This window comes from Heterodontus francisci, chromosome 34, assembly GCF_036365525.1.
Source record: "Heterodontus francisci isolate sHetFra1 chromosome 34, sHetFra1.hap1, whole genome shotgun sequence".
Lineage (NCBI taxonomy): Eukaryota > Metazoa > Chordata > Chondrichthyes > Heterodontiformes > Heterodontidae > Heterodontus > Heterodontus francisci.
Window position 1 is genome coordinate 10,039,432 of NC_090404.1, and position 52,097 is coordinate 10,091,528.

Here is a 52,097-nt window from a genome sequence, read left to right on the forward strand (position 1 = left end):
AAATGAGCATAAACCAAAGGTAGAAGTTACACTTGGACTATTAAGTGCACGTCAATTTCAAACTCGTGCTAGATAAGTGCAAATATTGCATCTGAGGATTTATTTAAATGTCAGCTTTTTGATCCGTGAATCATTGTTGGAATTAAGACCCGTTTTGTGGTAAAACCGCGAGCTTCTTTCAGAAGTTATGAAAAGCGAAACAGCTATTCACTTTCAAACAATCTGTCTCCTTCACAGATACAGGTTCAACTGAAGCATTCAAAAGGGAATTAGACAGTTATATGAAGAGGAAAATGTGCAAGGTTATGGGGAGAAGGCAGGGGAATGGGACTGAGAGCCAGTGCGGACACGATGGGCCGAATGACCTCCTTCTGCGCTGTAGCAATTCTGTGATTCTGAGTGCGTTGGAATAGTTAAGTCTAGAGGTAACAGAGGCATGAATGAATGTTTCGGCAGCAGATGAGCTGAGACGGGGCAAAGTTGCATGACGGAGGTGGCCTTAGTGTTGACATGAGTATGATGTCGGAAGCTCATCTCGGGTTCAAGGTTCTGAACAGAGAGGCTTAATCTCACTCTGTTTTCAGGCAGAGGGATGGAGTCGGTAGCTAGGGAACCAGGTTTGCAGTGTGGACCAAAAACAATGGCTACGATCGTCCCAACATTTAACTTGAGAAAATTTCTGCTCGTCCAGTACTGGTTGTTGGAGAAGCAGTCTGATAATTTAGCGACAATGGAGGAGTCAACATAAGTGGTGGTGAGGTAGAGCTGGCTATCGTCAGCATACATGTGAAAGCTAATACACAGCTTTCGGATAATGTCACTGAGGGGCAGCATGTCGACGAGAAATAGGAGGGGGCACAGGATAGATCCTCGGGGAGCACCAGAAGTAACGGTGCGTGAGCAGGAAGAGAAGACATTGAAAGCGATACTCTAGCTAAGGTTAGATAGATAAGAATGGAGCCAGGTGATAGCAGTCCCAACCAACTAGAAGAAAGCGGAGAGGCGTTGGAGGAGGGTGGTGTGGTCAACCGTGTCAAAGGCTGCAGACAGATTGAGAAGGATGAGGAGGAAAGTTTAGCTTTGTCACAGTCACATAGGATGTCCTTTGTAACTTTGATCAGAGCTGTTTCGGCACTCGCACAGGCACACATGGAGGCACAAACGCACAGATGGAAACACGTACCGGTACACACACAGATACTTACAACACGTTTGTATTTCAACCTGTTGTAAATTAAATGCAAAACCTGCATTGTGTCCATTCGCATTATTGTGATTTTTAAAAAACTGCTAACTTTATAACAGAAATAAATCAGCGCGACGCAGTTTCCATTCTGTGAATTTAAGGTACATGCTGAGGTCATAAATGGACAAATAAATTATAGGTCTGTGTGTGTTTGTGAGTTCAATGTTAAATATAATGATAAAACATAATAAATAGGAGCATGTGTAGACCGTATGGCCCATCTAGCCTGTTCCACCATTCAATATGGTAATAGCTGATGTGACATGAATTGAGGCTGTATTATAGCCAAACCTGCATCTCAGTTTGGAACTAGAAATGCCAGTCTTATTAATTCAGTTGTTAAAGTGTGAAATCGATGTTGTCCCTGTCCGAATTCAGATCACTTGTCCCACCGGCTTTTGGCAGCGTCACAGATGGGGCAGAGATTCTGATTGACAGGAACCACTTGGGGATCTGCTCAGCGAATCAATGAGCTCTTTCCCAGCTACTGACCGCAGACCTACAAGTTGCCCTCAACTGCTCCCTCTGCTCTCATTGTCAACGATTCTGTCCAGCAACCTTATCTTGACAATGCTCAAACAGCTTTGGCTACATTGAAAATATTTTAAATATTATCAGTGATTGACATCGAAAAAATTGAATAAAACGCAGGTACAATTGCTTCTATCCACGAGGGAAAGAAAGGCCAGATCCTATCAGGCAACTGCAGCAGTCAAGAACTGGATCAGTCAGCTGTCGGGAAAAGAAAAAATTCCACAGTAGCTGTAATGGGACATTGTAGACCCAGCTTAAATGTGTGTGCAAGTGATAGAGAAAGAAACACAGAGAGAAAAAGACAGACAATCGAAAGATGACAGGTAGATAGAGAGAGGGGATTGAATAAATAAATACATAATGAAATCAATAAACGCATCAATACATAGTACACATATAGTAGAAATACTTGCATTTGTATAGCAATAATCTGCGGACAGCTGAAGCGTTTTACAATCATTTAACTAGTTTGAAGCGTAGACTCAGTTCTAATGTTGATAACGTATTAGATTGTGCGCTTAACTCGCGATATAACTAAATAAATATATAAACAAATAGAGAAGGATAGGTGAAACATTAAATGAAGAAATAAGCCAATTAATCAATAAATCGATATATAAAGCCGTATTTCTCGTCGTAAAGGTAGGTGAATGGATTGATGGAATTATATTGGCCTGGGTGCATGAACGGATGGATATATGAACAGGCTGATGGGTGGAAGAAGTGAGTTTGGGATGATTAGATGAATGGATGAACAGACGGATGGATGGACTGATGGATGATGGAGGATGTTATGAATAATGGATTGGTGAATGGATCTGTAGTATATTTGTGGAATCGTGCGGTGATCAATTGAGAACAAAGAGCGGAGACTGGTGGAAAGCTACTTTGGCGTGATTTAATTCCATTTCCAACTGAATATTGCAAACAGCAGCCTCGCCTTGGTAATGAAATGCTCAGCATATATTGCTTTCTAAACACGCAAAAAAATGAGTTATCAATACATGTTAACGGTATTAAACGATCTGCTGTTACTTTTAATAAAAGAAAGTAAAGGACTGAAAAATAAGTGGTGAACATGATCATTTATCCTTGAAGAAGTCACTTGTAATCATTAGGAAAAATGGGTTTGTACAAACATACATCTACTTAGATTTGTGAGTGCTCTTTTCAGTTGTTCCTCTTAACTGGAATTCTATTAGCATGTCGGACATGAGGACCATTTGACAGCTGGCTATATTCCACGACTCCATGACACGATTCTCTGTCTCAATTATTAATGCACTAAGCTCCGTTGTAACTCCACTAAATCATGTCTCTGGTTAGATTAGAGTAGGCCGTGCCTCTGTTATACTGCTCTAGACCCCATCTGTGTTTCTATTTCATCGGCTCTATCTCAGTTGCTATACCCTAGACGATGTCTCTGTTTATATTGCATTACACGTTATTTCAATTTTAACTGCACTAGAGAATGTCTCTGTTTATATTACTGCACGCCTAGGAACCTGGTTCAGTTTATAATACACTAGATCCTGTCTCACTTCGAACTGCACTTGACCATGGCTCCGTATATATTACACCAGACCCAAGACACGTTTATGTTGAAATAGGCCTGTCTTAGTTATGATTTCGTAGACTACATCTTTCTATGTTTATACTGCACGACATCTTGACGCAGTTATTGCTGTGCATGACCACGTCTCTGTTTAGATTACAACGTATCTAGCCTCAGTTTTTACTGCGATAGAGCATGTCTCTGTTTATATTACACTAGGCTCTGACTCTGTTACATCATAGTAGATTTGGGAGTGCAGGGCACAATTTTAAAGTTTGCTGATAACGCCAAGCTTGTAAGTATTGTGAATTGTGAGGGGGATAGTGATTGACTCCGAGAGGACATAGACAGGCTGGCGGTATGGGCCGACGAGAAGCAGAAATTGAATGCAGAGAAGTGTGAAGTCAAACATTTTGGTAGGAAGAACAGGGAGAGGTAATATCAAGTCAAGGATACAACTCTAAAAGGGGTGCATGAGCAGAGGGACCGGGGGTATACCTGCACAAGTCGTTGAAGGAAGCAGGGAAGGCTGAGAAAGTCGTTAATAAGGCATGCTGGGCTTGAAAAATCAAGACCTAGAACGCAAAAGCAAGGGCATTATAGTAAACGTTTATGCAACACTGGTTCTGTCTCAACTGGAGTATTTTGCTCAGTTCTGGGCGTCACACTTTAAGAAGGATGTGAAGGCAGGGATGAGGGTGCAGAAAGGACTTGCGAGAATGGTTGTAGGGATGAAGGACATCAGTTACCTGGATAGATTGGAGAAGCTGGGGCTGTTCACTTTGGGGAAGAGAAGGTTGAATCATAGAATCATAGAAATTTTAAGGCACAGAAAGAGGCCACTTAACCCATCTTGTCTGTGCTAGCCGAAAAACGATTCACCTATTCTAATCCCACCTTCCAGCATTTGGTCTGTAGCCCTGCAGATGATGGCACTTGAAGTGCATATCCAGACTCCTTTTGAATAAGTTGAGGGTTTCTGCCTCAACTATCCTTTCTATCAGTGAATTACAGACTCCCACCACCCTCTGGGTGAATGTTTTTCTCATCTCCCCTCTAATTTGTGACCAAGCATTCAAATCTATGCCCCCTCGTCACTGACCTCTCTGCTAAGCTGAATAGACCTTTCACCTCCACTCTATCCAGGCCCCTCAAAATTTTGTCCCTTTCATCAGATCTCTACTCAGCCTTCTCTGTCCCAAGGGGAACATCCCCAGTCTCTATAATCTTTCCTCATCGCTGCATTTTTCCAGTCCTGACAACATCCTCGTAAATCACCTGTATACCCTCTCTCGTGCAATTACGAACTTTCTGTAATATGGTGACCAGAACTGCACACAGTACTCAAGTTGTGGCCTAACCAATGAGTTATGCAGTTCCAGCATAACCTCCCTACTCTTATATTCTATAGCTCGGTAATAAAGGAAAGGATTCCATATGCCTTCTTAACCACCTTATCGACCTGTCCTGCTACCTTCAGGGATCTATGGACATTCGCTCCAAGGTCCTTCACTTCCTCTACACCTCTCAGTATTTTCCCATTTTCCCCAAATGCATCACCTCACACTTCTCCAGGTTGAATTCCATTTGCCACTTTTCTGCCCATCTGACCAGACCATCAATATCTTCCTGCAGCCTACAGCTATCCTCCTCACTATCTACCACATGGCCAATCTTTGTTTTGTCTGCAAATTTCTTGATCATGTCCCCTACATTTACGTCCAATCGTTCATCTATACGACAAAAAGCAGAGAACCCAGTACTGAGCCCTGCGGAGCACCACTGGAAATAACCCTCCAGTCGCTGAAACAGCCGTCAACAATTACCCTTTGATTCCTGCCACTGAGTCAATTTTGTATCCTCCTTTTTCCACATGCTGTAGCTTCACCAGGTTGGCACCTCATTTTGAGGTATGCCTGGTGCTGGCATGGCCTGGTCTCCTGCACTGATCATTGACCAGGGTTGATCCCCTGGCTTGGTAGTAATCCTGGAGTGTGGGAAATGCCGGGCCATGAGGTTACAAATTGTGGTTTAATACAATTCTGCTGCCGCTGATGGCCCACAGCATCTCATGGATGCCGAGGGTTGAGCTGCTAGATCTGTTCTAAATCTATCCCATTTAGCACGGTAGTGATGCCACACAACATGATTGAGGGTATCCTCAGTGTGAAGATGGGACTTCATTTCCACAAGAACTGTGCAGTGGTCAATCCTACCAGTACCATGATGGACATATGCATCTGAGACAGGTAGATTAGTGACTGCGAGGTCAAGTAGGCTTTTTCCCTCTTGTTGGTTCCCTCACCATCTGACACATCCCAGTCTGGCAAATATGTCCTTCATGATTCGGCCAGTTTGTTTGGAAGTGGTGCTACTGAACCACTCTTGGTGATAGAAATTGGAGTCCCCCACCCAGACTGCATTCAGTGCCCTTGCCACCCTCAGTGCTGCTCTATGCAGAGTTCAATCTGGTGGAGTAATGATTCATCAGCTGAGGGAGGGCGGTAGGTGATAATCAGCAGGTGGTTTCCTTGCCAATTTCTGACCTGATGCCAAGAGACTTAAATGGATCCAGAGCCAACGTTGAGGGCAAGTCCCTCCCGATGGTATAACACTGTGCAGCCACCACTCGTGGCCGATGGGACAGGACATATCCAGGGATGGTGATAGAGGAATCTGGGACATTGACTGCAAGCAATGATTATGGGTGAGTATGACTATATCAAGATACTGCTTTATTAGTCTGTGGGAAAGTTCCCCCAATTTTGGCACAGGTCCCCAGATGTTCGTAAAGAAGACTTTGCAGGGTCGACAGGGCAGGATATGTCGGTGTTGGTTCCGGTGTCTACGTCGATGCTGTGTGGTCCAACTATGTGTTTATTTTTTACTTTTTTGTAGTAGTTTAATACAACTGAGTAGCTAGGCCCGGTCAGAGGGCAGTTAAGCATCAAGCATATTGCTGTGGGTCTGGCGTCACATGTAGGCCAGACCAGGTAAGTACGGCAGATTTCCTTCCCTGAAGGACATTAGTGAGCCTCTCTCAGTTATTATTGCACTAGACCATGCCCCTGGATGACATCATGGCTGATCCATATCTTAAATCTATCGACCCACATGTGGTCCGTAGCCTTGAATACTCTGTCTAAACAAAGATCTGACAATCACTGTCGCAAATCAATCAGTAACAATGCCTTACCTTTTGAAGCTTTCTCTTTTTGAAGGGATTTGCTAGAGTTGATACCGAGACGCTGTTTCCGCTGGCATGACTGTCAGCAGCCAGACGACATAGATTTGGGAATATTGGCAAAAGAAGACAGGGGAGAGTACTTATCAGTCCAATTTTAAGAAAACAATTATCTTTAAAACAATCTGAAACAGAAATAAATAAATAATTAATAATGAAAATTGAATTTAGCTTAATCCACACTTTAGGACGGATGTTAAGTTAAGACCGGTGGAGGCACGGTCAGTGAATGCTTTTAAGGCAGAGGTGGACAGATTCTTGACAAACAATTAAGTCAAAGAATGTCGGGGGTCGGCAGGAAAGTGGAGTTAGGTCCATAAACAGATTAGCCATGATCTTATAGAATGGTGGAGCAGGCGCAAGGGCCCGAATAGCCGACTCCTGCTCCTTGTTCATATTTAAGTCCTTAGAGATGGTGAAGTAGAGATTTACTGGAATTCGACCACGGGTGAGGGTGAGCTTTGTGCAGACTGGAGAAGCTGAGCATGTTCTCCTCAGAGCAGGAAAAGTAACAGGGTAATTTAAGACATGTTTTCCAAATTATGAAGGAGTTTGATATAGTTGATAGTGAGGTATTAATCACACTGACAGGGATGTCAGTAACCAGATGATACAGATTTAAGGTAATTAGCAAAATAAATGCAGAGGGGAGATAAGGAGATTATTTTAATATAACAAATTGTTATGATCTGGAATGCACAGGTTGGTGAAGCAGATTCAATAGTAACTTTCAAAAGGAACATGGATATACACATGGCAATGAAAAATTTTCAAGGCTTTAGAAAATCTCAGGAGGGGTGGCATGAATTAGATAGCTCTTTCAAAGAGACGGCATAGGCACGAATGGCTGAATGGTCTCCCTCAGTACCTTTTGATTTCATGATCCTATTCATCTATATTAAACTAAACGCATTCTTTGTAGCTTCAGCTACCCTTGAAGTTGCTATTTGTAATATTAATATGTGGACGTTGAATGGCAACCGTATATTCCAATGCAATTGTAACATAGTGGATTAAAAATGTCACCTGAACCCATTAGTCATTTTAATAGCAGCTTGGCTAAAGTGACTGGGCTTTGGTTTCAGAATCAGTAGATTGTGGATTTTACCTCCCTTTCAGAACCTGAGCATATTAACAGGTTTCCAATCGATGCAATGCTGAAAAGATATTATGTTTCCAGGGACATTGTTAGCAAGTGATCACTCCACCATCTCTTGTCTGGTGAGGTGGGCATTAAAACTCCCAAAGCCTCACACTATTTCCTGGTAAATATTCCTCTCTTCAACCAAGATCTACAAAAACACATTAAGAGAGAGGATGCCAATTTGCTCCTTAACCGCCATTTCTGCCCTCAAATCGGCCACATTCATCTGAAATTGTTTGGACTTTAAATTCTTTGGGGGGCACAAAGTAGGCGATGAAGTGGGTCAGCAATGTAAGTTGCTTGGTGATGCATTAATATGAGAAATAATAACTGACTTCGTCATTTTCACACTGGGTAACTGGCAATCTTTGACTCTGATGTTATGGCAAACTACGGCCACAAGGTGGCAGTGCAAGCCGGACTGTTTATAGTCAGAGAGATTAATTACGACGCAGGAATTTATGCCGGTTCTCTGTGGAACACTCCAGTCAGTCTTATTCCCCTGCTCTATTCTCGTAGCCATGCAATTTTATTTCCCGCAAGTGCCTCTCCAATTTCCTGTTGAAATCATTGACCGTCTCCACATCTATCACCCTCGTGGGCAGTGAGTTCTATGGCTTAATACGCGATGTGTAAAAAAAGTCGTCTTCACATCCTCTCGGTATCTCTTGCCCAGATCCTTCAATCGGTACCCCCTAGTCCTTGTACCATCAGCTAATGGTAACAGTTTTTTTTTCTTGTCTACCTTATCCAAACCTGTCAAAATCTTGTACACCTCTATTAAATCTAGATTCAATCTCTTACGCCAAGAGAACCACTCCAGCTTCTTCAAACTAGCCTTGTAACCAAAATCCCCCATCCCTGGAACCATTGTGATAAATCTCTCCTGCACCCTCTCACGGCCGTTTCCATCCTTCTTAAAGTATGGTGACCAGAACCATACGCAATAATGTAGTTGTGGCCTAACCGCAGCTTTATAAGGGTTCAACATAACGTCCCCTTTGTATTCACTACCTCTATTAATGAAGCCCCAAATCCTATATGTTTTACTAATGAATCTCCAAATAAGTCCTGCCACTTTAAAGATGTATGAGCATGTCCCCAGGTTCCATCTGTTCATGCACACCCTTTAGAACCAATATAGAGGAATTAACTTTACATTGCCTCTCCACATCCCTTCTGCCAAATTCAAAACCTCATACTTCTATGCTTTAAATTCCATTTGTCTGCCCATTCTGGTAGCCTATCTAAGTCCAGTTGTATTCGATTTGTATCATCCTCTCGTTTAACACACCTCCATGTTTGGTACCATCAGCAAATTTTGAAATTTTAATCTTTATTCCAATATCCTTTATAAATGCATCAAAACAGCAGTCGTCCTTGCACTGACCCTTGGGGAACACCGCTCTCTGCCATCCTCCAGTCTGAAAAACATCATTTACCACGCCTCGTTATTTTCTGTCCTTAATCCAATTTTTCATCCAAACTGGCACTCACTTTCCTATTCCATGAGACTCAATTTGGTTAACCAGCCTTTTTTTGTAGCACCCGAGGGCCTGTCTGATTATTATGCACTACACATTTATCTATTTACCTCGCACAGAATCATGCCTCTGCTTGAATTGCGCTAGACCCAGGAATAACAAATTAAATAGTAATAACATAAAGACCTAGGGAAGTATGTACACCTGTCTATGTGGGTGGCAGGAAAATTTGATAACGCTGTTCAGACGGCATACATGATTCTTTTTTAAACTACATACATAGATTACAAATGCTAGGAATTTATTCCAAAAACTTTTTAGGCGCCAGCTGATGCATTGCATCCAATTCCAAGCACTACACTTTAGGGAAGACATTCACTCCTTAGAAGGGTACAGAGGGGATTCACTAGAATTCTACCAGGGACGAAACACTTCTGTTACATACAGAAGCTTGGAAAACTGGGATTTCTATATTTAGAGCAGTAATAGTTGAAGGGTGGTTTGATCGACGTGTTCAATATCATCAAGGGTATAGATGGAGAAAATGAGAAAAAGTTATTTCCTGTTTCCGAAGTGTTTGTATCCAAAGAGTACAGATGTAAGGCAAATGGCAAAAGAACAGTAGGAGACATGAGAAAAGTATGCAGCGAATTGTTGTGATCTGGAATGCACTGCCTCACATGTTGGTGGAAGCAGATTCAAAATAAGTGTTCAAAAGGGAATTGAATAACTAATTTAATAGGAAGAAATGCAAGACTATGAGTAAAGGGGGTAGGTAGTGGATCCGGGTTAATTGGATAGTTCTTACAAATTAGTGCCAGCACAAGCAATAATGGGCTGAATTGCCTCCTTCTGCACTGCATCATTATTTGATTCTCTAATTCTATAATACACAATGCCTGTGTTTATATTAGACTAGACCCTGTCTCAGTTATTATTGTATTGGACCATGACCCTGTTTATATTATGTGAGACGCTGTCTCCGTTTATAGTACATTCGAACTTTCTCAATTATTGCTGCACTTGCCTCTGACTCAGTTTATATTAACCTGGGCCTTGTATCAGTTATCATTGCACTAGAGAATGCCCCTGTTTATACTACACCAGACCATGACTTTGCTTATTTTACATTACTTCGTGCCTTAGGTGTTGCTGCACTAGACAATGTCTCCCTTTGTATTACAATGGCCCACATTTTTGTTTATATTATACTAGATCCTATCTCAGTTATTACTGCACAAGATTTTTCAGTTAATATTGCACTAAGACTTTTTTGATTACACTAGACCCAGGCACTGGTCACTAGAACCTGGCGCTGCTGAGACTGCACCTTCTTTGTACAGTTTTGGTCACCTTATTTAAGGAGGGACATACTTACATTGGAAGCAATTCAGAGAAGGTTCACTAGGTTGATTCCTGGGACGTGGGGTTGCCTTTTGAAGAAAGATTGAGCATGTTGGAGTTTAGAAGATTAAGAGGTGATCTTATGAAACATATATGATTCGGAGGGTGCTTGACAGGATAGATTCTGAGAGGATGTTTCCCCTCGTGGGGGAATCCAAAACAAGTGGGCAAAGTTTCAAATATTAAGGTGTCTCCAATATGAGACGGAAAAGAGGAAGAATTTCTTCTCTCAGAGGGTGGTTAGTGTTTGGAATTCTCTTTTCCGACGAGCAGTGGGTATGAACTAGGATTAAGGAACAGGACGAAAGGTGAGCAATAGTGCACTGCACCTTACACTACTTAGTTGCAAATTCTGTTGTGTTAAAGTCTACTAATTCACCCTTGCATTGTACTGTGCCGATTGTTCAGGCTTGTTTTTCCTGCAGGATTTCTATTTGCTTTTGGCGTGGCCACTGATCATATCAGACAGCATCTGGAACCGTGACCTCGGCCGAATGGGCTGCTGCAGGGTCCTAATCCCCCTCTGGTTATCATCCCACATACGATTAAGTGTGATCTTATTTGGGTATCTGTGTGCGTGTCTGTGTATATGGATTGTGCGTGTGCCTGTGAATGTGTGTGTGTGTGTGTGTGTGTGTGTGTGTGTGTGTGTGTGTGTGTGTGTGTGTGTGTGTGTATGCGTGTTTGCGGGTGTCCTGGTGTGTGTGTGTTCAAGTGCACATGTGTGTCTGTGTGTGCGTGTGTGTGTGGTAGAAGGGGTTTGGGGGTGGGGGGTGGTGGGGTGACGTTGGTTTGCTGGTGGTGTGCCTAAAACACATCGTTCTTAATCCCTGCAATGCATCGCATCAAGATAAGCGATTATCCCCACCAAGTATTTTTCAATCTAATCGCGTTGCAAACCGTTTTATACTGTTAACACTTATTGATAATCCGTTTTCTTGTGTGCTCTTTTTTTGAAAGCGATGTCACACTGACCATTCCATTGCTAAGGCAACTACGTCAGTCACTGAACTCACTGAACCTCTCTCCACTATCTCAAAGTCACTTAACTCGTTTAACTCCCACCTCTCTCTGTCTCAAGGAGCAGCTGTCTTTATTAACCTCTCTCAGCTCTCTGTCAGAAAATACCTAATTGACTTAACCTCACTCGTCTCTCTGACTGAGACAGCACCTATCTCACTTAATTTCTCTCCTCTCTGTCTGCCTCACATAGCACGTAGCTCACTGCACCTCTCTCTCTCTCTCTCTCGCTCTATCTATCCATCTGTCTGTCTGTCTATATGTCTATTGATCTATCTGTCTATCTATCTTTCTATCTATCTATCTGGTTGTCTATCTACCTATCTAAGAGATATTTTACAGTGCAGCAGTGAATAAGATAGGACCTTGTGTAATATAAAAAGTGATAGGATAGTGTGTACGCTTGACTCTCTCTCTCTCTCTCTCCATCTCTCTCTCTCATCTCTCTCTCTCTCTCTCTCTCTCCTCTCTCTCTCTCTCTCTCTCTCTCTCCTCTCTCTCTCTCTCTCTCTCTCTCTCTCTCTCTCTCTCTCTCTCTCTCTCTCTCTCTCTCTCTCTCTCTCTCTCTCTCTCTCTCTCTCTCTCTCTCTCCTCTCTCTCTCTCTCTCTCTCTCTCTCTCTCTCTCTCTCTCTCACACACACACATACACACACACACGGCCCTACTTTGGGGAAAATTCATGTTTTAACTTTTTTCCTAATTTCTCCCAGCTATAACCCTCAGTTCATCTTCCTCTTCAGTAATTACGTTAAAACTCAAATAAGCTCATGTGCTTTATTCTTTAAAATGTGAATGGAGGTAAATGTAATGTTGAGGCCAGAAGTATTCTGTGTGCTGGTTCTTGGTGCTGTTAAGAGTGAATCCACCCTCACAGGCAGGAAGACTGTTCATGTTGATAACATGAAACTGATGCCTGCTATTTCATTCTCAGGCAACACAACTTCCTGTTTCATGCTGTCGGTTCCAAACCGCACATCTCACTTCTGAGCAGAAATTAAATCCAGGGGCCACAATCTGGTGGAAACATCTGCCAAGGCGGCCTATATCTGTCCACAGAGTCGTTGCAGAGTCACACAGATCACATTGTGGTGACATTTACAAAAGAACCTGTTGTTTCTATTTCGAGTCTCCATTCCCGGACATAACTGACGGTGTCTGTGGATCAGTCACTGAGCTCCCTCTGTACCCTGAAGCCAGGGCGTGGGGGTATTAGTTTGCTCCCCTTCATTTTATATCATTCCACCTGCGTGCTCCCTTTTCCACTTTTTCTCAGTTATTATCTCTTATCGCCTCATGGCTTTTCACCTTTATTGAGATCTCCCTCTCGCATTAGTTTTTTGCAGTCTGTCGTTTGTTCTCCCTGAACCTTTCACCATCTCTGTGTTTGATAGAGGTGTTCAAAACCATGAACGTTTTTGATAGACCAATTAGGACAAACCGTTTCCAATGGCAGAAGGAGCAGAAAGCAGAGGGCACAGATCTAAGGCATAAGAACATGAGGGAGATGAGGAGTAATCCTTTTATAAAGCGAGTTGTTATGAGCTGAATACACTGCCTGAAAGGGCGGTGGAAGCAGGTTCAATATTATCTTCCAAAAATCAATGGATAAATATCTACAGGGCTTAAAATTTGCAGGGCAACGAGAATTGTGACTAATTTGATAACTTGTTGAAAGAACCAGCACAGCACAATGGGCTGAATGGACTTTCTCTGTGCTGCATGATTCTAAGACACTCTGATGCTCTGTCTCCCTCGGTATTTATATACTTCCTTGTCTCAGCACCATTTCTGTATCGACGTTTGTCCCTCCTTGATCCTGAATAAAATATGATAATTAGATTTCCTCATCAGCTAATCATGTCCTTTGAAAGTACTTGTTTGTGTGGAGAGGGTTGATGCAGACATTGTAGTTAAAGAGGAGGAGTGTGAAATATTAGATACAATAAGCATAATGAGAGAGGAAGTACTAGAGGGTCTGGCATCCTTGAAAGTGGATTAATCGACAGGGCCAAATGGATTGTATCCCAGGTTGTTACAGGAAGCCAGGGAGGAAATAGCGGATGTGCTGAGAATCATCTTCAAATCCACACTAGATACAGCAGAGGTCTGGGAACGTTGTACCATTGATTAAAATGGGTACAGGAATAGGCCAAATAATCAGACCGACCCTGGTGGTGGGTAAATTGTTAGAATCGATTCTGAGGGATAGGATAAACTGCCACTTAGAATGGCACGGATTAATCAGCGATAGTCAGCATGGATTTCTTAGGGAAGATCGTGTCTTACTCAGTTAATTGAGTTTTTTGAGGAAGTGACAAGGAGGATTGATGAGAGTAGTGCAGTGGTTGTGGTCTACATGGATCTTGGTCAGGCATTTGACAAGGTTCCACATGGCAGACTGGTCAGTAAAGTGAAAGCCCATGGGATACAGGGGAGTGTTGATTATTATACAAAGACATCTTGCATCTAGTTTTACCTTAGATCCTGCATCTGTTATTACTGAACGAGTCCATATGTCTGATTATATCACATTAGGTCCTGTCTCTGTTATGCCTGCACGAGCCCATGTTTCTGTTGGTTATGGCAGCTTGGATCCAGAGTTGGCTCAGGGACAGGAAACAAAGTGTAGCAGTCGACGTATTTTTTTTTTTTGTGAATGGAAGGCTGTTTCCAGTGGCGTTCCATAGGCGTCAGTAGTGGGTCCGTTGCTGTTTGTGGTATATATCAATGATTTTGACTTAAATATAGGAGGCATGATTGGGAAATTTGCTAATGACACAAAATTTAGCCGTGTAGTTAATAGTGAAGAGGGTAGCCGACGCCGTAGACTCCAGAATGATATCAATGGTTTGGTTGAGTGGGCGGAGAAGTGGCAAATGGAATTCAATCCCGAGAAGTGTGAGGTAATGCATTTGGGGAGGGCAAATCAAACGAGGGAATGCACAAAAATGGGAGGATATTGAGAGGGGTAGAAGAAGTGATAGACCTTGGAGTGCATGTCCACAGATCCCTAAAAATGGCAAGACAGGTAGATAGAGTGGTGAAGAAGGCATGTGGAATGCTTTCCTTCATTGACTGAGATACAGAATACAAAATCAGGGATGCAATGCTGGAACTGTTTAAAACGCTGGTTAGGCCACAGTTGGAGCACTGCGTACAGTTCTGGTCACTACATTACAGAAAGGACATAATTGTCCTGGAGAGAGTACAGAGGAGATTTACAAGAATGTTGCTAGGGCTTGAACGTTGAGGAAAGATTGGATAGGCTAGGGTCGTTTTCCCTAAAAGAGAGGGGGCTGAAGGGTGACTTAATTGAGGTGTAAAAAATTATAAGGGGCCTAGATAGAGTAGACAGGAAGGACCTGTTTCCCCTCGCGGAGAGGTCAGTTACCAGGAGGCACAGATTTAAGGTGATTGGTAGAAGGATTAGAGGAAATATGAGGAAAAACGTTTTCGCCCAAAGGGTGGTGGGTGTCTGGAATTCACTGCCAGGAACGGTGGTGAATTGCCAGGGTCTTTCAGAAGTTCATTAATATTTACAGATCAGCACTTTAAAGAAAATATCACGAAATATAATTTTGATCAGAGAATCACCACATTCCTTAATCTTTGAGACACTGAATTTTCTTCTGGTAAATTTTAGAATGTTGATATTTTCAGACATAATGGGCCTCAAACAGAAGATTTAGAACAAGCTGTCAGATCCAGCTCAAGTGTGACTGTATAACTGGAGAACTGCAGGCAAGGATGAGAAGGAACAGATTACTTTCCATTCCTTTGACAAATTCACTATTGCCGCCTCAGATATCAGAAATCTCTAGAGTCTGCCATGTCCTCATTGCCCCCCGCACCCTCGGTTATAACAGCTCTTAGTCAGGTGCAGTCAGTCACACGTGCCTCTGTCGTGATTTTTCCACTCTGATTTATCACACAACTCCCTGCATCACTCACCATAACATAGAAACCTGTACTAGACCCAAACCATCATTGCTTCCCTGCACCTTGTCTTCCTATTGCAATCGGGTGTTTATTAGTTCCCATGCATCCCTCAACGTAAGACTACCTGCAGTAAAACCAACCTCTGTCATTGATACACTGGAGTCGGCCTCTGTGATTATGATTATACCAGGCCCCAGTCTGCTCCGGACCCCGCAGTCATAACTTCCTTCACAAATCCAAGGGGGAAGAGTTTGTTTTTTTGAGGAGTGGGTGGGCACGTCAAAGTTGCAATGATATCCCAGGAACCCCTGCCTCTCTGGATGGAGAAACTGCCCAGAAGTGCTCCGTCTGTCATTACCCTCATTCCTGAGTCTAAGAAAACAGTAGGCAAGAGCATAGAAAAACTTGTATGTACACTGGCACTGGGAGCACTGGTCTCGGTTATGTGGTCGAGTCTCTGGAGTGGGGCTTGAACCACAACCTCCTGATTCGGGGTGAGAGTGTTACCAATTAGTCAATGCTGACATGATCTGTTCCCAGTTCCCATTACACGAGACCATGCCTGTGTTATTACACTAACCCGAGCCCAGTCACACTGCAGTGGTCCTTAACTCTGATATTAGGAATTAGACAAACGCATGTTCTGTTATATCGATAGGCCCTGCCTCACACGTACTATTGTTTAAGACCCAAACATTGGTTTTGATGCACTAATCACTGACTGTATTACCATTACATTGGAACCGGTGATGTGCTCAGTACTTCAGCCTTCCTCTGTTATTATTCGATCAAACACTGTCTTTGTTACACTCAAAGGAAGCCATGCTTTTGCTGTTACCACTCTAGGCCCTGTCTCCACTCTGACTGTATTAGTCTGTGCCCCTGTAATTGCTAAACTGAGACCCTGCCACCTTTATTATTAGAAAATAACCTGCCTGTTATTCCAGTTCGAGTGCCCGGCTCTATTATTATTAATACTGGATGCATTTTCCCTGTCAGTGTTCAATATGATCCTACTTCTGGTATTGTTAAAGTTGACCCTGCTTCTGTTACTGGTTCACTGCGACCACTTTCACTTACATTTTTAACCAATTATTATTTCAATTATTATTATACAAAGACATGTTTCATGTAGTTTGACCTTAGATCCTGCTTCTATTTTTGCTGAACTAGTCCATATATCTGATTATATCACACTAGTTCCTGTCTCTGTTATTCCTACACTAGCCCATGTTTCTGTTGGTTGTCGCAGATCCTGTCTCTGTTATTACAGCACTAGACCATAGCTCTGTTTATATTCACCAGTAGTATCTCTGTTATACTGCACTAGCCCATGTCTGTTCATATTACACCAGGTCCTGTATTTGTCTCATTTTACATTGGACTATATAAGCTATACAGTACACAAAAAGACAATTCCGCCCAAAAATATTGAGAGAGCTTGGGTTGGAAATAATGAAGGTAACAGTCAGAAAAGAAACTATGGAAACAGAAGCAATGCAAAGTTCTCTGGAGAGAAGCACGTGTTTCATTCCTTTGCAAACAAAAGGAATGATAAGTCAGAATTTTACAGGGTTATTAACTGCACGTCAGGTATAGATACAGCTTCTTTTTTTACCATCACTTGCACAAATCATCATACGCTCAAGGTATATATTAGGAGTTTCTGTGTGATGCTGAGATGATTGCTTGACAATAAAACACAGACTGTTGGCGCATTATCCCCCGTCTGATTTAATCCATTTTCCAACTGAATAGTGGGGACAGGCAGGGTTGCCTTGGTCAAGGAATAGTCAGTGTGTCATCGCTTTCTAAACAAGATCAAATAATCTGTTATCAATAAATGTTGATGGTAGTAAAAGATTTGCAATTACAGTATTAATAAATGAACATTATATGCCGAAACAAAATTTTGGAAGATAATCATTCATCTTTTTGTGATAGATGTGCAAATATAAGACACACACACACACACACACACACACACACACACACACACACACACACACACACACACACACACACACACACACACACACACACACACACACACACACACAAAGTTTGTGTGCTTTCGTTTCTGTTGTTCCTCTTTACCAGATGAGAGAGTTGGTGATGGGCTTTAGGACCCTGCGGCAATCCATATGGCAGTGCTGTGTCGTTCCTGTTCTCGGCTCTGCTTAACAAAATCAATGGGTCAGATGAGAGCTAAATAGAAAGTCTTGCAGGAAAAAAAGCTCCTTATCATTAAAAAAGTGAGCAATGAGCACAGTACAACATAAGTGTTAATTAATAAATTTTAACACAACTGAGTTTTTCACTCAGTAGCGTAAAGTGTATTGCACTATTGCTCACCTGTGTTCCTATCCCTCAATCTCAGTTCATCTCTTGGAGATTGTTACAAGATTCACCTCATCATTTAAACACAAATATTACCCACAAAATAACAGAGAAATTAGAAATTGTGCACGGTTGTTGATATTTATTAACATGATTGAACATATTCTTACAACCAAAAAATAATTGCATCCTTCAGCCTAGTCAAAAAAACTTTACTGATAATACTATCTATCTATCCAACAGTGTAATTGTACAGTGGTGTATAAGCAAACACAGGGTCTAGTGTACTATAAACAGAGACAGCACCTGGTTTAATATAAATACAGACAGAGTCTATTTTAATATAAATAGAGATAGGGTCTATTACAGTATTAACTGAGACACGATCCAGAGTAATATAAAAAGAGGCAGGGTCTAGTTTAATATAAAAAGAGACATGGCAAGTGTTATATAAATAGAATCAGGATCTGGTTAAATACAAACAGAGACATAGGATAGTTTAATATAAATAGGGACATGATCAAGTGTCATATAAACAGATACATGGTCTAGTGGAAGATAAACAGACAAAGGGTCTAGTGTAATATAAATAGAGGCATGATCTGGTGTAATATAATCAAAGGGTGGTTTAGTGCATTAATACATAAAAAACTATGTCCCCTGCTCCTCCTCCCAGTGGAAACATTTTCTCTCTGATTACTCGAACAAAACCATTTATAACTTTGAACAGTTCTACTAAATCTCCCCTTAACATTTTCGGCTCTATGGAGAACGATCCCAGCTTCCAGCTGCCCTGATAGTGCACCTCCTGCAGTGTAATACTCATGTTCCATGTGTCCTTCTGCTTCGAGTGCTTCCAGATATTCCTTTAGGAACCACTCACACTTTTATATGAACCCGGGTAAGTTCCCTGCACTGTTACAAAAATATCGGAATAACATCCTCGGCTCTTAAAAGAACTAACCCCTGACAAGTAAACTAATTCATGTAAGACTGGACTCAATTCTTGAACTATAGATACATTCAGCTAAATTTTAGCACTTCAAAATACAAACTGTGATGGGTTATAGGTATTTTCTTAGTGGTATCATTCTTGACTCGGAGTGAGAAAGTCATAGGTTCAATTCTCACTCTAGAGACTTGAGCCCATGATCCAGGCCAACAACTCAGTGCTGAAGGAGTGTTGTGTGATCAGTAACGCCAGCTCCGTCGGATATACAATTTCCCCAACGCTATTTTACAGAGTAGGTGAGTTTTCCCCCAGAATGCCAGGTTAGCACTTATCCCTCATCCAGCTTCACTGGTAAATAGGTGATCTGGTCATTTATCACATCTCTGTTCGTGGGATCTTGCTGTGCAAATATTGCCCGCTGTGTTTCCAACTTTACAATAGTAATTACACTTCAACACAAATACTTCTATGTATGTAAAGTGTTTTGGGACATTCTGAGAATGTGAACGACGTTACATAAATGTGTTGTTTTTCTAAATGTGAACATGTTAAAATACAAGTTGCGATATGTTGAAAGCTCTGAGATTAATATGATTGTTGGTCACTCCTCTGGTCACTGTTTAGTTCAAATCGGTTAACACTTCCATTAAATTCAGTGGAATACTAGCCTGTTCAGAGATGTTTCATTGATTTCAGCAGCAGAACTTTCAGAATTGTATTCTTCATTTTATTTTTTTCCTGCTTGAAATAAATAACATCTGTACCAACTGATGTTCGAGATTGTTCTGTTCCTTTTGTAACAGTTAATATTCTGAAAATAAACCCTTGTTTTGAGTTGAAACTAATCTATAAGTGACTTTGTTGATCTGGTTTTGATGCCATGAAAATTTCATTGAAACCGATGAGGTATTTATGTAAATAAACACTTAAATAGAAGTTTCGGATTAGAACACTGAGCAACAGAAACACAAGAAATATTTTCCAGCCAACAGAGCATGAAATAGAGAGAGAGCAAAATGCAAATGTCAACGGATTCCAGCGACAATTGATTTTTTGTGAAATTTCCATCAGTTACACGAGAATAAAGATATCTATGTTCATAATTGGTAAAGATTCCCTCTCGTCGCCAGATATAGTGACATTGCGCATGTTTTTTTTCCCAGGAGATTTTCTGTATCTTCTATCTCTCTCCAATCGTGACCTGTGTCTTGCCTCTCAGGAACGGGTCATTATCTTTACCTCACAACATGAATTCAACATCTTACCAACGTTTTGTCTCAACCCTATTCATCGTCCTCTAACCAAATAAATGGGAGTCTGAAGATGGAGCTTTCCTCTAAAATGTGTCATGTGCATTTAACAACCTGGGAGTACAGAGGGAGCTTTACTCGATATCTAACCCGGGTTTTTTTTCGGTATCAAACCCGTTTTTTTTCTTATTTATGAAGGTGGCCTTTTTACCCCAGGACCCTTTTATATATTTTGGCCGAGGGGGCCTTTATTCCTCAGGCCCCCTTTATATACACTTTATTTAAAAATAACTTTATTTAAGCAGATAAATAAGCAAAAACTCAAATTAAAAGGAAATTCACTGCATGTATCTAACCTGCTTTTTAAAAGCAATCTATCTCCCGTACTGCACCTGCTCTTGGAGTGTTTGATGGGACAGTGTAGAGGGAGCTTTACTCTGTATCTAACCTGTGCTGTACCTGCTCTTGGAGTGTTTGATGGGACAGTGTAGAGGGAGCTTTACTCTGTATCTAACCTGTGCTGCACCTGCTCTTGGAGTGTTTGATGGGACAGTGTAGAGGGAGCTTTACTCTGTATCTAACCTGTGCTGTACCTGCTCTTGGAGTGTTTGATGGGACAGTGTAGAGGGAGCTTTACTCTGTATCTAACCTGTACTGCACCTGCTCTTGGAGTGTTTGATGGGACAGTGTAGAGGGAGCTTTACTCTGTATCTAACCTGTACTGCACCTGCTCTTGGAGTGTTTGATGGGACAGTGTAGAGGGAGCTTTACTCTGTATCTAACCTGTGCTGTACCTGCTCTGGGAGTGTTTGATGGGACAGTGTAGAGGGAGCTTTACTCTGTATCTAACCTGTGCTGTACCTGCCCTGGGAGTGTTTGATAGAATAGTGTAAATGAAAGTTTACTCTGTATTTAACCCGTGATAGACCTGCCTTGGTAGTGTTTGATGGGATATTGTAGAAGGAGATTTACTCTGTATCTTTCCCTGCTATACCTGCTTGGGAGTGTTTGATGGGAAAGTGTAGAGTGAGATGTACTCTGTATGTAACCCATGCTGTACCTGCGCTGGTAGTGTTCGTTGGGAAAGTTTAGAGGGAGCTTTACTTTGTATCTAACCTGCAGTGTTGCCTTTGGTTTGTTTGATGACAATATAGAGGGACATTGGAGAATGATTTTCCATTTAGTGGAAGCTTGAACCATTTGACATCGGGTCAGACTCGATGTGCTAAATGATTTATTCCTGTTCATCTGTTCCTATGTACAGATGCATTTTCAAAAAATTGAACAAATTATCACACACTCGAGGATTATCAGGAGCTTCTGTATGATACTGAACTGATTACTTAACACTATAATGCAGAGACTGGTGGCTAGCTGCTCATTACCCACGGTATGATTTAATCCACTTTCGAATACTAGGGATATGCAGGGTCGCCTTGGTAACGGAATGTGCAGGGCAACATCACTTTGTAAACAAGAACTCGCAACAGAATGGGTTATCGATAAATATTAAAGCATTAAACGATCTGCAATTATAACTAAATAAAATTAAAAGCTGAAACAGCAAACACTTTGTCTGTGATCCAGTCGTTGTTCCTCTTAACCAGACTTTTGTCATCTTAGATGGGTATTAGGACCCTGTGGCAGCCCATACGGCGATGCTGTGAGGTCACCGTTCCAGACTCTGTCGAACAGAATGTTAGTCAGGCGAAATTTAAATAGAAAATCCCGCAGGAAAAACAATCCTTAACATTAAAAAAACGCTATGAAAAGTTGTCACAATGCAACACAAGTGTGAAATAGTAATCATGAACATACAGAGTTTGTCACTAAGTGGTGTAAAGTGCAGAGCACTATTCTTCAACTTTAGACCTGCCCTTCATTCCCAGTCCATCTCAGAGAGATTGTTATAAGATACATCCCATCCTTTCAACACAGCTATTACCCACATAATACCAGACCAATTAGAAATTGCAGACAGCTGCTGATAGATATTCACAAGGTTAAACGTATTCTTCCAACCAAAAAATACTGCATCAATCAACCCATACAAATATATAACTTTATTCATTCCAATGCATCACTCTATATATCTATTTGTCTATCTATCTATCTATCATCTATCTATCTATCTATCTACCATCCATCCATCCATCTATCTATCTATCTATCTATCTATCTATCTATCTATCTATCTATCTGTCTGTCTATCTATCTGTCTGTCTATCTATCTGTCTGTCTATCTATCTATCTATCTATCTATCTGTCTGTCTGTCTATCTGTCTGTCTGGCTGTCTATCTATCTATCTATGATATGGACTAGTGCGACAATAACTGAGATACGCTCTAAGTCAATATTAGCAAAGAATGATCCAGAATGATACAGAACAGAAGGAGGCCATTCAGCCCATCTCGCCTGTACCAGCTCTTTGAAAGAGCTATGCATTGAATCGCACTCCCCTACTCTTCCTTATTGTTCAGAAAACATTTGCACTTTAGGCATCGCACATCATGGTGTCCTTGTGACTAGAGTGTGTTTCTGCAGGGATCAGCACTGGGTTCCTTGATTTTCCTGGTACATATAAACAATTTAGATTTAAATGTAGGGGGCATGACTAGGAAGTTTGCAGATAATGCAAACATTAGCCTATGTTGAACAGTGAGGAAGAAAGCTGTTACCTGCAGGAAGATATCAATGGACTGGTCAGGTGGTCAATGGTAAATGGAATTCAATCCACTGACACGCTTGGGAAGGGCAAACAAGGCAAGCAATAGACAATAAATGATAGGATAGTGAGAAGTGTAAAGGAGCAGAGGCACGTTAAAGTGCATGCCCAGTGATCCCTCAATGTAGAAGGACAGGTAGATAACGTGTTCAAAAAGAGGCATAGGGTATAGAAGCAGGGAGGTTCTTCGAGAACTTTGTAAATACTCTTTAGAGTGCAGCTAGAGTATTACTTACAGTTCTGGCCACCGCATTACAGGAAGGATGTGATCACACTAGAGAGGGTACAAAGGAGATTTACAGAGGATATTGCCAGGAATGGAGAATTTTATCTACGAAGAAAGATCAGATTGGCTAGGTTGTTTTCTTTGGAGCAGAGAAGGCTGGGTGGAGATTTAATTGAGGTGTATAAAATTATAAGGGGCCTGGTTAGAGTGGACACAAAAAACCTGCTTCTGCTATCAGTGAGTTCAGTGACAGGGGGCATATATTTAGTGTAATTGACAGAAGGATTAGAGGGGAGTTGAGGAGAAATCTTTTCACCCAGAGGATGGTGGTGGTCTAGAACTCACGGCCTGAAAGGTGGTAGAGGCAGAAAACCTCATCACATTTAAAACAAAAAAGCATGGGTACACACTTGAAATGTCGTAACCTAGAGGGCTACAGACTAAGAAATGGAACATGGGATCTGCTCATTTTCTGCTGACACAGATACGATCGGCAGCATAGCCTCATTCTGTGCCGTAAATATCTATGATACTGTGCTTATGAAAGTTGTTAAGACCTTAGGAAGGCTACAGAGAAGGCTTGTGAGGATGTTACCAACGATGAGGGAATTCAGTTATGAGGACAGGCTGGAAAAGTTAGGACCGTTACCCTTGGGACAAAGAAGATTAAGAGATGATATAATATAGATTTTCACGATGATGAGTGGTTTGAAAGAGTAGATAGAGAAAACAATATTCCCTCTGTCGATTGGGTCAATAACCTGAGGGCATAGGTTCAACATCATTGGCAAAAGATGTAGACAGGAGATGAGGAGAATTTTTTCGCTTACAATTGGCGGGATCTGGAATACTCACCTGAAAAGATGCTGGAAGCTGAATCCATAAATAAGCTGAAAATAGATTGGACAAGAACGTGAGGATGAAGAAGGGTTAAATGTTTTGAGCATAAAGCATAGCTGTGGGACGAAGCATGACTGCTCTTTCAAAGAAGCAGCATAGGCACGATAGGCCAAATGGCCTCCTTTTGTGCTGTAACTTTGGATGATTCAAGGATAACGGCCGAATTCGCTGAAATCTATGTGTTGAACGCAACCCTGGGTCAATTAACACAGCGATAGAAACTGAGTCTGTTTATATTTTATATATTACTAAATGCTGTCTCTGTTATTCCTGAATTAGCTCAAACAACTGTAGCTGTTTTGCTGGACCCTGTCAAATTTATTATTGCAAAATGTACTATTTCTGTATATATTGCAAGACATACTGTTTCCCTTATCATTGCACTAGATCATTTCACTGTTTATATTACACTAGATCCTGTCTCAGATATTACTGCACTAAGTCATGCCTCTGTTTATATTACACTTGATCCTGTCTCAGTTAATATTGCAACAGACCACGTATTTGTTTACATTATACTAGACCCTGTCTCAGTTATTACTGCACTAGGCCATGTCTCTGTTTATCTTACACTAGGCCCTATCTCATTACTGCACCAGGCCCTGTCTCTGTTTATATTAGACTTGACCCTGTTTCAGTTATTACTGCACTAGGCCATGCCTCTGTTTATATTACACTGAGCTTGATCTCAGTACTGCACCAGACCCTGTCTCTGCTTGTATTACACTAGACCCTGTCTCAGTTAGCTCTACAATTGACCATGTCACTCTTTATATTACTGTACACCCGGTATCAGTTATTATTGCAGACGAATCGGTCTCTGTTTATAATGTACTATACTCTGTCTCAGTTATTACTGCACTAAACATAGAGCCATCAACAGTACAAAAGGGGGCCATTCGGCCCATTGCGCCCATGCCAGATCTCCAAAGAACAATCCAGTCAGCCCCATTCCCTGCTGTATCCACCTAGCCCTGCAAGTGTATTTCCTTCAAGTGGCCATCCAATTTCTTTGTGAAATCATTGATTGTTGTCACTTCCACCACCTCCATAGGCAGCGAGTTCCAGGTCATTACCACTCGCTGTGTAAAAAGGTTCGTCCTCACATCGCCTCTGTAGCTTTTTCCCAAAACCTTCAATCTCTGTCCCCTAGTCCTTTGTGGAAAACGTTTCTTTTTGTCTACCTTTTTCCAAACCTGTCATAATTTTGTACACCTATATCAAATTTCCCCACAATCTCCTTTGTTCTTGGGAGAACAACCTCAGCTTCTCCAACCTAACCTTGTAGCTAAAATCCCTGGAACCATTTTGGTATATTTTCTTTTCATCGTCTCAAGAACCCTTAAATCCTTCCTAAAGTGCGGTAGCCAGATCTCTAGTTGGCGCCTAACCAGAGCTTTATAAAGGTTCAGCATAACTTTCCTGCTTTTGTATGCAATACTTCTACTTCATCCCCTATGCCAGACTAAACATTCTCTCAAGATGTCCTGCCACCTTCAATGATCTATACATATGCACCCCAAGGTCCCTCTGTTCCTGCATGCTCTTTAGAACTGTGCCATTAAGTCTAGATTGCCTCACTCTATCTCTTCAGCCAAAATACGTCGCCTCACACTTGTCGATTAAATTCCATTTTCCACTTGTCGGCCCATTATGCTAGCTTATCAATGTCCTGTTGCAGTCCATTTGTATCATCCTCACTGTTTGCCATTCCTCCAAGTTTGATATCATCAGCATGTTTTGAAATGTTACTGTCGATTCCAATATCCAATTCATTATATATATAATGAATATATATATATATATATAAAATGAATATATATACATATATATATTTATTGCGACTCACTGTTTTCTGTCCTTAAGCTATTTTTTTATTCAAACTAACACTGATCCTCCTATTCCATGAGCCTCAGTTTGGTTACCCAAACTTTTCTGTGGTACATTTGTCAAAGTTTTCCTTACAATTTAACTAAACAACATCCATTGCATTATCGTCATCAACTTTCTCTGTTATCTCATCAAAAACAATCAATTAGTCAAGCAGGAGCGGCCTTTCACAAATCTGTGTTGGCTTTGCTTAATTAGATGAAACCTCTCCAAGTATCTGTTGATGTTGTTCCTGATTATTGTTGATAAAGACTTACCAATCACTGATGTTAGGCTGACTGGCCTGCAGTTACTAGTATTCACTTTGCACCCTTTCGTGAATAAGGGGTCGCATTTGCCACTTTCCAATCTTCTGGCACCTCCTTGCATTTCTTCATATTAAACCAGACCCTGCTTCAGTTATTACTGCACTGGACCTTGCATCTGCTTATATTCAATATCCCATGTGTCAGTTATTATTGGAATAGAAAATGCAGAAAAATATTTAAAGTGGCTGAGGTGGAAATAGCGAAAATAATAGGCAATAAAAGACTGTGGAAACATAAATAATGCAAACTGCTTTGGAGAGCAGCAAGTGTTTCATTCCTTTCCAAGCGAAAGAAATAACTCAGAGAATTACAAATTTATTATCCTTATGTCAGGTAGGTTCAGTTTCATTCTGTCTGTCACTTTCACAAACCATCACACCCTCGAGGTATTTATCAGGAAATTCTGTGTGATGGTGAGGTGATCACTGAACAATAAAGTGCAGAGACTGGTAACTGACTTTTCCTCAGTGTCATTTAATCCACTTTCTAACTGAACACTGAGATCAGGCAGGATCACCTTGGTAATAGACTGGTCAGTGAGACCTCATTTTCTCAACAAGAGCTCGCAAGAGAATGGGTTATAAATAAATGTAAACGGCATTTTAAAAATCATTAATTGCAGTTTAAAAGTGGTGAGAGTTAATATAGGTGGTCTTTAGGACCCCGAGGCAGCCCTCAAGCAGTGCTGTTAGGTCACAGAGACATGGTCTTGAGGAGTAATAACTGAGACAGGGTCTTGTGCAATATAAAAAGACACAATGTTTAGTGCAGTAATAACTCAGAAAAGGCTTAGTGAAATATAAACAGAGACATGGCATTAAAAAAGATACATGGTCTAGTGTAATATAAAGAGAGACAGTGTCTATTATAATATAAAGAGAAATGCTCCAATATAATATAAACATATATATTAATGACTTAGACGTGAATTATAAGATGTATGATCAGTAAGTTCGCAAATGACACGAAAATTGGTTGTGTTGCAAATAGTGAGGAGGAAAGCCTTAGATTACAGGACGATATAGATGGGCTGGTAAGATGGGCAGAGCAGTGGCAAATGGAATATATTCCTGAGTAGTGTGAGGTGATGCATTTTGGGAGGACTAAAAAGGCAAAGGAATATACAGTGGATGGTAGGACCCTAGGAAGTACAGAAGGTCAGAGGGACTTTGGTGTACTTGTTCATAGATCACTGAAGATCACAGGTAGATAAGATGGTTAGGAAGGCATATGGGATACTTGCCTTTATTAACCGAGGCATAAAATATAAGAGCAGGGAGGTTATGATGGAACTATATAAAATGCTAGTTAAGCCACAGCTGGAGCACTGTGTACAGTTCTGGTCACCACACTATAGGAAGGGTGTGATTGCACTGGAGAGGGTGCAGAGGGGATTCACCAGGATGCTGCCTGGGCTGGAGCATTTCAGCTATGAAGAGAGACTGGACAGGCTAGGGTTGTTTTCCTTAGAGCAGAGAGGGTTGAGGTGAGACCTGATTGAGGCATACAAAATAATGAGGGGCGTTGATAGGATAGATAGGAAGAAACTTTTCCCCTTAGCGGAAGAGTCAATAGCCAGGGGGCATAGATTTAAGGTAAGGGTCAGGAGATTTAGAGGGGATCTGAGGAAACATTTTTTTCACCCAGCGGGTGGTTGGAATCTGGAACACACTGCCTGAAGGTGTGGTAGAGGCAGGAACCCTCATAACATTTAAGAGGTATTTGGATGAGCACTTGAAACGCCATAGCATACAAGGCTACGGGCCAAGTGCTGGAAATTGGATTAGAATGATGATTGGTGCTTGATGATTGGCACGGACACGATGGCCCGAACAGCCTGTTTCTGTGCTGTATAACTCTCTGACTGTATGGCTCTATATAAATCTAGTGGAATTTTACACGAGTTTAATTCCCACCACGGCATCTTTGGAATTTAAGTTCAGTTAATCGGATGCACCGGAACTAAAACTCTAGAATCAGGAATGGTGTACATAAATCTTTCAGATTGTTCTAAAAACATCTTCTTCATAAATGCCCTTTAAGGAAAGAAATCTGCCGCCCTTACCGACTCTGGCTTGTATGTGACCCCAGATAAACAGCAATGTGGTTGACTTTTAACAGCCCTTTCAAATGACCCAGCATGCCACTCAGTTGTTTCAAACCACCACGTAAACTGATAATGTGAATACAGTCGAACAGGCATTGGCATCAACCCAGGCACATGCAAAGGCATATACAGCCCAATTAACTCTGCAAAATCCTCCTCAAAGACATCTGAGGACTTCTGCCACATTTGGGAGAGCAGTCTCACAGACCAGTCAAGAAACAGATTGACATAATCAGACTCACCAAATCATACCTTACATCCAAATTTCTAGACTCCTGATCTACCCACCAGAGGTGGTGACACTGTGGTTCGGCTGGAGTGGCAGCATTGACTCCGGAAGTCATGAAGTCTCACAGCAACAGATCAGACATAAGCGGCGAAACCTGCTAATTACCAACTACTCCCCTCCCTCAGCTCATAAACAGTACTCTACCATGTTGAACACCACTCGGAAGAATTACTGAGGGTAGCAAAGACACAGAATGTACTCCGAGTGGAGGACTTCAACATCTTATCACCAAAAGTGGCTTGGGAGAAACATACTGACCGAGTTGGCAGAGTCCTGATGGCCAAAGCTGTCAGACTGGCCCTGTAGCAGGTGGCAAGACAGCCAACACGATTGACCCCATTTGACCCGGTCCTGATCACTCTACCTGCCGCAGATGCATCCGTCCATGTAAATATTGGTCGGAGTGACCACCGCACAGTCCTTGTGCAGACAAAGTCCCGCCTTCACATTGAGGATACCCTCCAACGTGTTGTGTGGCACAACGACCATGTAAATTAGAATAGATTCAGCAAAAATCTAACAGCTCAGATTGGGCATTCATAAGGCTCTGTGGGCCATGGACAGCAGCAGAATTGTATTGAACCACCGTCTGTATCCTCATGACCCGCTATATCCATCACTCTGCCATTACCATCAAGCTAGGGGTCCAACCCTGTTTCAATAAAGAATGTGGAAGAGCAGGCCAGAAGCAGAAACAGGTGTCGCTAAAAATGAGGAGCCAGCCTGGTGAACCTACAGCACAGTGCAGAATGCAGAACAAATCCAATCCGTCCCATTGACGTCTAATCGGTCTCATCAGTCTATTCTCAATCATCAGCAAAGTGATAGAAGTTGTCATCGACAGTGTTATTAAGTAACACTGACTTAGAATAACCTGCTCAATGATGCTCAGTTTGTGGTCCGCCAGAGGCACTCGGTTTCAGCCCTCATTAAAGCCTTAGTCCAAACATAGACAAAGTAGCTGAATTCCAAAAGTGAGCTGAGAGTGACTACACATGATATCACAGCAGAATTTGACTGAGTGTGGCATCAAGGAGACCGAGAAAATTTGAAGTAAATGGGAAACAGGGGGAAAAGTCTCCACTGTTTGGAGTCATACCTAGCACAAGACCTGGGCAACATGCAGTCTTGGGTTGATAAGTGCAAGTAAAATTCGTTTCCAACAAGTGCCAGACAATGGCCATCCACAACAAGAGAGAATCTAACCATCTCCCCTTGACATTTAACGGCATTACCATCGCTGAATCCCCCCACCATCAACAGCCAGGGGGTTACTATTGATCAGAAACTTAACTGGTTCGGCCATACAAGAGCTGGTCACAGGGTGGGAATCCTGCCGTGAGTAACTCACCTGCTCGCTCCAAAAAGCCTGTCCACCATCTTTAAGACACACGTCAGGACGGTGATCAAATAATCTCCACTTGTCTGGATGTGTCCAGTTCCAACAGCACTAAAGATGCTCTGCACCATCCAAGGCAAAGCAACCCACTTCACTGGTAACTCATCTTAAACATTCATTCCATCTACCATAGTGGCAGCAATTTGTCACATTTACACAATGCACTGCAGCAACTCGTCAAGGCTCCTTGGATACAACCCTTCCAAATCCGCGAACTCCACCACCTGGAAGTGCAAAGAGAGCAAAAGCATGGGATCACCATCACCTGCAATTTCCATTCCAAGTCACACATCTTCCTGACTTGTAACTATATCGCAGTTCCATCACTGTGGCTGGATCATTAACTGGAACTCCCTCCCTACGTGTACTGTGGGTGCACCTACATTACACTGAATGTTGCAGTTCAAGACGATGGCTCACACACCACCATCTCAAGGATACTTAGGTTGGCCAATAAATACTGACCATGCCAGTGATGCTCACATCACCTGAATGGAAATAAATAACACCTGAGACAGTGCCTAAGGTAATATAAACAGAGACATGGCCTAGTGCAGTAATAACTCAGACAAGGCTTAGTGTAATATAAAGAGATACATGGTCTGGTGCAGCAATAACTGAGACAGGGCCTTGTGTATTATCAAACGAGCCATGGTCGAGTGCAATAATAACTGAGACAGGGTCGAATATAATATAAACAGAGACAGGGTCAACTGTAGTAATAACTGAGACACAGTCTAGTGTAATATAAACTGAGACATTGCCTCATGCAGTAATAACTGAGACAGTGGCTAAGGTACAATATGCAGAGACATGGTCTAGTGTAGCACTAATTGAGGTAATGCCTGTTTCGTGAAGTGTACACCATGTTTCACTGCCACCTGCTGTACAAACATTGCGAATGCAGTTACTGTGAAAATGTCGATGTCAGTTACTGTTTCTAATATTACTGTATCAAGAAACAACGTGTACTGCTCTCCCAGCTTATCACCTTCTGCGGAAAGTCCCAAAGGGTTTAAAATGTAACTAGTTACAGATGAATGTGGGCAATCTGTGCCCAGAAACATCGCAAAGCGGGTCAATTCCTGTTATTGTATTTTTATTGATCTTGGTTGAAGGGTGGAATGCTGACCAGGACACAGTGTGGGAGCCATGGAACCTTTGACTCCACCTGGGCGGGGGGAGGGATAATGGGTCCATGATATCACCTGGGCCATGTTGAAGTTTTAGTGCATTCAGCCATGCTTTTATTTATATTAAACAAGGCCCTGTCTCTGTTCACATCACACTGGATCCTATATCTCTATAGGGGACGACACAATGCCTCTATTTCTATTATACTATGCCCTGACTCAGTGAAATTGAACCAGACACTGCCTCCCTTTATATTACATTAGAATATGCTACCCATGATATTACAACTTACAAGGACAGTAAGCACAGGTGTGATGATTGAACTGGACAAAGTGCATTTTTTTTTCACGAGCTGTGGGCAACACTGGCAGGCCAGCATTTGTTACCCATCCTGAATTGCCCTTGAACTGAGTGGCTTGTTATGTAATTTCAGAGGGCAGTTAAGAGTCAACAAATTGCTGTGGGCCTGGAGTCACATGTAGACCAGACCAGGTAAGGACAGCGGATTTCCTTCCCTACGGGATATTAGCGAACCAAATAGAACTTTTTTTCATGACACGATTGCTAGCTAGCATTCAATTCCAGATTTTAATTATTTGAATTTACATTGCACTAGCTGCTGTGGTGGAATTAGAAGTCCCACAGCATTAACCGCACCCTCTGGATTACTAGTCCAGTGACATTACCACCACGCTACCGTCGCCCAACAGCGGAGATGCAGGTGAGCTCATTTTTATGGAAGGTTGAAGATGGGAGGACAATCAGGGCAACATTGAAATAGTCAAGTCAAGAGATACCAAAGATATTGATGAAGGTTTCAGTAGCAGATGTACTGAGACATTGATGGAGATGGGCAAAGTTATGGAAGAGAAAGCAGGCAATCTTGGTCATGGAGTGTTTAAGGGGGTCAGAAGGTCATCCCAGGGTCAGATATGATTTAAAGGTTGTGTCTGGTCTTGTTCAGCCACATAGAGAGACCAGGAGAAGGAGTCAAGGGCCATGGAATGTAGTTTGTGGTGGAAACCGAAGGCAATAGCTTCAGTTTTCCAAATATTTAGTTGCAGGAAATTGCAGCTCGTGCAGGACAGGAAGCCAGACAGTCAGCGTGATAAATCAAAGGGAATGGTGGAGAGAGATGATGGTGAGGTAAGCTGGGTGTCATCGTGGTACATGTGGAACCTGACGTGTTTTCAGAAGATGTCAATAAGGGACAGCATATAGTTGAGCAGTTGTGGAGATGAGGTGCTGTCTTCACACTGAGGGCACCGTCCATCGTATTGTATCCACTACCACCGTACTAAATGTGACATATTCAGAACATGTCCAGCAACTCAAAATGGTGTTTCAGTGAAGAACTGCGGGCCATCTGCAGCAACAGAATTGTATTCCATTACAATCTGCAACCTCGTGGCCCCGCATCCCTGACTCTATCATTAACATCGAGCCAGGGGACCAACCCTAGTCCAATTGGGAATGACAGAGAGCATGCTCGGAGCTGAACCAAGTGAACATAAAGATGAGATGTTAGCCCAGCGAAACTACAAGACAGGACTACATGCAGGCTAAACTGTGGAACCTGCATACTATAGACTGAACTAAGTGATAACAAATGCAATTGATTGGATCAAAACTCTGCAGTTTGTCATATCCAGTCGTGAATAGTGTTGGACAATTACACAACTAAAGGAAGGCGGGGACAGGCAATATTAGATTTAGTTATGAGTAATGAGCCAAATTTAATTAGCAGCCTAACTGTGCGTGAACATTTATCAAATAGTGATCACAACATGATCGAATTCAAGGTAGCGTTTGAATCAGCTACTAGAATTTTAGACTTGGGTAAGGCTGACTTTACCAGGATGAGACAGAGACTGACCATGGTAAACTGGGCAGATCTGTTAATGGGTCAAATGACTGAAGAACAATGGAGAATATTTAACGAAACATTTAAGGAAATACAGAGCGAGTATATACCCCTGAGAGGAAAAAGCTCCACTTCACTGAAAAAACAGCCATGGACAACTAAAGAGATTAGGGATAGCATAAAACAAAAAGAAATGGCTTACAAAAATGCAAAACGCAGCAAAGATCCGGCCGAATGGGATCAATGCAAAGACCAGCAAAGGGTCACAAAGCAGCTTATAAGAGCTACTAAAAGAGATTATGAAAGGAAACTTGCAAGGGACATCAAAATCAATAAGAAGAAATGTTATAGTTACATAAAGGGAAAACGGGTGGTCAAGAGCAATGTAGGCCCACTAAAAGCTGAAACTGGAGATATTGTCATTGATAATGGGGAAATGGCAGACATGTTGAACAATTACTTTGCCTCAGTTGAAAAGGAGGATAACTTGCTGGAAGTCCAGAAAAAATTAATAGCTGATAGGGGACAGGGACTTAATACAATTAACGTAAGTAAAACATCAGTAACAAGGAAATTAATGGAGTGAGAAATCCCCAGGACCTGGCGGTTTCCATCCGAGGGTGTTGAAGGAAGTAGGGGAGCACATTATAGATGCCCTAACTATAGTCTTTGAGTTCCCTAGATTCAGGAGTGGTCCCTCTGGATTGGAAAGTTGCACATGTCACTCCACTTTTTAAGAAGGGTGAAAGGGGGAACCAAGGAAATTACAGACCAGTTAGCCTGACATCTGTGGTGGGCAAGTTGTTGGAGTCTATAATCAAGGATAGGGTGACTGAACACCTAGAAACATTTTCAGTTAATCAGGAGCAGCCAGCATGGATTCATGACGGGAAGGTCATTCCTGACAAATCGCATTGAATTTTGTGAAGAGGTGACTAAGGTAGTGGACAGCGGAGTGTCGATGGATGTTATTTATATGGAATTCCAGAAGGCATTTGACAAAGTCCCACATAAGATACTGTTAACTAAGGCAGAAGCCCATGGACTTGAGGGCAAATTATTGACATGGTTAGGAAGTTGGTTGAGTGGTAGGACGCAGACCGTGGGAATAATGGGTACGTCCGTGACGCTTCCAGCGTTCCGGGAAACTACATCTGCAGGAAGTGTACCCAGTTGCAGCTCCTCACAGACCGCATGGATCGGTTGGAGCGGCAACTGGATGCACTTAGGAGCATGCAGGTGGCGGAAAGCGTCATAGACAGGAATTTTAGAGAAGTGGTTACACCCAAGGTGCAGGCAGATAGATGGGTGACCGCTAGAAGGGGCAGGCAGTCGGTGCAGGAATCCCCTGTGGCTATCCACCTCTCTAACAAGTATACCGTTTTGGATACTGTTGGGGGGGATGGCCTATCATGGGAAAACAGCAGCAGCCAGACCAGTGGCACCACGGCTGGCACTGTTGTTCAGCAGGGAGGGACAAAGCGCTGAAGAGCAATAGTTATAGGGGACTCTATAGTCAGGGGCACAGATAGGCGCTTATGTGGACGTGAAAGAGACTCCAGGAAGGTATGTTGTCTCCCTGGTGCCAGGGTCAAGGATGTCTCTGAACGGACACAGGGCATTCTGAAGGGGGAGGGTGAACAGCCAGAGGTTGTGGTACACATCGGTACCAATGACATAGGCAGGAAGAGTGATGAGGTCCTGCAGGGGGAGTTTAGGGAGTTAGGTAGTAAGTTAGAAAACAGGACCTCTAGGGTTGCAATCTCTGGATTACTCCCTGTGCCACGTGCCAGTGAGGCTAGAAATAGGAAGATAGTGGAGCTAAACACGTGGCTGAGCAGCTGGTGTAGAAGGGAGGATTTCAGATAGCTGGACCATTGGGCTCTCTTCAGGGACAGATGGGACCTGTACAAGAAGGACGGGTTGCATCTAAACTGGAAGGGCACTAATATCCTGGCTGCAAGGTTTGCTAGCGTCACTCGGGAGGGTTTAAACTAGTGTGGCAGGGGGGTGAGAACCAGAGCAGCAGGACAGCTGGTGAAGTAAGTGAGGAGGACATAGTAAATAAGGCCAGTAGGACTAAGAGGAAGAGCAGGCAGGGAGATGTTGCTGAGCACAGCGGGACTGGTGGTCTGAAGTGCATTTGTTTCAATGCGAGAAGTATAACAGGTAAGGCAGATGAACTTAGAGCTTGGATTAGTACTTGGAAATATGATGTTGTTGCTATTACAGAGACTTGGTTGAGGGAAGGGCAGGATTGGCAGCTAAATGTTCCAGGCTTTAGAAGCTTCAGGCGGGATAGAGGGGGGTGTAAAAGGGGTGGGGGAGTTGCATTACTGGTTAAGGAGAATATCACAGCTGTACTGCGGGAGGACACCTGAGAGAGGTCATGCAGCGAGGCAATATGGGTGGAGCTCAGGAATAGGAAGGGTGCAGTCACGATGTTGGGGGTTTACTACAGGCCTCCCAATAGCCAGCGGGAGGTAGAGGAGCAGATATGTAGACAGATTTTGGAAAGATGTAAAGATAACAGGGTTGTAGTGGTGGGTGATTTTAACTTCCCCAATATTGACTGGGACTCACTTAGTGCCAGGGGCTTGGATGGGGCAGAATTTGTGAGGAGTATCCAGGAGGGCTTCTTGAAACAGTATGTAGATAGTCCAACTAGGGATGGGGCCATTCTGGACCTGGTATTGGGGAATGAGCCCGGCCAGGTGGTCGAAGTTTCAGTGGGGGAGCATTTCGGGAGCAGTGACCATAATTCCATAAGTTTTAAGGTACTTGTGGATAAGGATAAGAGTAGTCCTCGGGTGAAGGTGCTAAATTGGGGGAAGGCTAATTATAACAATATTAGGCAGGAACTGAAGAATTTAGATTGGGGGCGGCTGTTTGAGGGTAAATCAACATCTGACATGTGGGAGTCTTTCAAACGTCAGCTGATTAGAATCCAGGACCAGCATGTACCTGTGAGGAAGAAAGACAAGTTTGACAAGTTTCGGGAAGCTTGGATAACACGGGATATTGTGAGCCTAGTCAAAAAGAAAAAGGAAGCATTTGTAAGGGCTGGAAGGCTAGGAGCAGACGAAGCACTTGAGGAATATAAAGACAATAGGAATGAACTTAAGCAAGGAGTTAGGAGGGCTAAATGGGGTCATGAAAAGCCATTGGCAAACACGATTAAGGAAAATCCCAAGGCTTTTTATACATATATAAAGAGTAAGAGGGTAACCAGGGAAAGGGTTGGCCCACTCAAGGACAGAGATGGGAATATATGCGTGGAGCCAGAGGAAATCGTTGAGGTGCTAAATGAGTACTTTGTATCAGTATTCACCAGAGAGAAGGACTTGGTGGATGATGAATCCAGGGAAGGGACTGTAGATAGTCTGGGTCATGTCGTTATCAAAAAGGAGGAGGTGTTGGGTGTCTTGCAAAGCATTAAGGTGGATAAGTCCCCAGGGCCTGATGGGATCTACCCTAGAATACTGAGGGAGGCAAGGAAAGAAATTGCTGGGGCCTTGACAGAAATCTTTTCATCCTCATTGGCTACAGGTGAGGTCCCAGAGGACTGGAGAATAGCCAATGTTGTTCCTTTGTTTCAGAAGGGTCGTAAGGATAATCCATGAAATTATAGGCCGGTGAGCCTTACGTCAGTGGTAGGGAAACCATTAGAGAGGATTCTTCGGGACAGGATTTACTCCCATTTGGAAAAAACGAACTTATTAGCGAGAGACAGCATGGTTTTATGAAGGGGAGGTCATATCTCACTAATTTGATTGAATTTTTTGAGGAAGTGATAAAGATGATTGATGAAGGAAGGGCAGTGGATGATATCCATATGGACTTCAGTAAAGCCTTTGACAAGGTCCCTCATGGCAGACTGGTACAAAAGGTGAAGTCACACGGGATTAGAGGTGAGCTGGCAACATGGATACAGAAGTGGCTCAGTCATAGAAGACAGAGGGTAGCAGTGGAAGGGTGCTTTTCTGAATGGAGGGATGTGACTAGTGGTGTTCCACAGGGATCAGTGCTGGGGCCTTTGCTGTTTGTAGTATATATAAATGATTTGGAGGAAAATGTAGCTGGTCTGATTAGTAAGTTTGCGGACGACACAAAGGTTGGTGGAGTTGCGGATAATGATGAGGATTGTCAGAGGATACAGCAGGATATAGATCGGTTGGAGACTTGGGCGGTGAAATGGCAGATGGAGTTTAATCCGGACAAATCTGAGCTAATGCATTTTGGAAGGTCTAATGCAGGTGGGAGGTATACAATAAATGGCAGAACCCTTAGGAGTATTGACAGGCAGAGAGATCTGGGCGTACAGGTCCACAGGTCACTGAAAGTGGCAACGCAGGTGGATAAGGTAGTCAAGAAGGCATACGGCATGCTTGCCTTCATCGGTCGGGGCATTGAGTATAAAAATTGACAAGTCATGTTGCAGCTGTACGGAACCTTAGTTAGGCTACACTTAGAATATTGCGTGCAATTCTGGTGGCCACACTGCCAGAAGGACGTGGAGGCTTTGGAGAGGGTACAGAGGAGGTTTACCAGGATGTTGCCTGGTCTGGAGGGCATTAGCTATGAGGAGAGGTTGGAAAAACTCGGATTGTTTTCACTGGAACGACGGAGGTGGAGGGGCGACATGATAGAGGTTTACAAAGTTATGAGCGGCATGGACAGAGTGGATAGTCAGAAGCTTTTTCCCAGGGTGGAGGAGTCAGTTACTAGGGGACATAGGTTTAAGGTGCGAGGGGCAACGTTTAGAGGGGATGTGCGAGGCAAGTTTTTTACACGGAGGGTGGTGAGTTCCTGTAACTTGCTGCCAGAGGAGGTGGTGGAAGCAGATACGATAGCGACGTTTAAGAGACATCTTGACAAATATATGAATAGGAAGGGAATAGAGGGATATGGGCCCCGGAAGTGCACAAGGTGTTAGTTTCGGCAGGCATCAAGATCGGGGCAGGCTTGGAGGGCCGAATGTCCTGTTCCTGTGCTGTACTGTTCTTTGTTCTTTGTACTCCGATTGGCAGGATGTAACCAGTGGTGTCCCGCAGGGGTTGGGGCCTCAATGATTCACATTATTCATTAACGACTTTGATGATGGCATAGTAAGTCATATATCCAAATTTGCTGATGATACCAAGTTAGGCGACATTGTAGACAGTCCAGATGATAGCATAAAATTGCAAAGAGATATTGACAGACTAGGTGAGTGGGCAAAACTGTGGCAGGTGGATTTCAATGCGGGCAAGTGTGAGATTATCCATTTTGGACCAAAAAAGGATAGAGCAGGGTAATTTCTAAATGGGAAGAGGTTAAGTACAGTGGATGTCCAAAGAGACTTGAGGGTTCAGGTGCATAGATCTTTAAAATGCCACGAGTAAGTGCAGAAAATAATCAAAAAGGCTAATGGAATGCTAGCCTTTATTTCCAGGGGATTGGAGTATAAAGACACAGAGGTTATGCTGCAGCTGTACAAAACCCTGGTTAGACCTCACTTGGAGTACTGTGAGCAGTTCTGGGCACCACACCTTAGGAAGGATATATTGGCCTTGGAGGGAGTGTAACGTAGGTTTACAAGAATGATACCTGGACAACAGGGGTTAAATAACGAGGAGAGATTGCACAAATTAGGCCTGTTTTCGTTCGAATTTAGAAGTTTAAAGGGTGATCTGATCGAAGTCTTCAAGATATTAACAGGAAAAGACAGGCTAGATAAAGATAAACTATTTCCACTGGTTGGAGATTCTAAAACTAGGGGGCATAGTCTAAAAATTAGGACCAAACCGTTCAGGAGAGATGTTAGGAAGCACTTCTTCACGCATAGGGTGGTAAAGGTTTGGAACTGTCTCCCACAGACAGTAGTTGAAGCTAGAACAGTTGTTAATTTTAAATCTGAGATAGATAATATTTTGTTAAGCAAAGATATTAAAGGATATGGGCCAAAGGCAGGTATATGGAGTATAGGCCGCGGATCAGTCATGATCTCATTGAATGGCGGGACAGGCTCGAGGGGCTGAATGGCCTACTCCTGTTCCTATCTTCCTATGTTCCTAAGGAGGAGGCTCCGTGAACATTCCCATCCTCAATGATGGTGGAACCCAGCATGTGAGTGCTAAAGCCAAAGCTGAAGCATTTGCAGCAAACTCAGCCTGAATTGTCGAGTGGAAGGTCCATCGTGGCTTCATTCCGATGTTCCCACCATCAAATAAACCAGGCTTCAACGAATTTGATTCACTCCACGTGATGTCGAGAAACCGCTGAGCTGAATACATCAAATGCTATGGGACATCCTGGATGTCGTGCTGGATTGCTACCGAATTGGCTGCCGCCTTAGACAAGCTGTTCCAATACAGCTACAACATGACCATCTACCCGACAAGATGGAAAATTGTCTAGGTATGTCCAGTCCACAAAAAACCATGAAAAATCCAATCCGGCCAATTACTGCTGCACCAGTCTACTCTCGATCATCGACAAAGTGAGGGAAGGTGTTGTTGACAGTGCTATCAAGCGGCACTGACTCAGCAATAACCTACTCACCCATACTCGGTCTGCATTGCTCCAGGGCCACTCAGCTCCAGGCATCATTGCACCCTTTGTCCAAACGTGGACAAAATAACTGAACAACAGGTGAAGTGAGAATGGCTGCGGTTGACCAAGTGTGATATAAAGGAGCCCAAGCAAAATTGAAGTCAAAGGGAAGAAAGGGAAAACACTCAACTGGTTGGAGTCATACCGAGCACAAACTTTGTGGCTTTTGGAGGCCGATCATCTCAGCTACAGGACATCGCTGCAGGAGTTCCTCAGGGTAGAGTTCTAGACACAACCATCTTCAGCTGCTTCATCAATGACATTTCCTCTATGATATGGTCCGAAGTAGGGATGTTCACTGATGATTGCAGATACTGAAGCAGTCCATGCCCTCATGCAGAAAGACATGGGAAACAATCAGAGTTGGACTATTAAGTGAAAAGTAACATTTGTGCCACACAAATGCTCGGCAATGACCATCTCAACAACGGGGCACCTAATCAACTTCCCTTGGCATTGACATCTGACGGCATTAACATCACTTAAATCTCCCACCATCAACATCAACACGTCAGAGGCTGTGAATTCTGTAGCGAGTAACCCATCTCCTGAGTCCCCAAAGCCTGTCCTCCATCTGTAAGGCGGAAGTCAGGAATGTGATGGAATACTCTCCACTTGCCTAGATGAGTGCTTCTCGAAAAACACTCAAGAAGCTCAACACCGTGCAGGCCAAAGCAACCTGCTTTATTGGCACCCCATTCACAGGCTTAACCACTTCCTCGCTCCAACACTGGCGCACAGTTGCTGCAGTGTGTACCATCTACAAGACGCATTGCAGCAACTCACCAAGCCTCCTTCGACAGCATCTTCCAACCCCATGGCCTCAACCACCTACAAGAACAAGGGCAACAGGAGCATAGGAACACCGCCACCTCCAAGTTCTCTTCCAAGTCACACACTATCCTAACTTGGAAATATATTACCGGCCCTTCACTGCCACTGGGTCAAAATCCTGGAACTGCCTCCCTAACAGCACCTTTGGCGTACCTACCCCACACGGAAGTAACTGTTCAAGGTGACTCACCATCACATTTTCAAGGGAAGTTAGACATGGGCAATAACTACTCGCCTTGCTATCAACGAATGAGGAGAAATTAATAACTGCGATAGGGCCCAGTGGATTATCAACAGTGGCATGTTCTAGTGCATTATTAACTGAGACAGGGCCTAGCGTTTCAAACAGAGACATGTTTCTAGTGTAGTAATAACTGAGACAGGACTTGCTGCAGTATAAACAGAGACATGGCTTAGTACAGTAATAACTGAGATAGGGCCTACTGTAATATAAACAGAGACATGCTATATTGTAGTAATAATTGAGGCAGTGTCTGTTTCTTGCTATGTAAACATTCAGACTTTCACTGCCACCTGGTGACCAATGCTTGCCATTGCTCCAATTGTGAAAATGTCAGTGTGAGTTACTGTTTCTGACATTTCTGCTATTAATGTATCTAAAAATAACTTGCACTCATGTTCCAACTCATTATCTTCTCCAGGATTTCCAAAGGATTGAAAATACAGCTAATTGCAGATGAACACGGCTGATTTGCGCACAGAAACATCAGCAGGGTCCTAATGTCCACCATTAAAAAAAAAATCATCTGGTTAAGAGCAATAACTGAAAATAGCACACACAACCTGTACTCTGTGTGTGTGTGTATGTGTACGTGTGTGTGCGCGCGTGCGTCCGCGTGTGTGTATACTAAACATCATTCTTAATATTTGCTGATTAATTCTGCAAAGAGAAATATCTTTCCCAGTTATGCCTCAATATTTTATTTTCTTTCATTCAAAATGTAATTGCAAATCGTTTAATACTGTTAACGTTTATTGCTACCTCAGTCCTTTTCATGCTCTTGTTTAGAAAGCGATCTCACACTGATCATTCTGTTACCAAGATGGGTTTGTCTGCTCCCAGTTTTCAGTCAGACAGAGAATTAAATCAGACCGGGAATAATGAGCAACTTCCGACCAGTCTCTGTGCTTTATTGTCTCGTGATCACCTCAGCATCACACAGAAGCTCCTGACAAATACTTCTGCAAGTCACCGTAAAAATGAAAATGTACCTTTACCTGACTTGAGGTTAATAAATCTATAATTTTCTTACTTATTATTTCCTTCGACTGGAAATGAATGAAACTCTATCCAATAACAACTTGCATTTATATAGCGCCTTTAAAGTAGTAAGCGGCCCCAGGAGTTTCACAGGAGCGTTAGCGCAACAATTTGACAGGGAGCCACATAAGAAGATGTTTGGACAGATGATCATAAACATGTCATGCAGCTTTTACTTTCCCACCTATATTTGTGTCATCTGCAAAATTAGCTACCATGCCATTGCTCCCCTCATCTAAGTCATTGATATAAATTGTAAAAAGTTGAGGCCCCAGCACAGACCCCTGTGGGACTCTCGTGACATCCTGTCAATCAGAAAAGGATCCATTTATGCATACTCTCTGTTTTCTGCCAGCCAGCCAATCTTCTATCCATGCTAATATGTTACCCTTACACAACGAGCTCCTACTTTGCACAATAACCTTTTATGTGGCATCTTGTCAAATGTCTTCTGGAAATTCAAGTACAGTAGGTCAACGGGCTCCCCTTTATCCACAGCACATGTTACTCCTTCAAAGAAATCCAATCAATTAGTTAAACATGATTTCCCTTTCACAAAAACATGCTGACTATCCCGCACTACCTTGAGTTTTTCTAAGTGCCCAGCTATAACCTCCTTAATGATCGATTGCAACACCTTCCCCACGACAGACGTCAAGCTAATTGGCCTGTAGTTATACCTGGGGCCGCTTACTACTTTAAAGGCGCTATATAATTGTGATATTAGCATATGGAATCTTAACAATAATGACCATTTACAATTCTATGGTAAAATTATAGATATAAAATGCCATCTGAACACATTAAGCATTTTAGTAGCAGCTTGGATAAAGTGACTTAAATCTGATTTCAGAGTCAGCAGATTGTGGATTTCACCTCAGCCTCAGAACCTGAACAGATGAACTAGGTTTCCAATCGGTGCAATGCTGAAAAGGCATTAACTTTCCGGCGACAATCTGAAACAATTATCCCTCCCCCACCCCTTGTCACTTCAGGTGAGCATTAAAACTCCCATAGTTCCACACTGCGTCCTGGTCAACATTCCTTCCTGCAACCAAGATTAACAAAATTACATTAACAGGAATTGACAACTATGCTGTATTGTTGATGTTTATGTGCACAAATTGACCACGTTCATCTGTAATTAGTTGCACTGTAAATAAGTTTGGAACTCCCGCAGAGGGTGATGAGCTGGTAGGTACATCAGTGCAAGTTGCATCACTCTACTTCGTCTCACCTTTACCTGTCTCGCCATTGTATGATGCAAAAAGATGTCAAAAGCGCGGGTTCAATCCCCGTACCGGCTGTGACAGTTCATGGAGTCCTGCCTCCTCACCTTACCCCACGTTTGAGCAGTGGTGACTCTCAAGCTATACATCAGCAACTGTCTCTCTCGTGGGGAGAGATGACTATCGTCCTTTGGGCCTATGGCGAGAGCAAACGTCTACCTCACTGTACTCACTCTCAGCTTTATCTATCACCCTCTGCTGGTGTCTCTCTGTATCACGGTATTCAGTCGCAGCTTTATCTATCTCCCTCTGTTGGTGTCTCTCTTTATCGTTGTATTCTGTCTCATCTTTACCCATGTTTCTCATTTAGCAGCTCTCTCAAGACAGACAGAGGGTGGGTCTATGGAGGAGGCATTCACTCAGCAGCGCAGCTCCATTGATCAAATATTTAACTACTGAGAGCAGACAGTCATTGAGATGATGCGCCTTGGGGTGCCTCACTCATTCATCTGCTGAGGAAACTGCTCAGGTTTTCAATCATTGACGATCACTGGAATATGGCTGATCCACTGAGGGGAGCTTCACTCACCTCCACGGGCAAAAATCCCAAGTCGCTAACCACTGAGACCAGGCAGGTGCTGAACTGACCATCATACGGTGCCTCACTCAACTGCAAAGGTACATTGCTCAGGTCGTAAACCGTGGTGTATAGAGCACTGAGTTGACACACCTTGTGGATCTTCATTCATTTGCACAGGGACATTGATCAAAACTTTAAAAAATTAGAATATACATTCAAGGAACTGCCGCACAGAGGGGGCCTTTCTCACTTGCACAGATACATTGCTTACAGCGTTGACCATTGAACATAGAGAGACTCTGAACTGATCTACCGTGGGGAGACTCACTCACATTGTTAAGATTTGTAACCATTGAATACAGACAATATCTGGGTTGATGCACAGAGGGAGCCTTACTCACCTGCACAAGCAAGTTGCTCGAATTTCAGAAGTTGAAGACGTGCAAATATAGGACTGATTCCCCCATGGGGGGCCTTACTCACTTACACTCGTACATTGCTCAGATCTTCCTTTCATTGTACTATTTCAGACTTTTAACCCGCTGTTTATTTTTCTGCTCCCTGTCAGGAGATTTTTCTAACCTCTGTTTATCCCATCTTTCTGATTTTTCCTTTTGCCTCTTTCTCCGCATCTCCCAATTCCCTTCATAATTCCCTGGTACGGCCATTGTCATAAACAAATGGGTAAAATCATTGAAAGGGATGTTGGAAAAACGGAGAGGTAACCAAAAAAAAAAGATTAAAATAAAACAATTATTCTTAAGAAATAGTATAATGCAAATGGTTGAATGAAAGGAAGATCTGATCAAAGTACCTGTAGAGGTGAATGCAAGTTCCGTTGGTGAATCATCTGTACGCAATGGTTAAAAAATGATCTCCGTATATCTGCCCTTGGACTCAGTTCCCAGTGGCAGAAGCCTCACAGAAGCCCAGGAAGGAATCATTCGGGAGACTGGAACATGGCATAAGCTGTCGCACGCCCCATCGCCACCACCATCACCCTGGGTGCAGACAACTCCCCATGGACTCTACCACACCTGGGGGACGGGGTCTGTGACGCAGAAAGCTATTCCTTGGTAGATTAAAGGAAAGCAGAATCACTGTACTGCAGTCAGGTTAATAAATGTCTCTGTATTTTTAAACTTCCAGATTCACTGAACAGGTATTGAAAATATATTATTGGATAATGGATTGTTAAGAGACGTTTGGTCTGGTGAAGTAATAACTGAGATAGGGCCTACTGTGTAAAGAGAAAGGGTCTAGTGTACCATAAACAGAGACATGGTCCAGTATAATTTAAACAGAGACAGGGTGGAATTTATTTTTGCGATGTTGATAGTGTAATATTAACAGAGACAGGGTCTAGTGTAATATAAATAGCGACATGGTCAGTGTAATATCAACAGAGGCATAACCGAGTGCCGTTATAACTGAGATAGGGGCTAGTGTAATATAAACAGGGACATATTATGGTGCAGTAATAGTCTTCAGTAAAATAAACAAACATCGTGTCTATTGACTTTATAACTGAGGCTGACCCAAGGGTGAAATATAACTCGGCTAAAGATTCTTCATATGGTGCGAATAGATTTCACACTACTCACTAGATCATCTAAAACCTGATTCCGACAGCATTGACAGGGGAGTGAGATTGGACATTACGGAGGCACTGGCCATAATTTTGCAGGTTTCCTGAGATTCCGGTCTGATGCTGGAGGACAGGAGAATTACAAATGTTTCACCCTTGTTCAAAAAAGGGTGTAAAGTTAAGCCCAGCACTACAGGCCAGTCAGTTTAACCTCTGTGGTGGGGAAACGTCTAGAAACGATAATTCAGGACAAAATTAATAGTAACTTGAGACAATGCGTGTTAATTAGGGAAAACCAGCACGGATTTGTGAAGGTCAAATCGTGTTTATTCAACTTGATGAAGTTACTTTTTTTTAGTGAGGTAACAGAGAAGGTTGATGAGGGCAATGTTGTTGCTGTGATGTACATGGACCTCCAAAACACATTTGATTAAATGCTGCACAACAGACATGTCAGCAAACGTTTTGCTCATGGAATAAAAGGGACAGTAGCAACATGGATACAAAATTGACTGAATGATTGGAAACAGAGATTAGTGGTAAATGATTTTTTTTCTGACTGGAGGGAGGTTTGTACTGGAGTTCCCCAAGAGTCGGTGTTGAACCCTTGCTGTTCCTGATATATATTAGTGACCTCGACATTGGTGTACAGAGCATAATTTCAAAATTTGCGGATGATACAAAACTTGGGAGAATTGTGAACTGTGAGAAGGATACTGTAGAACTTCAAAAGGACATGGACAGGTTGGTAAAATGGGCTGACACGTGACAGATGAAATGTAATGCAGAGAAGTGTGAAGTGGTTCATTTTGGTAGGAAGAACACGGAGAGACAATTTAAAATAAAGGGTGCAACTCCAAATGGGTGCAGGATCTGAGCGACCTGGATATATATGTGCATAAGTTATTGAAGGTGGCAGGACAGGTTGAGAGCGCGGTTAATAGAGCATACAGTATCCTGAGCTTTATTAATATGGGCATAGGGTACAAAAGCCATGAAGTTATGTTAAGCTTACATAGAACACTAGTTCGGCCTCAATTTGGGGGATTGTGCGAGTTGTGGACGCCACATTCTAGGAATGATGTGAAGGCATTGGAGAGAGTGCAGAAAAGGCCCACGTGAATGGTTCCAGGGACAAGGAACTTCAGGTACGTGGATAGGTTGGAGAATTTGGGACTGGTTTCCTTGGAGAAGCCAAGGTTCCGAGGAGTTATTCAAATTATGAGGAGTCTGGACAGAGTAGTTAGAGAGAAACTGTTCCCATTGGTGGAAGGGTCGAGAACAAGAGGGCATAGAATTAAGGTAATTGACAAAAGAAACAATGGCGACATGAGGAAAAACTTTTTCATGCAGCGAGTGGTTAAGGTCTGGAATACACTGCCTGACAGTGTGGTGGAGGCAGACTTCATCGAGACATTCAAAAGGGAATTAGACTGTTACCTGAAAAGGAAAAATGTGCAGGGATCGGGGGAGAAGGCGGGGCAGTGGCACTAGGTAAATTGCTCTTTCGGAGAACTAGCGCAGGCACGACAGGCCGAATAGCCTCCTTCTGTGATGCTCTGACAGAATGGATGTTAGAATTTGCAGAAGTGACCAGAATCTGCATTTATTTTTGTTGCAGACTATCGAGTGTTACAGAGACAGGCCGGAGAATCCGCTCCACTCAGTGCAGTTGAACTCACCAATTTTATTCAAGTGGGTTGTAGGAGCGCAATAAAACTTGAAACCATGGAGTTTCTGATGGACCAGTCCCGGATCTGCCGGTGAAGCTATTTGCAGGAACCTTGGCTCAGCAGTTAATGACTGACTCTGTGTGTGACCTGTTTAATGCTGGCAGAGATCAGCTTTTCCAGATGCTGCAGGGTGATTACTGCGGGTTTGCTGCCATCTGGTGGACGAAATCAGAATCTCTCCCCAGAAATTATTTCTTCAATCGGAGAACTATTGTTTAGGAATTCATTTTGTAAGACATTGAGAAGGAGACTGCACCAAAACGGTCATGATAATCCAATAAATAGTACAGGACCAAAGCACAGTTAACAGTCAGATTGCTACGAATCTTCCCTGCGAAGGCAATAGATACAGCAGAACTGACATTCCCGTTCCCATTAGGAACAGAGTTGATCTCTTGTTCTGCACTGACTCAAACTAGTATCTTTCACGATTTTTTTGAACTTTTATATGTTGTATATTTTCTATTCTTAGTCACATCTTGCTAACGTGATAACATTTCAATGTATTCACTTTATTATTAATTAATACTAAATTATGCCAATGCCTGCGTGCCGTTTGGTGGGCTTTGTACAATGTTCTTTTCACGGTTTGTGCCTCATTATCGCAACCTTTCTGATACTTTTTCTTTTAGCATTTGAATTCAATCGGTCTTCTGACCATCTGGACCGGTGCCTAGAACACACCACACCTGTCCTTACAGATTATTTGTCCCTTAATCACTGTTCATCAGCTTCTAATACTGTCCTAAAAACGACCTCTTATAAACAGATTATATTAGAGTCATACAGCACAGAAACAGACCCTTCGGCCCATCGTGTCTGTGCAGGCCATCAAGCGCCTAACTGTTCTAATCCCATTTTCCAGCACTTGGCCCGTGGCCTTCTATGCTATGGCGTTTCAAGTGCTCATCTAATACTTCTTAACTGTTGTGATGGTTCCTGCCTCTACCACCCCTTCAGGCAGTGCGTTCCAGATTCCAACCACCCTCTGGGTGAAATAATTTTTCCTCTAAACCTCCTGCACCTTACCTTAAATCTATGCCCCCTGGTTATTGGTCCCTCCGCTAAGGGAAAACGTCTCTTCCTATCTAATCTATCAATGCCCCTCATAATTTTGTACACCTCAATCAGGTCTCCCCTCAGCCTTCTCTGCTCGAAGGAAAACAACCCTGGCCTTTTCAGTCTCTCTTCATAGCTGAAATGCTCCAGCCCAGACAACATCCTGGTGAATCTCCTCTGCACCCTCTCCAGTGCAATCATATCCTTCCTATAGTGTGGTGACCAGAACTGTACACAGTACACCAGCTGTGGCCTAACTAGCATTTTATACAGCTCCATCATAACCTCCCTGCTCTTATATTTTGTGCCTTGGCTAATAAAGGCAAGTATCCCATATGCCTTCCTAACCATCTTATCTACCTGTGCTGCTGCCTTAAGTGATCTATGGACAAGTACACCAAGGTCCTCTGACCCCCTGTACTTCTAGGGTCCTATCATGCATTGTATATTCCCTTGCCTTGTTAGTCCTCCCAAAATGCATCACCTCACACTTCTCAGGATTAAATTCCATTTGCCACTGCTCCGCTCATCTTACCAGCCCATCTATATTGTCCTGTAATCTAAGGCTTTCCTCCTCACTATTTACGACACCACCAATTTTAGTGTCATTTGCGAACTTACTAATCATACCTCTTATATTCACGTCTAAATCATTAATGTACGCTACAAACAGCAAGAGTCCCAGCACCGATCCCTGTCGTACACCACTGGTCACAGGCTTCCATTCGCAAAAACAACCTTCGACCATCACCCTCTGCCTCCTGCCACTAAGCCTGTTTTGGATCCAATTTGCCAAATTGCCCTGGATCCCATGGGCTCTTACTTTCTTAACCAATCTCCCATGTGGGACCTTATCAAAAGCCTTACTGAAGTCCATGTAGACTACATCAACTGCTTTACCCTCATCTACACATCTAGTCACCTCCTCGAAACATTCAAACAAGTTTGTTAGACATGATCTCCTCCTGACAAAGCCATGCTGACTATCCTTGATTAATCCCTGCCTCTCAAGTGGAGATTAATTCTGTCCCTCTGAATTTTTTCCAATAGATTCCCAACCACTGATGTTAGACTCACCGGCCTGTAATTACCTGGTTTATCCCTGCTACCCTTCTTGAATAATGGTACCACATTCACTGTCCTCCAGTCCTCTGGTACCTTTCCTGTGGCCAGAGAGGATTTGAAATTTTGTGACAGAGCCCCTGCTACCTCCTCCCTTGCCTCATATAACAGCCTGGGATACATCTAATCGGGGCCTGGGGATTTTTCCACTTTTAAGCCCGCTAAAACAACTAATACTTCCTCCCTTTCAATACTAATATGTTGAAGTATATCATAATCCCTCTCCATTCCTGATCTCTACACCTACATTGTCCATCTCCAGAGTGAACATATTGTGGATTCTTATTTTAATATGGGTAAGTGTCTTTAACGTTGAGAAATGTTTAAGCAAATTACTTTAGTTATTCGGATCTTTCCCACCTGGCGTGTCTCTATCTACACTGAGACTGACGTTTTAAATGAAACATTATTTGCCCGTTTGCAGTGAGTTATATCGGAAGTAGCGGTACACGGATATAACTAGTTTCAGGTCACCTGCTGGAGTTTGTATTCTCAATGTGAATGGTGAATTCCCAGAGATACACAAATAAACAGCAGCCAATTTTACCCTCACACAGTTAATGTGATAATCAGACTGAATCAGTGTTCGATGTGAATGATTTTAGATGGTGTTTATGTGGATTGTGCTCGGGTTCTGCCCGCACAGGAATGTATTCACGTGTCAGTGTGTGATCCGCTGTTAGAAACAGCCCTCAGCAGACAGCAGCTGTGACCCAGAAACCTGCGGCTGTTATTGTACGAGGCTGTAGCTCATTCTCATCACTCAGACTCAATGCACAGTAATAGACCGCGGTGTCAGACAGCCGCAGTTCCGTGATGATCAATCAGTACAACTTGTCTGACTGCTGGACTGTATCAGAAAACCGGTTCTGAGCGAAATCCGCCTTAAATTCAGCACCGCCGCTCGTTTGCCTCCGGACTGCAAACTCGAGCTGTCTGCCTGGGTATTGGCGGTACCAGAATAAGTAATAACCATCGCCAGTATAGGTGCTGGTTAAAGTGACATCTGATCCCACTGTCAGTGTGAGCGAGGACTCCCGCTGAGTAACAGAATCTCCATCGTTCAGATCTGGAACACACGGTTAAAAAAACAGGAAATCACCGATTAAGACTTCAACTCAACCGAACTGAAAATTCACAGTTAATGTTTCATAAAATTAAATAGAATTTGAGCACAGAAAAGGTCATTCGGCCCAACTGAAACATGCCAGGGTTCACATCTCCCCAGAAGCATCCTCCCCTCCCCCCGTCCACCGCCCACGCCCCCCCCCCCACCCCCCCGCCCCACCCCCGTCATCTCATGCTATTAGCAGATCCTTCCATCCCTTTCTCCCTCATCTGTTTATCCAGCTTCCATTTAAATGCATCTATACTATTCACCTCAACCCCTCCTTGTGGTAGCAAGTTCCAAATTCTCGCCACTCTCTGGGTAAAGAGGTTTCTTCCGAATTCCCTATTCGATCTTTTTGTGACTTTTATGTGTATGGCCTATAGACTTGGAATTCTCCACAAGTGGAAACGTCATCACCACGTCTACCCTAACGAAATCCTGTAAAATTTTAAAGACCTCTATCCATCTTCAGTCTTCTCTTTACTAGAGAAAGGGGCCTCGGTGTGTACAACGGTTTCTAATAGAATATCTCGCAATTCTGGTATTATGCTTGTAATTCACTTTTGCATTTTCATCTGGGTCCCTATATCTTGTTGTAATATGGAGGCCAGAACTGCTCACAATAACCCAAGTATGGTGTAAACTAAGGTTCGATGCAAGTTTAAAATGAACTTCCCGTTTTTCAAATTTATATTCCTTCAGAAATTAATCCCTCTCAAAAATTCTAAATTTCTTACCGAGGAAGAATGTCGCCCAGACCACAGCGAGAACTGGGAGTCGCATTGCTGCTGCTCAGGAAGGCGAGGGACCTTTTTGTGTCTCAGTAACCTGCAGAACATCGAACAGGAAAGACCTGGTGCTGGTCTGATGTCACTTCCTGCAACAGCAAATAGAAAAAGCTGAGAGACTTGGCTCGGACTGGTCTGACGTCATTTCCGTAACCGCAGCTATGTGTTTTTTCCAGAGAACCGAGACATAAACATCGCATCCTGCTGATCAGAGAAAGGAAAACTCGTGAAATAGTCACCTGGATTGCAAATTGATCTGAGAGCCAGTTAAATCTCTAACTGAACTAAGAGACAGTGTGATCTCTAATGACTTTGAGAGACATTTTGATCTCTAACTCACCTGAAAGACAGCTTGTTCTTTAACTGATCTGTGCAACAGCTTTATCTTTGTTTGTCCTGGCGGAAGTCGTCTCAAAGAATGTAGATGGAGATTTTCAGTTTATTTCACTCACTCGCACTCATCGGACTGAGCTGGTTGACGCGGGGAGGGGCGGGTTGTGCGGGGCTCGGGTTTCACCAGCCTTCCACTGGGGACACACAAGGGGATGATTTCCTCTGGTCTCCCTGTATTAGCGACATCCGAAACTGAATGGAAAATGTCATCTGCTGGCTGGTTTAGAGGAACAGTTGCTCATTATCCTGGAATGTGTTCACTCTGTCTCTAGCTATAGCGACCAGAAGAAATCTAGCCGGCCGAGTGGATTGTTCAATGTAAACTCCAATGTTGCTGGAGATTGAAATTAATGCTATCAGTGAGCTGTCAGCCACCCACAGAAATCAAACAAACATTCAGTAAAGGGACAGTTTACAGCCCTTTGACTATAATCACAACCCTCAGCAAAGCTGTACATTTCTGCACTGGTTTAAGTGTGAAAGAGAAAGATTATACATCGGCAGTGAAGAGAAGAAACTGGAACACACACTATACACGGTCAGTTGGCCTCTTAAACCTGCGCGGGTTTCTCCTGTTCATCCCTCAATATAGAATGAATGAAATCTACAATCTGTACTCAGAGCTATTGGGACCTGTCCTGCAGGAATATTCTATCCGAGTAGTATTTGTCCTATTCAGTCATTTACAGGGCAGGTAGTCTGGACACACATTGTTCTATTTACACATAATTTGGACACAGAACTGTGCAGCTGTGGGTTTCGGAGCACAGTAATGCACGGTGCTGTCTGACAGCTCCGCCCCACAAACTCTCAACTGAACCGTGCTCT

General features: G+C 42.9%; 1 long non-coding RNA gene across 1 annotated transcript; it reads left to right on the top strand.

Moving 5' to 3' along the window:
• The first annotated feature begins 18,637 nt into the window (after positions 1-18,637).
• LOC137349033 (uncharacterized) lies at positions 18,638-41,574 on the top strand. The gene is made up of 4 exons (XR_010969205.1): positions 18,638-18,812; positions 31,526-31,584; positions 31,709-31,813; positions 41,047-41,574. It is a non-coding gene; the product is annotated as an uncharacterized lncRNA (long non-coding RNA).
• Positions 41,575-52,097: the final 10,523 nt, after the last annotated feature.